Here is a 72,089-nt window from a genome sequence, read left to right on the forward strand (position 1 = left end):
CTCACTGGATGATGCTCCATGGTCGGGTAGACCAGTTGAAGTTGATAAGCGATCAAATCGAGACGTTAAATGAGAACAGTCAACGTTATACCATGCGGGAGATGGCTGACATATTCAAAATACCCAAATCAAGCGCTGAAAATCATCTGCACCTCTTGGTTATGCAAATCGCTTCGATGTTTGGGTTCCACATAAGTGAAAAAAACCTTCTTGACCGTATTTCCACGTGCGATTCTCTACTTAAATGTAACGAAAAAGTTCCGTTTTTAAAACAAATTGTGACAGGCGATGAAGAGTGGATACTGTACAATAATGCAGAACAGAAGAGATCATGGGGCAAGCGAAATGAACCACCACCAACCACAGCAAATGCTGGTCTTCACCCAAGGAATGTGATGTGTATATGGTGGGTTTGGGAGTCCTCTATTATGAGTGAGCTCTTTCCGGAAAATCAAACGATTAATTCCAACAAGTACCGCTCCCAATTAGACCAAATGAAAGCAGCACTTGATGAAAAGCGTCCAGAATTAGTCAACGGAAAATGCATAATCTTCCATCAGGATAACACAAGACCTCACGTTTCCTTGATGACCAGGCAAAAACTGTTACAGCTTGGCTGGGAAGTTCTGATTCATCTGCTGTATTCACCAGGCATTGTACCTTTGGATTTCCATTTATTCCAGTCTTTACAAAATTCTCTTAATGGAAAAAATTTCAATTCCCTGGAAGATTGTAAAAGGCACCTGGAACAGTTCTTTGCTCAAAAAGATAAAAACGTTTTGGGAAGATGGAATTATGAAGTTGCCTGAAAAATGGCAGAAGGTAGTAGAACAAAAGGGTGACTACGTTGTTCAATAAAGTTCTTGGTGAAAATGAAAAATGTGTCTTTTATTTTTACTTAAAAACCGAAAGCACTTTTTTGCCCACCCATAAAAGCAGGAGACTGGGACTTGGGGTGGGGCAGGGATATAAGTTATGAACTTCACTTGGTTGACTTTGACACACAGGGAAGCGGAGGCTGTAAATCAAGGTAGAGGCCCTCACTACAAAGAATTCAGCAATGGGAAGCCACAAGAATTAAATGGTACAGTAAATCCCCTACGTATGAACCTTCTAGCTGGGAACTTTCAAAGATGCTAACATGCGTTCCCATGTCCAATCACGTAAGTTAGTTCAGGAATCTGGCGTATATTGTCACGTGTGTGCATCCTCTACAAGTGGTTGTGCTTTTGTGTACTTTACTGTACAGTACTGTATAGAGTACAGAAGTACAGTATCTTTATTTTGAGCTAGATCTGCAAGAGGATGACTTCATTGAGCTCCTTGCTGTGCAATACGAGGAACTTACTAATGAAGACCTGATGGAATTGGAGGCCCAGAGAAAGGACAAAGAGAGGAAGAAGTAACTGAAGAACTGAGGAGAGTCACGACGCAGGAAATGGCAAGGGGGTTTTCTTTATTTGAGGAGGCACTGTTAGTTTTTGAGGCACAGGACCTGAACGTAGAACGGTACACAAAGGTTGCAGCAGCCGTTCAGAATGCAATCCAGTGCTACAGTGTCGTCTGTGATGAGAAAAAAAGAGCTACTACCCAGACATAACTGGATCATTTTTTTCAAGATAGAATTGAATCCAGCAAAGAACCAAAACTTTTGCCATCAATGTCAGGCGTGAGTGAAATTGCAGCTTGTCCTCCGTCTCCTATTGCTGACAATCCTTCAGCTCTACCGTCTCCCACCTCCTCTCCCTCCTCCAGTCAGTAACCCTTCTTGCCTGTTCACTCGATGCCAGTCCCTGTATGCCAGCTGTTGTACTGTACTACTGTACTTTTCAAAGTACTGTACTGTAAGATTAAAAATGTTTTATTTTTTGTTTTTGTATGTATTATTTGTGTGAACATTATTATAAACCTATTACAGTACAGTACTATATAGCTGATTGTGTTAGTTGAGTACCTAGGCTAACCTTGTTGGACTTATGAACAAATTGGATTTAGAAATGTGCTCTCAGAACGGAACTCGTTTGTATGTAGGGGACTTACTGTAGTTGGGAAGGGAAATTAAGAGATTTGAAATACATCGTGTGAGTTCTAAAAGAAGGGATTACTCAAGAGAAAACCCACAAACTGGCCAGAAACTTCAAAATCTTGCAAGAAAAGGATTTCAAAAGCCATTCTTCAAGAGAAGAGACAGTTTGCATGGGAGATGAATTTTCTGCTAGGACATAGAAAGATTCTTTTTTTAAAAAAATAAAATTTTAAATTTATTTATTTATTTTTGGCTGCATTGGGTCTTCGTTGCTGCGTGCAGGCTTTCTCTAGTTGCGGTGAGCGGGGGCTACTCCTCGTTGTGTGCGTGGGGTTATCATTGCGGTGGCTTCTCTTGTTGCGGAGCACAGGCTCCAGATGTGCAGGCTCAGTAGTTGTGGAGCATAGGCCTAGTTGCTCCGCAGCATGTGGGATCCTCCCAGACCAGGACTCGAACCTGTGTCTCCTGCATTGGCAGACAGATTCTTAACCACTGTGCCAAGGAAGATTCTTACGAGGAGATTTCTGTCATTATAAATTATGGACTTGGATTGATTTGTAATCCAGAGAAGCCAAAACCACAGTCTTTTTCTTTATCATTTTTTAAACTTACTATTTCTAACCTTTAGTTACATAAATCTCTGCTATTATTTACATCTGAAAATAGCAGTGTGGATTTAGAAGGCAATATATGTTCCCAAACCATAGCTTTGGTTTGGGAATATTATTGTATAATGGAATTTGTAATGCTGCAAAGATCATGCTGGTTCTGGGACATCCTAGAGTTTTCTAAGGTTTGTGGGTGTGGAGCTGGTACTGGGATAATCCTTTATGTCCTTTAACTCTCTGGATTCTTGAAAGAGTAGGACAAATGATAGATGTATGTTGGAGCCACTTTGGGTACTAGTAGAGTGCAGCTTCTGACCCAGGTTGGAGAAGATAACTGGGCACCATGCAGGGACTAGAGTGAAAAGACTCAATGCATAGTTGGGATATTTAATTTCCTTTGTGTAAAAAGACATAAGACTATTTGGGAAACTTAATTTATCTGTGGCAACGAAAGATTTACTTGAAAATGGAAGGGATTTATATTATTAAATTTTCTAGGATTAGCTGCAAATTTCAGGATATTTTAAAGCTGATACTGATTATCTGGTTCCCATTAGATAAATTTCTGGCAAGTTTGGGTGGACATAATGAATCTAAGTCAAGAGATAATTTGATAATTTTTATTTTTATTATTTTCTCAGTGTATTTTGTGCCATAGGGAAAACTGATTTGGAATAACATTCTCACCCTCAGTGGCTTCTGGAGTTGTAAGAACAGAGACATTCATAGTGGTCTTCAGGGGCCAAGCTGCTTTTCTCATTGATCCTGGGAGTGGTAGAAAGAATCAGAGCTGAGCCGTCATGGACGTGTGGCCAGAGCTTTCCTGATACACAGGCTGCAGTTGCAGCCTGGCTCATCACACGTCCAGCCAATCAAGCTATTTGGGTAAATAATAAACGAATAAAAATGTTGGCTTCGGGAATTCCCTGGCTGTCCAGTTATTAGGACTCAGTGCTTTCACTGCAGTGCCTGGTTGGGGAACTAAGATCCTGCAAGCCGTGTGGTGCTGCCGAAAAAATAAGAAGTTGGCTTCTAAGGGTTCTATTAATTTCCCCAATTTACATTGGGGAACCTTTAGGGATGTTAAGTAACTTACATGCCCAAGGTCATATAGCTAATAAGTGATGGAGGTAGGATTCAAATCTAGGTCCCTATATAGGTCTATTTATCCAGAGCCTGTGCTTTTAATCACTACTCTGTTCTGCCTCTGTCTTATTTGAATCATTTCTTCAGGCACAGTTGACCATCCCTTTTCTATGCTGTCTAGTATATCTACTTAGTACATCTCACGTCTTTCCCACCTGTTCATGAATTCCTTGGAAGCAAAGCTCCTAGTAATCACTGTACCTCACACAATGCGTGGCACAAAGCAGGTGTGCAATAAATGTGTGATGCGTGGGTGGCTGTTATAATTCTTCTCTCCAGACTCTTTTATCTAGCTACTTACCCAACATGTCCACTGACTTGTTTAGTAGGTATCTCGACCACGTCCAAACCCCATCCTTCTCATGTTTCTGGAAAGTTATGCTTTACCTAAGTCTTGCCATCTTAGTCAGTGGTACTTACTTCCTCCCATTTACTCAGGCCAAGACCTTAGAGTGTTCTTTAACTTTTTTCTTACTCAATTCTCACATCCACCAGTAAATCCCGTTCATTCTACTTTAAATGTATCATTTGAACCCTACCACTTGCTCATCACCTTCACTGCAGTTATTCTCATCCAAACTATGCTCATTTTTCGCCTGGATAATTTTATTACCCTGCCAAGTGATCTCCCCTCTTCCATCTTTGCTCCCCTACAATCCATTCTTGCTTATCAGCATGTTTTTATTTTTTTGTTTTTGCGGTACGCGGGCCTCTCACTGTTGTAGCCTCTCCCGTTGTGGAGCACAGGCTCCAGACGCACAGGCTCAGCGGCCATGGCTCACAGGCCCAGCCGCTCCGCGGCATGTGGGATCCTCCCGGATCGGGGCACGAACCCGTGTCCCCTGCATTGGCAGGCGGACTCTCAACCACTGTGCCACCAGGGAAGCCCGATTAGCATGTTTTTATAGTTGTAGTGAGATCATATATCAATCCCTTGAACAATAGCCTCACTGCCTTATTTAGAATAGAAGCCCAAGTTGTCCCAACGGCTTATGAAGCCCTACGTGACTTGCCCCTCCGCATTAGCCCCGCAATCGCATCTCCTGTACTTTCTGCCTCACTCTCTCTGCCCCAGGCTCACAGGTCTCCTTGCTCTTCTCAAATATGCCAAACAGAAGCTTGTCTCAGGGACTTCGCACTTGCTATTCACTCTAGAATGTTCTTCCCTGTATATATGCATGACTCGCTCCCCCAGCTCTTTTAAGTCTTTGTTCAAATGTCACCTTCTCAGTGGCTCCTTCCTGGATTACTTCCTCCCCTATCCCTGGAACTCTCTATACTTTCCCTGACTAATGTTCCTTCTTGGCATTTGTCACCTTTTAGTATGCTCCATAAATTAAACAGTAATTTATTTTGTTTACTGTTTGTCTTTCTTCACCATAATAGAAGCTCCTTGAAGGTAGGGATCTTTATCTCTGTTGTTTACTGCTATTTCCCTAACATCTGGAACGGTACCTGCTACATGATTATAAGTATTTATTAAATACTTTCTGAGTGTATGAAACAAAAGGTAAGGAAACTCATCATGGAGTTTGGGAACTGCATGTTCAGAACTTTTGGGTTTTGGTTATTTTATGTTTCCAATAACAAAAAAGAATTTATTTTTCTTCTTTTTTGGTTTTAAAAAAGTTTTATTTTTCTATTTGTTTTTAGTTTTTATTTTTTATTGGAGTATAGCTGATTTACAATGTTGTGTTGGAGGTTTGGGGTTAGATTCACTCTACACAGTTCCAGCTTCAACCGTCTATGGTTTTGTGACTCAGTGGTCTTCTGATCGATGTTCCCCCTGCTAAGTTACAGGCAGATTTTCACTGAGAAAATTCATCACAAGAATTATTTCTAGAGAGCAATAATCGCTTATCTAGAGTGACCTTTTGTTGGTCAGTTTAGCAACAGAACTTTCTACAAGTAGCAATTATGTACAATTACTTTCCCTGTTCATGTAACAGTCTTCTCCATCATGAGAATAATTGATGGCGTTCTTTTTTTTTTTTTAAATTTTATTTTTGGCTGCGTTGGGTCTTTGTTGCTGCACTTGGGCCTTTCTCTTGTTGCGGCGAGCTGCGCACGGGCTTTTTCTCCAGTTGCGGTGAGCGGGGGCCACTCTTCGTTGCGGTGCGCAGGCTTCTCATTGCGGTGGCCTCTCTTGTTGCAGAGCACAGGCTCTAGATGTGCAGGCCTCAGCAGTTGTGGCTCGCGGGCTCTAGAGCGCGGGCTCAGTAGTTGTGGCGCACAGGCTTAGTTGCTCCGCGGCATGTGGGATCTTCCTGGACCAGGGCTCGAACCCGTGTCCCCTGCATTGGCAGGCGGATTCTCAACCACTGCGCCACCAGGGAAGCCCTGATTGAGTTCTTTACAGTAGTTTTGTCCTGACCCCAGGCAGTGGTTACTCTTCCACCACATCCTCTCAGAAGATCAAAGCCTGGTTGAAAAGCTGAAACCCCCAACCTGGTCTTCAGAAAAAAAAAAAAAAAAATCAATAGGTATCTAAGGGGAGGTGAGGGTTGTGTCAGTTTAACACAATCCATCCTGACAAAATAAGTTAGAGTTTAGGTTTGAAGCTGTAGGGGCTTCAAGTGGTTGGAGGAGGTTTGAGAAAAGCTATCGAGCTCTGCCTCATCTTCAAGCTTGCAGGTCTGTTAAGCTCAATCATCTAAGCTACACTTTCATTGTATTCTCCCTGATAACACGTTAGATGGATCCTCAGATCTTCTCAGAAGTTCTTCTAGCTGTTGTCAAGCACTCTCTCAATTCCCAAGCTTGAACCCTTTCCTGCCCTTTCTGAGCCTATTTCTCTATTTTCCCACCCCTCCTGTTTAGTTGATGGGAGTAGAACTTTCCACAGGAGAAGGTGGAAACCACTGGTGATGGATTCCCTTCATTTTCCTTTCCCCAGTCTAAAAGCTGATCAGATTTTGTACTCACCTGAACATGTTTTCCTTTGTCTCAGAATATTTTTCAATGCAAAATCCATCCACTGTCCTTTTGATCCCATTCTCTTAAAGATTTGCTTCTTCAATTATCCCCTTTTTTGTATTTTTAATGTCTCAGTCTCCTTTGCCCCTTCTCCTCAGCTTCTATGACTTGACAATATGTATAAATACACCTCCTAGCACAGTGTCTGGAAATTAGCAGGTGGTCAATAAATATGACTCAAATGCTTCAAGTTTCCCTTATCCTGAGAAAGGCTGACACCTTTTCTTGACACTGAACGTTCCCAAACTGCCACACTATTTTCTTTCCTTCTCAAGCTTCTTACAAAAACATCCTGTATTCCCAGTCTCTTCCTCCACTCCTTCTGCTCGTCCAATTTTCACCACATTTCATAATCAATCTAATTATGAAATCAAATGGGAACTTCCCCAGTGGTGCAGTGGTTGGGAGTCCTCCTGCCAGTGCAGGGGACACGGGCTCGATCCCTCGTCGGGGAAGATCCCACATGCCGTGGAGCAACGAAACCTGTGCACCACAACTACTGAGCCTGTGCTCTGGAGCCTGCGAGCCACAACTACTGAGCCCACGTGCCACAACTACTGAAGCCCACACGCCTAGAGCCCATGCTGTGCAACAAGAGAAACCACCACAATGAGAAGACAGCGCACCACAACAAAGAGAGTAGCCCCCACTCACCACAGCTAGAGAAAGCCCACGTGCAGCAATGAAGATCAAACACATCCAAAAGTAATAAATAAATAATTTTAAAAAAAGAAATCAAACACTCTCTCAGTCTTCATCCAGCTTGACTCCTCTATGGCATTTGACAACACTGACCACTTTCTCCTTTTAAATTTTTCTTCTTTTTTGGATTTTTTTTTTTCTCTTCTGAGTCTCTTCTTTAATTCTTCTTCCTCACTTTTTGTTGGTGGGTAATCTTCTGCCTCCACCAGTTCTTCCTTAAATGTTGAAAAAGCCCAGATTTCTGTCCTTAGCAAGTTTTTCTTTTATTATCATTATTATTATTATTCTGGCCGTGCCGCATGGCATGTGGGACCTTAGCTCCCCAACCAGGGATTGAACCCATGTCCCAGGCAGTGGAAGCGTGGACTCCTAACCTCTGGACCGCCAGGGAAGTCCCAAGTTTTCCTTTTTAATGTGCACACCTTCTTTCTCATCCACACCCATGCCCTGAACTTACACCTGTTTGCAGATTACCCCCAAAGCCATTTCTCCTTTCAGACCTTTTTATTCACAACAGATACATTTCTACCTTCTGGATAAACTAGAACTGTCTCACACTCAATAAGACAAAACTGAGCACACCATCTTCCTCTCATGCTTTTTCTTTTCTTCCGCGTGTCTAACTTGAGTACTGCCAACTCTCACCTAGATCCCCACAGCTGTCTGTGCATGTTGTGTCTTCTTCATCTTTGCATCCTCTGCTTCATCCCCCAGCTCTTGGTACATTCAGTTTTGTTGAATGAATTAGTGAATATCGAACAGAGTCACCACCTTCAATCCTATTCATTTCCCTGAGGTTTGCTCTTCTCAGGCTCAGTTCTTCCCATGGTGTGTTCGCGCTGCCTCGAGCGCAGTGATATATATAGTCTGTCTCATTCCCTCCTTGGCTGTATCTATTCTCTAGGGACGATTCATTTTAAAGAGTGCTTTATGCTTTATGTTCAGCCTTCCTGTGTTCTTTAAGGTATGTCTCGTGTGTGTGCACACCCATATACATATGTGTGCATTTCTCTATTAACTTGATCATTAATTGGTATATTTAATCCACTTACACTTATAATTATTTATATATTTGGGTTTTTAGCTACCATCTATTGGTTATGTACTTGACCCACCTATTTTATATTCCTGTTTCCCTTTTATTGCCTTCACTTGCATTATTTTTCACTACTTTATTATTTTCCCTCTATTAAGATGTCACCTGTACATTCTTTTATTATTCTTTTAGCGGCTACCCCAGAGTTGAACATATATCCTTGATTATTACCATCTAAAAAACATAGTACTTCACCTTCCCAACCATGCTTGAACCTTAAAGTATTTTACCTCCATCTACTCTCCCCATCTTACCTGCTATTATTTTATTTTATTTTTTTTTTCGGTACGGGGGCCTCTCACTGCTGTGGCCTCTCCCTTTGCGGAGCACAGGCTCTGGACGCACAGGCTCAGCGGCTATGGCTCACGGGCCCAGCCGCTCTGCGGCATGTGGGATCCTCCCAGACTGGGGCACGAACCCGCATCCCCTGCATCGGCAGGTGGACTCTCAACCACTGTGCCACCAGGGAAGCCCTACCTGCTATTATTGACATGTATTTTAATTTCTTTTTCATTTTCTGCTTTATTCACTTGTATAACATTTTAATTATTTTATGAGCATGATTCTTTTCATAATAAAAAAGTAAACATTCTAAAACCATCTACCAAGTTAACAACCCCTTTGCTTTCACTGGCTGTTTGCTTCTCTCTTCGGCTAAAGCAGTTTCTGAACAGAGAAGGGGAGTACTGGGGCGCCAGAGCAGGCCCCGCACAAGCTGCCTGGGTGTCCCTATTTACAGATGAAGAAATTGAGATCCAGAGAGGATTGTAACACATGCCGAGGGGGCCTTCTCCTTGGGCAAGACTTCCTGGTCCTGAGTAGCTGCAGCTCGAGTCCTGACCTGGGGTTCGTGCTGATCCGCTGTGCAGCTCCCCTCTCTGGGCCTCAGACCCCCTGCACACTGGGAGGACCAGACTCAATAACGGACAGGCCCTACCACCTTGGACAGTCTTGGATTCCAGGTTCCAAAGACCTGTTCCTTTCTCAGAGAAGGGGCTGATGTGACGCCATCCCTCCCATGGCTGGCCTCTGGATACCGAGGGCACGCATCTAGGACAGCATTTCATTTATTCCTCTCAATAGCTCGATGGGGTGCAGCTGGTGCTATCCTGAGTTACAGAGGAGGACGCTGAGACTCAGAGAGGTTAAGTTACTGGCACAAGGTCATGCAGCTAGTGAGTGGGATAACTGGAATGCAGTCCTGGGGTGCAGTCAGGAGGTGGTGGCTGGGGAGGAAGGCTGAGAGCAGGTGCCACATGCCACACGTATGGTCTTGGGCAGGCCCACTCCCTCCACTCCTTCCAGAGGCAGCTCAGCCCATGGGTCCCTCTCCACAGGCCTGTGCTCGTCTTTCCTGGAATGAGCTCATGTCTGTTCAGATTCTGTTTTGGGGAGAGGAAGGGGAGAACAAATAAGAAATTTGCTTTGAATGCCTATTTTTTTTAATTTAATTTAATTTATTTATTTATACAGCAGGTTCTTATTAGTTATCTATTTTATACATATTAGTGTATATATGTATATACACTGTATACATATAGTGTATATATGTATATACACTATAACGGATATAGTGTATATCTCCCAATTCATACCACCACCACCACCCCCCGCCACTTTCCCCCCTTGGTGTCCATACATTTGTTCTCTACATCTGTGTCTCTATTTCTGCCCTGCAAACCAGTTCATTTGTACCATTTTTCTAGGTTCCACATATATACGTTAATATACTATATTTGTTTTTCTCTTTTTGACTTACTTCACTCTGTATGACAGGCTCTAGATCCATCCACGTCTCTACAAGTGACCCAATTTCGTTCCTTTTTATGGCTGAGTAATATTCCATTGTATATATGTACCACATCTTCTTTATCCATTTGTCTGTTGATGGGCATTTAGGTTGCTTCCATGACATGGCTATTGTAAATAGTGCTGCAATGAACATTGGGGTGCGTGTGTTTTTTTGAATTATGGTTTTCTCTGGGTATATGCCCAGTAGTGAGTGGGATTGCTGGGTCATATGGTAATTCTATTTTTAGTTTTTTAAGGAACCTCCATACTGTTCTCCATAGTAGCTGTATCAGTTTACATTCTCACCAACAAGGCAAGAGGGTTCCCTTTTCTCCACACCCTCTCCAGCATTTGTTGTTTGTAGATTTTCTGATGATGCCCATTCTAACTGGTGTGAGGTGATATCTCATTGTAGTTTTGATTTGCATTTCTCTAATAATTAGTGATGTTGAGCAACTTTTCATGTGCTTCTTGGCCATCTGTATATCTTCTTTGGAGAAATGTCTATTTAGGTCTTCTGCCCATTGTTGGATTGGGTTATTTGTTTTTTTTCAATACCGAGCTGCATGAGCTTCTTGTATATTTTGGAGATGAATCCTTTGTCCGTTGATTCGTTTGCAAATATTTTCTCCCATTCTGAGGGTTGGCTTTTCGTTTTGTTTGTAGTTTCCTTTGCTTTGCAAAAGATTTTAAGTTTCATTAGGTGTCATTTGTTTATTTTTGTTTTTATTTCCATTACTCTAGGAGATGGATTAAAAAAGATCTTCCTCAGATTTGTGTCAAAGAGTGATCTTCCTATGTTTTCCTCTAAGAGTTTTATAGTGTCCAGTCTTACATTTAGGTCTCTAATCCATTATGAGTTTACTTTTGTGAATGGTGTTAGGGAGGGTTCTAATTTCGTTCTTTTTCATGTAGCTGTCCAATTTCCAAGCACCAATTATTGAAGAGACTGTCTTTTCTCCATTGTATATCCTTGCCTCCTTTGTCATAGAATAGTTGACCTTAGGTGCATGTGTTTATCTCTGGGCTTTCTATCCTGTTCCATTGATCTATATTTCTGGGTTTTTTTGGGTTTTTTTTTTGCGGTACGCGGGCCTCTCACTGTTGTGGCCTCTCTCGTTCTGGAGCACAGGCTCCAGACGTGCAGACTCAGCGGGCATGGCTCACGGGCCTAGCCGCTCTGCGGCTAGTGGGATCTTCCCGGACCGGGGCATGAACCCGTGTCCCCTGCATCAGCAGGTGGACTCTCAACCACTGCGCCACCAGGGAAGCCCTATATTTCTGTTTCTGTGCCAGCACCATACTGTCTTGATTACTGTAGTTTTGTAGTATAGTCTGAAGTCAGGGAGTCTGATTCCTCCAGCTCCGTTTTTTTTTCCTCAAGACTGCTTTGGCTATTCGGGGTCTTTGTGTCTCCATACAAATGTTAAGATTTTTTGTTCTAGTTCTGTAAAAAATGCCACTGGTAATTTGATAGGGATTGCATTGAATCTGTAGATTGCTTTGGGTAGTATAATCATTTTCACAATATTGATTCTTCCAATGCAAGCACATGGTTTATCTCTCCATCTGTTTGTGTCATCTTTGATTTCTTTCATCAGTGTCTTATAGTTTTCTCAGTACAGGTCTTTTATCTCCTTAGGTAGGTTTATTCCTAGGTATTATATTCTTTCTGTTGCAATGGTGAATGGGATTGTTTCCTTAATTTCTCCTTCTGATCTTTCGTTGTTAGTGTATAGGAATGCAAGAGATTTCTGTGCATTAATTTTGTATCCTGCAACTTTACCAAATTCATTGATTAGCTCAAGTAGTTTTCTGGTGGCATCTTTAGGATTCTCTGTGTATAGTATCATGTCATCTGCAAACAGTGACTGTTTTACTTCTTCTTTTCCAATGTGTATTCCTTATGTTTCTTTTTCTGCCATGACTAGGACTTCCAAAACTATGTTGAATAATAGTGGTGAGAGTGGACCTCCTTGTCTTGTTCCTGATCTTAGAGGAAATGTTTTCAGTTTTTCACCATTGAGAATGATGTTTGCTGTGGGTTTGTCATATATGGCCTTTATTATACTGAGGTAGTTTCCCTCTATGCCCACTTTATGGAGAGTTTTTATCATAAACTGGTGTTGAATTTTGTCAAAAGCTTTTTCTGCATCTATTGAGATGATCATGTGGTTTTTATTCTTCAATTTGTTAATATGGTGTATCACATTGATTGATTTGCATATATTGAAGAATCCTGGCATCCCTGGGATAAATCCCTTGATCATGGTGTATGATCCTTTTAATGTGTTGTTGGATTCTGTTTGCTAGTATTTTGTTGAGGATTTTTGCATCTGCATTGATCAGTGTTATTGGTCTTTAATTTTCTTTTTTTTGTAGTATCTTTGTCTGGTTTTGGTATCAGTGTGATGGTGGCCCCAAAGAATGAGTTTGGGGGTCTTCCTTCCTCTGCAATGTTTTGGAAGAGTTTGAGAAGGATGGGTGTTAGCTCTTCTCTAAATGTTTGATAGAATTCACCTGTGAAGCCATCTGGTCCTGGACTTTTGTTTCTTGGAAATTTTAACTCACAGTTTCAATTTCATTACTTGTGATTGATATGTTCATATTTTCTGCTTCTTCCTGGTTCAGTCTTGGAAGGTTATACCTTTCTAAGAATTTTTCCACTTCTTCCAGGTTGTCCATTTTATTGGCATAGAGTTGCTTATGGTATTCTCTTATAATGCTTTGTATTTCTGCGGCGTCCGTTGTAACTTCTCCTTTTTCATTTCTAATTTTATTGATTTGAATCCTCTCCCTCTTTTTCTTGATGAGTCTGGCTAAAGGTTTATCAGTTTTCTTTATCTTTTCAAAAAAACCATCTTTTAGTTTTATTGATCCTTGCTATTGTTTTCTTTGTTTCTATTTCATTAATTTCTGCTCTGATCTTGATGATTTCTTTCCTTCTCTTTGTGTTTTGTTTGTTCTTCTTTCTCTAGTTCCTTTAGGTGTAAGGTTAGATTGTTTACTTGAGATTTTTCTTGTTTCTTGAGGTAGTCTTGTATTGCTTTAAACTTCCCTCTTAGACCTGCTTTTGCTGCATCCATAGGTTTTGGATTGTCATGTTTTCGTTGTAATTTGTCTCTAGGTATTTTTTGATTTCTTCTTTGATTTCTTCAGTGATCTCTTGGTTATTTAGTAATGTATTGTTTAGCCTCCATGTGTTTGTGTTTTTTACTTTTTTTTCCCTGTAATTGATTTTTAATCTCATAGCATCATGGTCGGAAAAGCTGCTTGGTATGATTTCAATTTTCTTAAATTTACTGAGGCTTGAATGTGACCCAAGATGTGATCTATCCTGGAAAATGTTTCGTGTGCACTTGAGAAGAAAGTGTAATCTTCTGTTTTTGGATGGAATGTCCTATAAATGTCAATTAAATCTATCTGGTCTATTGTGTCATTTAAAGCTTGTGTTTCCTTATTAATTTTCTGTCTGGATGATCTTTTCATTCATGTAGGTGAGGTGTTAAAGTCCCCCGTTATTATTGTGTACTGTCAATTTCCTCTTTTAGAGCTGTTAGCAGTTGCAGTATGTATTGAGGTGCTCCTATGTTGGGTGCATATATAATTGTTATATCTTCTCTTGGATTGATCCCTTGATCATTATGTAGTGTCCTTCCTTGTCTCTTGTTAACATTCTTTATTTTATTATTTTATTTTTTTTAATATTTATTTATTTTTGGCTGCATTGGGTCTTCATTGCTCTGCATGGGCTTTCTCTAGTTGCGGTGAGCGGGGGCTACTTTTCGTTCTGGTGCACAGGCTTTTCACTGTGGTGGCTTCTCTTGTTGCAGAGCCCGGGCTGTATGTGTGCAGGCTTCAGTAGTTGTGGCACTCAGGCTTCAGTAGTTGTGGCTCACAGGCTCTAGAGTGCAGGCTCAGTAGTTGTGGCACTCTGGCTTAGTTGCTCTGTGGCAGGTGGGATCTTCCTGGACTAGGGCTCAAACCCATGTCCCCTGCACTGGCAGGCAGATTATTAACCACTGCGCTACCAGGGAAGCCCTATTCTTTATTTTAAAGTCTACTTTATCTGACATGAGTATTGCTACTCCAGCTTTCTTTTGATTTCCATTTGCATGGCATACCCTTTTCCATGCCCTCACTTTCAGTCTGTATATGTCCCTAGGTCTGAAGTGGGTCTCTTGTAGACAGCATATATATAGGTCTTGTTTTTGTATCCATTCAGCAAGCCTGTGTCTTTTGGTTGGAGCATTTAATCCATTCATGTTTAAGGTAATTATCAATATGTATGTTCCTATTACCATTTTCTTAATTGTTATGGGTTTGTTTTTGTAGGTCCTTTTCTTCTCCTGTGTTTCCCACTTAGAGACGTTCCTTTAGCTGTTTTGTACAGCTGGTTTGGTGGTGCTGAATTCTTTTAGCTTTTGCTTGTCTGTAAAGCTTTTGATTTCTCCGTCTAATTTGAATGAGATCCTTGCTGGGTAGAGCAATCTTGGTTGTAGGTTCTTCCCTTTCATCAAACATATCATGCCACTGTCTTCTGGCTTGTAGAGTTTCTGCTGAGAAATCGGCTGTTAACCTTATGGGAGTTCCCTTGTATGTTGTCATTTTTCCCTTGTTGCTTTCATTAATTTTTCTGTCTTTAATTTTTGTCAATTTGATTATTATGTGTCTCAGCATGTTTCTCCTTGGGTTTATCCTGCCTGGGACTCTCTGCACTTCCTGGACTTGGGTGGCTATTTCCTTTCCTATGTTAGGGAAGTTTTCAACTATAATCTCTTCAAATATTTTCTCGGGTCCTTTCTTTCCTCTCCTGGGACCCCTATAATGCAGATGTTGTTGCATTTAATGTTGTCCCAGAGGTCTCTTAGGCTGTCTTCATTTCTTTTCATTCTTTTTTCTTTATTCTGTTCCACAGCAGTGAATTCCACTATTCTATCTTCCAGGTCACTTATCCGTTCTTCTGCCTCAGTTATTCTGCTATTGATTCCTTCTAGTGTATTTTTCATTTCTGTTATTATATTGTTCACCTGTTTGTTCTTTAATTATTCTAAATGTTTGTTATTTAATTCTTCTAGGTCTTTGTTAAACATTTCTTGTATCTTCTCAATCTTTACCTCCATTCTTTTTCCAAGGTCCTGGATCATCTTCACTATCATTATTCTGAATTCTTTTTCTGGAAAGTTTCCTATCTCCACTTCATTTAGTTGTTTTTCTGGGGGGTTATCTTGTTCCTTCATCTGGTACAAAGTCCTCTGCCTTTTCATTTTGTCTTTCTGTGAATGTGGGTTTCCTTCCACAGGCTGCAGGATTGTAGTTCTTGCTTCTGCTTTCTGCTTTCTGCCCTCTGGTGGATGAGGCCATCTGTGTAGTTCAATTTTCAAAAGGCATTCGTTGTTTTATACCACTACTACTGATTTGTATTTATCTACAGTTATCTTTCTGTAGCTTATTACATACTGTATTTCTATATTTCTATCTCTTAATCAATATTGCCAAAGATTTCAGCAGTCTTTTCAAAAAACCAGGCTTTTTCCTTTGTTAATGTAATTTTTTGTCATTACTTTCTGCAGTAGCTCCTTTCTATATTTTGTTATTTAAAAAATTCCTAAGCTGATAATTTAGCTCATTGTTTTAAGCTTCTCCTTTTTTGTTATCCGCTCAGTAACATTTTCAGTGCATCCTATAAATATCGATATGCAGCATTTACATTTTGTTTTAGTTCTGAGCATTAGTAAATTTCCACATGATCTCTCCTTTGATGCAAGAGTTCTTTACATTGGGCTTCCCTGGTGGTGCAATGGTTTAAGAATCTGCCTGCCAATGCAGGGGACATGGGTTCGAGCCCTGGTCCGGGAAGATCCCACATGGTGCAGAGCAACTAATCTTGTGCGCCACAACTACTGAGCGTGTGCTCTAGAGCCCACAAGCCATAACTACTGAACCCCACACACCTAGAAACTGCGCTTCACAACAAGAGAAGTCACCACAATGAGAAGCCCGCACACAGCAACGAAGACCCAATGTAGCCAAAAATTAATTAAAATGAGAAGTTATTTATATGGACATTTTTTAAAATAAATTTATTTATTTATGGCTGCATTGGGTCTTTGTTGCTGCATGCGGGCTTTCTCTAGTTGTGGCGAGCGGGGGCTACTCCCCGTTGCGATGTGCAGGTTTCCCACTGCGGTGGCCACCCTTGTTGTGGAGCACAGGCTCCAGGCACGTGGGCTTCAGTAATTGTGGCACATGGGCTCAGTAGTTGTGGCACATGGGCTTAGCCGCTCCGCGGCATGTGGGATCTTCCCGGACCAGGGCTCGAACCCGTGTCCCCTGCATTGGCAGGCAGATTCTTAACCACTGCGCCACCAGGGAAGTCCCTATATGGACATTTTAAAGTCTCCAAACATGTAACTTAAACTTTTTGTTGTGGATTTTCCAATAAAAACTATTGTGGTCAGAGAACTTAATCTATATAATACTCACTTGGTATTTAAAACTTTATTACAGTATACACTAGCAATTATTTTGTTTTACATCCATTTCAGGATATGTATTCTATTACTGTGAAGCATGAATCTTTATTGCCCACAAGTTATTAAATTATGTTGTGTACATTTGTATCCTGAATTCACTAGATTCTGCTCTAGAGTTTGAGCCCTCAGTTCCAGATAATAAAAATATATTTTGCCTTTATTTCCTTCCATTTACTTCTCTTGGGACTCTGCAGTGGAGAAGAGGCTGAATATTACTTGGTATTCCTAAACTAGTGGCCAAATGGTCTTAATATTATCATTTTAATTTCTTAACTTTGTTAGCAAATCACTTCATTTCCAACAATCTAGTAATTTTTTAAGTTGTCAATTCATTTAGACTACTTTATATCTTCCTCCAAATAATCTTTTAAAATCTTGCCTTTTTATTCCTCTGAAACTTTTTTTTAGTAAGGTGTTAGGGAACGCCAGGATTCATCTGTTCACAGAATTCTGAAGGACCCCTCAGGAATGGTAGGGCATCCAGGGCTCCAGCATCCTGTGTTCAGCTGTACTGCTTCTTGCTCGTGCCAGGCTCTCGTACTGGCCCTGCTGCTACAAACCATGGCTTTGCTCGTGTTTAGATTCAGGAGACAGCATATTCCTTCAGGAACCTCAGAAAATACGATCATTTACAAGAGACCAGAGATTTAGTGTCAGCATATGAAACTTTGCAGGAGGATCAGCAATAAAAGAACTATTTGATTTTTCAACACACTGCACTGTCTCTCAAACTTTCCTTTATGTATAATTCTCTTGACAGATTTTCACCTATTGCAATAATGCAGACAAATCAGTGAATGAAAAGTAATTTGTTGTTACCTCCAGAATTTTATCAACTTCCATAAATGTTATAATCTAGGGGAAATTATTTTTTGATGCTGTGCCATTTCACCCAGGACAAACTGTGCTTAAACCTTAGATCAATGGCTCAGAAATGTCTGCATGTTAGGATAGTCCCTTTGGCAAACTCCAGACTCAGCTCTTACCTCAGTTCCACCTATGGCTCTGCTAACCATGCCAGGCCTTCTCTATCCTCATGGAAAGCCATCATGTCCGCCCAGATTCTTCTGTGTGGATGATCCTTAGAAGTCTCAGGAACCTGCGGCTCTGGAGAGTGAATGGGTTAAATGGAAAGCCCTAGAAATCAGGGAACTTGGCTGCCCGTGTTACTTTCTGAAATTTCATGTGTGTGTACTTCCAGAAGGACAATGGATGACTGGAGTTAACACCAAACCAGTCAGCTGGAACATCATTACTGGCCAGAACGAGAATCCCCTTGTTGAGCCGTTAAGCTTTGGCTTTGTCATCCCACCCGCATTCCTCTGGTGAACGCTGGCACACAACAGGCCGAGAAACAGAGCAGAAGAAACCAGCACAGAAGGCAGTCTCCCTTTTCATGCTTTAATCCCATACCCCGTGCTCCACTTTTGGAGGATGGTCTCCCCAGTCCTTGCCGCTCCCACACAATCAGAGCAGGTGAGATTCATGATTATTCAGCCTCACCTCCATGGAACCTTTGCCAGGCAACAGAGATCCTTGGGCCATGAGATTCTACTCCTTAGTTCTTAATTACATGAGAATGAAATCACGTAAGAAAAAGCAAACAACGCAAATACATGAAAGCCTTTACTCCTGGTAAATTCTTCAGGGTCCCAGGTCTCCCTGACATCAGAGAATGAGCAGGGCGGATGGGGTGGGGCGTCAGGAGAACAGTCTGGATGGCCTTAGCCAGCAGCAGCAGCTTTTGCTTAAAGTTTCCACAATTGGAGCTCAGCTCTTCTCCAGCTTTCTTCACGTAAGTGTAGTGACCCCATTGATCAGGATTCTACAATCATGACAGTGCCTTTGTAAGCTGACACCACTTCCAAACCCCCTCACAGACTCATGGGAAGAGGGTCGGGTGGGTGGGCGTGTATATATGTGGAAATGTAAATGACTTCAACATGGTTTTAATTAGGCGTTACTGAATCCCTCAGCACCCAAATGCTACATCTCACAGATGTAGCACTAGGGACAAAACCGAGAGCCTGGCAGAACAGTAGGAGGGCTGGGCAGGGGCATTCTAACAGGAAAAAACCCACAAGGAAAGAGGCTTCTGACTAGGCCCCCCTTTCAAGCTGTGTCTGGCACCTGGTGTCATTTTGACAATGGGGAAGGGAGCAGCCTGACAAGGTCCATATGAAGCCGCCTCGATGTTTTTGCCCATCAACCACTACTCGCATCTCTCCCGAGAATCAAAGGAAAGTGCATGGTGAAGAAGTGTATCAGTGAGAGAGTTGTACAGTTAACCTGTGAAAGTGTGGCAGAGCCATCAGGATGCAGGTCTCCTGCCTTGAGTTCAGGGCTGTGTGCTTTAAGATTTGAGCCCAGGAAGGACAGAATCCTAAAGGCTGGTCCCTTACCAAACCTAAGGACCTGTCCTGGGCCACTTTAAACTTGAGGGCGTTAGGCGTCTTTAGGATAGTTAACAGCTTATTTGGGGGCAAATATAGTAAACACAACCTCTTAAGTCTTCTAATTCTCCTACTTCACACCTGTGAGGTGGAGGCAGGAGCACTCCAGTCACAGAGAGGCCTCAATTCAGGCGAACTTTGGAAAAAATATCTCCTCAAGGTGTAGAACAAAGTTGAGAGGTTCTGCGTGGGGGGGGGGGGGGTGATCTAGTTGTGGGAAGAGGTTACTAACGCACACCTGGGCAGGTGAGGGAGACTCCCTAGAAAAGGTCTTCCCAGGCCGACAAGATGGCTTCTCCCAGATCACCCCTGGGAAAGAGTCGAAGGCAGGTGTCCGCACATGGGGACCGGGCTAGGAGGTCTTTCCTGAGTGGGTCCTCTGGTGCCTGATTAAGTGGTAGCCTCTGCTGAAGCTCTTCCCGCAGGTCGGGCACGTGAACGGCTTCTCACCAGTGTGTGTTCTCTGATGCCTCACGAGGTGGTCTCTCCGACCGAAGCTCTTTCCACACTCGGTGCAGCGGCAGGGCCTCACTGAGGCATGTCCCCTCAGGTGCTTGGCAAAGGCGGCGCTGTGGTTGAAGCAGCGCCCACACTCGCTGCACAGATAGAGCTCCTCGGCCGCGTGCGTCTTCCGGTGGGCCAGGTACCGCCTGTGGTCACTGAAGTCCTCTCCACACTCTCCGCACAAGTAGGGTTTGCCTCCAAGGTGGATTCTTTGGTGTGTTGTGAGCACGGATTTCTGGCTGAAGCTTTTGCCACAAATAGTACAGAAGAAGGGTTTCTCTCCCGTATGTGTCCTCTGGTGCCTGACAAGGTCTGAAGTCCAGCGAAAGTGTTTTCCACAATCGTCACACCTATAGGGTTTCTCAACAGGTGGAGTTCTCTCAACCTGGACCAGAGGGGAGGTCTCATGCAGATTCTTCCGGTTTAGGGGATATTTATAAGGAGCGCTCATTTTGTGGACCTTTTGGTGCCTGGCGAGATGTGAGCTCCGTGTGTAACTTTTCCCACACTCCATACATTTATAGGGTTTCTCTCCTGTGTGAGTTCTCAGGTGTCTAACAAGGTGGGAGTTACAAGTGAAACTTTTACCACATACAGTACAGTCATGATGTCTCCCTAACAGGGGGTGTACAGGCACGGCTTCCTGAAGATTCGTTAAACTATGAACTTGAGAAATATTTGTGCCAAATCTTCTTTCGTTAAGTCTGCCTGGATCACCCTCAAAGACTATTTCCCAGTCTGGAGTCTGGTGAATTTCTGCATCTCCCAAGATAGACCTGTGTAGCTCCTCCAAACTCAGATCTGCTTGCTCAGGACACTCCTCATCTTCACTCCTATCTCCTGTAGAAAGGGAGAGAGGAGAATAGAGGAAATTATAGGGGTAATGACGCCTTGCACACAATGGAGAGATTTTTAAACAGTTTTGGGAGGGCAAGACTGTAAAGAGAGAAACCCATGTTTCTTAAGTGTAGAGGTTGGGAAGAAGGAAATAACCAGTCAACTGAATGCCTGTCGTGTGCCAGGCACTTTCTTATACGCTCTCTCACGCTGTCAGCAGCCTTCGTGTGGACAAACATTATTATCCTCCTTTCACAAATATGGAGGTTGGGGATCAAGGGTTTACGTGAATGCTTAAAAAATGGTATAGCTGCAATTCCAAAAGTTCCCCTTTTTTGTCTGTCACCATTTTGCAGTACAGATCCCTCAAACCAATGATAGGCGTGAAGAGGGGAAAAGGATAGAAGAATTTGGCTTCAGAGAGAGTGCTGTCGGCTGACATGTTAGAAGAACCAGTGAGAGGGGTTCCCCAGAGGAACTGCCAGCTCGGGGGACAGATTCCCTTTGTCACTCCTCACCTGTGTAGGTGAAACTCAGGATTTCTGGCTCTTGAGGCTCCTGTGCCTCTGGGATCTCTGGGATCAAAGGCTCTTCTTCTCCCATGTGGGAGATCTCGTCTAGTCTGGGGATTGGAAACGCTGCTCAAGAGAGGGAAAACAGGACATCATGATTGGTTCAACTGTTCCCCATGTCAAGAGCAGATCTTTTCTGTTTGGCAGATTGCAGAACAATCACATAGGCAGGTCAGTCCATCAAACCTTCAGTCTCTTTAGCTTGAGCACCTCTGACGAGTACTGCCTATCTCTTGCCTTTCACCAGCAACTCAATAATCACACAGCCGTCAATGTTACCCTCTTTTCCCAGATTCAAGTAAGTAGATCGTCTCCAACCTTTATTGCTTGTTTCATAACTTATGTGCTTACCTACTCACACTAAACTTAAACTCATACCAAAACTATAGTATTACAGCTGTTTTCTTATTAGAGGTTTCCAACTACTTTCTAGGCATTTTCTCTTCCCTCTAACTTCGAAGGACACCATCTTCCTCGGCTGTCCTTCAGTGTCACTGGTGGGGTCGGCATAAGAGAAGTGTAGTACGTACAATCTAAGGTCTAAGACACCCTCAATTTCCAACAAGAAAAAGATCTCTGTGCTCAGGACACTCTAGAAACACTTGAAATTCCTTACACAAGGAGACCACAATTCCGCAGTCTTCTTCCAAGACATATTCCCCATAGAACTCTTTCTGTGTTGGATCCAGATCACTCCACTGGTCCTGGGAGAAGCATACAGCCACATCCTTGAAAGTTACCAATCCCTGAAACAACACAAAGATTCTACTAAAATGGCATGCTTTATGGAGCCTCATATTTTGTTCCTGGAATAAAGGTCATTGGTACAGGCAGAACCCATCCAGGAGACAAAGAAACTCAAATGCGACACTTGGTTCCCTTTCAGGACATCTGAGTTTCATCCTGTCGCTGCTTCCCAAGTTTCTGCTTTTGCAACTGGCCCGCTTCCTGCTCCCTCCAATCCCACTACTTTCCCTCAGCACTAGCCTTTCTGAGGATATTGTTTAAAATACAAGAAAGGTCTTAGAAGTCACCATTCAGCTCCCTATTTTACACTTTAGTGCCACCTACATTTCTGCAAAACTTCATCTTTTCCAGGAAACTTTCCCTAACTGACCTTACCTAATCACACATCACTTACATAGTCTATACAGCATAAACAGGACTTTCTTCTTCAGCTAGGCTACAATCTAAAAATAAGGATGGGGGGCTTCCCTGGTGGCGCAGTGGTTAAGAATCCGCCTGCCAATGCAGGGGACACGGGTTTGAGCCCCGGTCCAGGAAGATCCCACCTGCCACAGAGCAACTAAGCCCGTGCGCCACAATTACTAAGCCTGCACTCTAGAGCCCGCGAGCCACAACTACTGAAGCCCACGAGCCACAACTACTGAAGCCCGCGTGCCTAGAGCCCGTGCTCCACAACAAGAGAAGCCACCGCAATGAGAAGGCCCCGCACAGCAACGGAAGAGTAGCCCCCGCTCGCCGCAACTAGAGAAAGCCCACATGCAGCAACGAAGACCCAATGCAGCCAAAAAGAAATAAATTTATTTTAAAAAATAAATAAATAAGGATGGGGACTTCCCTGGCGGTCCAGTGGTTAAGACTCCACACTCCCAATGTAGGGGGCACGGGTTCGATCCCTGGTCAGGGAACTAAGGTCCCGCATGCCACGCGGCGCGGCCAAAATAAATAAATAAATAAATAAAATAAAAATAAGGATGAATTCTATTCCTTTTTTCTCCAGCCACATAGCTTAGTTGTGGGGCTCTTGACCATGGTGAAGTCTTCATGAATGCCATGGCCTGACTGAATGCAGTCCCTGGAAGAGGATAGCACCCAAAATCAGAAATCGTTTTTGCAGGACAGTCAGTTATCCTTACAAATGACGATCAAGTTTATTCCTTAAAACCAAAAACAAACCCTCACTTGACAACTTCAAAGTTGTACTGGGGTGTTACCAAATAATCCCACTTTGTTAGTCCCTCTGCTTGGTGGCAAATCAAAAGGCTCTGGAGCCTGTAGATCCGACTGAGATGTTATAACTGATCTCATTAGCTGCAGTTCCTCCCCTTCCAGACACATGCAGAACTGAGAACTTAAACTGGCAAAGGAGAGTGGAAACTTGTGTCCCGTCTGACCTGTTCAGTGTATATGCCCAACAGTTCCTCAAATTCTCCATGGTATAGACAGAAACTAGGGTGCACCTGTGATAGAGCAGTAAGAAGGGCAACCATCTCTGGGTTTCCAGGGTTCCTCTCTTCAGGAAGGGCTGGGTCCTGGGGCACTGGAACCTCTAAGAAGAAAAGAAGGCAGAGATCAGCAGTGTGCAGGGCAGCCCTAAAACTGGCAAAGAGCTGAGCATCCCCCATGGTCTCTGGTGGGAAGGTGGGAGTCAAGACACAGGCCTAAGGGCGGCTTGAGTCATCCCAACGCCACCACCTGTAACACTACGGGAACGCCAGGAGAATAACCAACAAAAGTGCTATCCAAGGTAGCCCTGCTTACGGGTACTCTAGCTAGTACTGCCTCCTCTCAACACCCTGTACTCTGTGGTTTCCTCCCCTTATGATCTAGCCAGCCTCCTCGGTATGGGAGCAATATCCCCCTCCCCTCACTCTGCCACGATCCCCCCTTCCTGCTGAGGCTCCCACCGCTCTCCTGCAGGGGCTGGAACTCCAACTCCTGGCACAGGCTCTGCTCTTCTGGTGCCCCCAGATCTGGGCTCTGTGTGGTCTCCTCATGGGACTCCTCGGGGGTCAAGGTGTGTGCAGGATCCTGAAGCTCACTAGGTGACTCGGGCTCTGCTCCTGGATGCACTGTCTCCTCGGACAGGACTTCCTGGCCGTGAACATGGACAGTCACCTGGGAATAATTCCAACTTCCAGTCACCATGGAGTCAGGAGGAAAGTGTTGGTTGTCATCAGGGCTTATGTTAGGAGAAGCTGCCAACAGGAAAACTCCCAGAGGGACCCAGACGAGGAGGGGAAAGTCCAGTCCCACTGGGGCGTGCGAGGAGGAGCCGAGGTTATCCTCGCCAGGACAAGGGGGGACATTCAGATACTGCCCTGCTTTCTCATTTCCCTCAACCCTGCCTGTCACCAGGGCTCTGAGGTCCCACCCTTCCCATCTTCGCCTACCCCACCTGCGGCTCGCCTTGCTGTGTGCTTCCCTGTCTGTCGTCCTGAAAGGGGGATCTGTCACTGCGGGGCTGAGAACCTCTGAGGAAGTCACGGAATTCTCCTCCCCAGGAAATGGAGGTTCAACATCCAAAGGGAAAACCAAAGCCGTATCACCTTGTGTGCTGAGGCCACAAAGATGGTCCCTAGGCAGGTGTTTCAAGAACCAGGAAGTCACACTCATACACACACAAACACACACACACTCCTCTGTCCCATGGAGCTTATGGATCTAGGTACAACCCAAGGGCAGAGCCAATTCCATTTATGGGGTAATTTACGTAAGCCCTACCCCTAAATCCATGCTCCCAGCAAATAGACCCCCTCCACATCACACAGATCAGGACTCCCCCTCCTCACCCACCGCCTTGGTCTCCTGGGTTGTTTCTGCAAACCCTCCACCAGCGTCACGGCCTCCTCGCCACTCTCTGGCCGCTGGCCCCGCACCCAGCTCTGCAGCTCTCCGGGCAGGACAGTAAGGAATTGTTCCAGCACAAGCAGCTCTAGGATCTGCTCCTTTGTCCTCCTCTCTGGCCTCAGCCACTGATGACACAGTTCTCGGAGTCGGATGAGAGCTTCCCGAGGGCTTGCTGCTTCCTGGTAGCGAAAGCGCCGGAAGTTCTGGTGCGACGTCTCAAGCACAGGGTCATCCCTCTGTAAGACAGACTCTGGCCTACAGGTGAAATCATCTTCCAATTTCACCATGAGAATCCCCTCTTCTTCCCAAAGATCCTGGTCCTCCGGTTCCAAGGCTGTAGCCATTGTCTGGCTCTGGGGTGGTCTCACACCATCGAGAGCTCACACTGTCGTTCCCCCCGTCTCAGCCTGGGCACCTCGAGGAGTTTCTCCCAAGGGACCTGGGTAGAGAAGTAAAGACAGACAACACTATGAGCATGAAAGTATACACAGGAATAACAGTTCTGAGGTCAATCATAATCCTGTACACATAACACTCCCAAACTTAAATCCCCTTTCCCCTAATCTCCATAACATATGTTGTAAATAGATCTAGTTGGAATAGGATAAGCTATGCCTGAAGGTATGTTCTCCCACTCCTTTTCCTAGGCAAGGTTCACACCCCATAGAAAAACAGAAAAACATTGCATTTCTACATCATGAAATATGGGAACCTAAAAGGAAAATGGCTAGGAGAAAGGACAGTCATAACTGCCTGCTAAAAATGCGGTACTGACCACAATCTGTTTTACACACACACACGCACACGCTGACATATATATTAGGATATATATTCTGAGAAGAGACACAGTGACGGGGCTGAATTAGACAGAGAAGGCTTTGTGGAGGTTCACTGTGAACTGAATCACACTCCGTATTAATTTATTCTGTAAACTGGGGACTCTCCGAGATTTGAGAGGATTGTATGCGATAACAGCGAAGAAAGCCACTTACACACGGTGGCTGGCACATAAGCACCCCCAAAAGCGATCCTCCTCCTAAGACATCTTTAACTGGAAGACCTACAGACCCTCAAAACTAAATTCACGATTCCTACTCCCAAGTCCACCCCTTCGTGTAATCCTCTTGGCTGAGATCATCACTTGTTAAGTAAACACTCAACGTTATCATCTTTGGATTCAACTTTGAATCTTACCCATTGCTTACAGCTCACTAAACCAATTGTACCTCTTAAGCCTCTAAATCTGTTTCCTCCTGATTTAGTTGGGGCCCCCATCTCTTGCCTGGACTACTGCCATAACTTCCTAACTGGGATCCCCGCAGTACTCAGCTATGAGCAAAACGCAACAGACTCAGCTGTGGAGCTTCTGCAAAACACAGCATCACACATCATTCTTCTGGATATTCTGAGTCAAGTCAACCTAGGGAACTGTATCTTTAGAAATGCTACATGTGGTTCTGATGTGCATCCTAGCTGAGAAACGCTTAGTGCATGTAAGGTTAAGAGAGAGTCCTGGAGTCAGATTGCCAGGGTTTGAATCCTGGCTCTATTGTTTACTAGATACGGGGTCATGGTCAAGTTCTTATTCTCCTTATGCCTGTTTCCCCTTTACAGAATGGAGGTAGGATGGAATCCATCTAATAGGGTTACTATGAGGAATACCTGTGAAGTGCCTAAAAGTGATGATGCCCCAATGTTAACCATTATCTTTCTGAATAATAGTTCCAACTGCATCACTCAACATTTAAAAATAATTTCATACTGTTAGTAAGATCAGTTCCAAAATCCTTGGCATGGTACATGAAGCCCTTCACAACCAGCCCTCAATTTATTTTTCAAGCCTCATATCCTCCCCTCTTCTCTGTATCACCTGCTATAATGAATGCATTGCTGACCTCCCTACAATAGGGTGCCTTTCCAGGCCTCCAAGTCTGTAAAAGTCTGTTCCTTTTGTATGGAAAACTCCCACCACCAATGCTTCACGTGTGTTCCTACTTCTTCTCGACAGGTCCCCTCTTCTTCATTCCCAGGATTTACAGTTTCGGTCTTAAATCAGTTCTCTGGATTACTGCAATTGCCTCTAAATGTGAGCTATCTGTCTCCAGGTTTGTTACCTTCGTCACCATTCATCATATCACAAGAGTGACTGCTCTTGGCAAACCTGGTCCTGTCCCTTCCTTATTTAAGATCCTCAATCACTCCTGTCTTGGAAGTGAAATACAAACTTCTAAGTATTATGTATTAGGTTGACCTTCATCTTGGGTTTCTTTCTTTTTTTTTTTAATATTTATTTTATTTACCTGGCCTCACCAGGTCTTAGTTGCAGCACACAGGATCTTTCAGTTGCAGCATGTGGGATCTAGTTCCCTGACCAGGGATCAAACCCGGGCCCCTGCATTGGGAGCATGGAGTCTTAACCACTGGACCACCAGGGAAGTCCCTTCATCTTGTTATTCCTTTGCCTTCCTCTCCAATCCTTTCAAACACACACATACACACATGCACATTGTGCATGTAAAGCACACAAAAGGTCTATGGTCTTTGGCTTTTGAACATGCCGTTCCTTCCAACTCTTTACCCTTCATTAGGTTAAACTTACTTATCTTTCAAGACATAAATAGGTAAGGCTTCATGTCTCCTGAGATGCCTTCTTTGATCCCATTCTCCCTGCCCTTAGACCTGGTTAGAAATCACTTTGCTTCCCCAGCTATCTGGACACATCTGTATCTCAAAATCTGCCACATCACACAGTCGTCGTTCATCTTTCCCCTGAAACCCCTTGAAGTAGGCGACTGTCCTTCAATCAATTTCCAATACCTATAACAAAGCACACAATAAATGCATCTAAATGAATAAGCCTCCACTTTGAAGTTTTCTTCCTACATTAACAGTAAGAATCAATCTTTTCCTCCATAAGTTTCTACTCTTTTTTATTCACCAAATCTTGTTAATCCTACCTTCTAAATCTTTCAAATTCATGCATCTCATCTCCACTGCCATTCCCCGAGTGAAGCCGTTATGACCCACTAAAAGGCACTGATAGGACCTCTTAAAAAGTGACGATATCCTCGGCCCCTACGACTGCACTGGCACTTACATGTGGAACGAACCACTTGGTTCAAATTTTACCAGTGGGCTTCCAGGTGCCACCGCCTCCAGACCACTCTCCACATGCAACCTGAGGGTTCTTCATTTTCCAATCTTTTTATGCTTCACTACAACTGCCTCAGGTCCACCTTCAAGGTCAACGATCCACTCTTAACAGCTGTAACATGCTGTCTAACGTGCTGTTGCCCATCAACCACCAAATTATTCATTATTTAAATCTGTATCTCAAATCACTTTTCATTCAAGCTTATTTCATTTTTCCATTACCCGCAAACATTCACTACATAATCTCATGGTCTATAGTTCTGTAATTTACAGATCTTCCTGGGCTAATTTACCTACTTACTACATCTGCTCTATCTCATGGTGGTGTTTTTGCAGGTGGTTTGTAATTTTTTTACGTTTTATGCCCATTTTCTTTGGGAGAGCCCTAGGTTATAAAAGTGAGCCCTTTGAATGAAATTTCCTTTGCTTCCATCCAAGTACTAGTGGTTTCAGTGTATCTTAATTTCTCAGTCTTCCTGAATTATGCCAATAGTGTCTTACTTAGGCCTAAGCCTGTGAGTGATTTCTGTCCCACCCAAGGCTATGGAGGCCTACAATTCCTTGCCCTTTTGCTTGATCAGTAGACAGATTTTCACGGAAGGAGTAGCTCTTCAAGGCTCCAGGCTGGCAGATACTCAACTCTATATCCCTCCCCCATCCCCACCAGTGCCCCATTTTCATATCTCCTTGTTGGAGTATAGGTATTAGAACCCCAAACTTTAGAAGTCTTTATTTTGGTTTGAAATCTCCTCGGGCTGTGGTGGAGTTAGACTGTGCTCACTCCTCCAGCTTTTATTTCTGGAACGTAGACATTTACCTTTAGTTTGGGGTCAGGGAGGCAGGTGAGTGCAAGCATTTAAAAATGGGCAAGAGCCATATCCACATCAATACCACCTGCAGTGCTGCGGTAAGGTCTGAGTGGTGACCCTTCTAACATACAGAATCGGCCAATGGCTTCACACTGTCCACAGGGTAAAATCTAAACCCCTTACAATTTGATTCCCAAGGCCCTGCAAGACCTGGCCCCTGCCCACCTCTCTTCTCCAACGACTGCTACTGCGTTAAAAGTTGCTGCTCAAATACACTGCTGTATCTCTTTTCTACGCCCTCACTAGGTGTTCCTGATGCTGTCGACTCTGCCTGAAATACCCTTTCTACCCCTTTTACTTGGTTAACTCTACTCATCCTTCAGATCTGCTTTCCCCAGATGCCTTCCCTGGTCCTCCCAGATTGTTTCCACAGGAACTTGGACCCTGTATCGCAGCACACACATATATCTACTTTTTGTGTGGTAAGAATTGTTCATCCTCCTGTTTAATTCACCAGACCATAAAGCTCCGAGGGCAGGGCCACACAGCACCCAGCTCAAGGCCTGTCACACAACAGGTTCTCAGGCAGAGACCACGGTAAGTCTTTTTAAGTCTTTCTCTGGAAGGACAGATCCAATATCCTATTAATTCTTATTCACTCATTTGTCCAGCTAACTGTGTGCCAGACAAATGAATAAATAAGGGAAAAAACACTTATTATTTGGATTGCGAGTAAAACAGAATACTCTTAGTGGTTCCTGAAGTGAGGAAAACACAACTCATCACAAGGAATCTTCAGGCTGCCTTGGGAGGATCCACATACAAGTCACACAAAGCTGTGCATTTGAAAAAAAAAAAATCATTTTCCTTTGAAGATGTGAATCAACCTTAATATGCACAAAACCGGACATCAAGTAACTTAACACAAGTACACAACACTGATTATTTATCCAGACAATCCCCCCAACATCTGCAAGGCAGGAAAAGAAGATGGAATTGATACTCAGGGTCTCTGGCTTAATGAAGGGATTTCTATTAACTTAAAAATGGGAGAACTTGCCCAGCGAAGCAGGCTAGGAACTCTCACTGTTTTCACGTAGCACAGTCCACGAGATGCCCTACTACAGATTCTATAAAGTATGCGCTGACAGAGGGTTCCTGCTCTTACAGGGCTTTGCTCTCCAAAGAAAAAAAGAACGTAACAGCATCACATAGAACCTGCTGCTTTAAAATGCTCTTCAGAAATCACGGATTGAGATTTCCTTCGCTTGTTTTGTATTTACTTTGGCAGCCTCGGAAGATGAGATGGCGACAAAAGGTCAGCAACAGCGGAATGAGGGGCGGCAGAGTCGTCCTTGTTGGGGCAAGAGATGGGAAGGAAGAGAAGGCGGGCAGTGCTGTGAAAAGAGCACCGGATTAGGTATCCAAAGGTGTACGTTCCAGCCCACATCCCCACAAACCTGGAACCGCTCTAAGGGCTTCCTGAGACGAGGTACACAAGAGCCCTTGTAAAGGGTGAAGCCCTCTTCAGACAACAACTTTCCTAACTCTCAGGGTTAGCTGAGACCTCTGAGAGCTTGTGAACTAGAGCATGCTGTGCAAATGTCAGGTGTCAGTACTAGAGACAGAAAATGGGCTTTGCATTTTATTCCGCCATTTATGGGATGGGTTACCCTGCAAGTCTGCCTTGCAATTCGTTGCCTTCTAACGCCTTCCCTCAGTGTCTGTCCTTGGAAGGGTTCCACAGTGACAGACAAAAACCCAACAACAGGATACTATAGAGAGACCGTGAGGCCAGGCCAGGAAAAGTGAAAGACCTGTTTCCAGAAGGCTCTAAAATAATGTCTGCAGAGATGCCTCGGCCTGGGCTGGCCCCACCACCTAGCCTCTTCAGTGTTTCTAGGACGTCTGGGGCAGGACTGTGGAGGAGATGTGGGAAAGGCAAGACCTTTCTCCAGTCTGTGGTCCAGCTGTCTCTGTCCATATCTGAGTGGGTCCCATGCCAGTTAAGGCCCTAACTCAACCCTAAAGACCAGAAAAGAAAACTGCACGCAGTGAAAAGATACCTGGGTCTCTATCTTAAAATGTTGTTCCTACTTGGAGTGATCTTTCTGGACCCTAAATGACAAGGTCTGTAGTCTTATAGCATCTTCCTAAAGGAGAGATGGGATCTACTTACTGGCAAATAATTAATCTTCAGAAGAAAACAGTGATCAGAGAGGTTCGAATGATGATATTCAGCAGACATTTAAATTCTTTCCAGTCTCCCTTCTCCTCTTTGACTCTAACACGGGCCCAGAGCCTGGAGATTTGAATCAATGATCGCTGGGACTAACCAGACGCTTGCAACTGCTCCTCTCATTGCTCTAGAAAAAATAATCAGCTAATAAAAATTGTTAACTGCCCTTTTCTACTCCTGTAGTGTTCTTTAAAACTAAAGACTACCCACTATGATCCTCCTACAGGAAAGATTCTTTCATTTTACTGTTACTGATCCTTACACAAACGTTTACCCATACTTTCCACATAATGGTTAGGGGCTCTGGAGCCTTAGTCTGGATCCCTCCCCTCACCTATTAGCCAGGTGACACTCCCTAAGCCTCAGTCCAATCTCCAACATGTGGCAAATACTTCCTACCTCATATGGTGGTCTTAAGGATCAATGAAGTAATGCATAGAATTGCTCAGCACAGAGTTTGGTATATGGTAGATGCTCTATATATTCTGTTCTTTCCTTCAAATCGCTTTAAATCCTTTTGGGAAGAAGATTTACATGATAATCAAACAGTCCTTTATTTCATCATAATTCAAAACAAAATTTTTTTTAATGCACAGGGAAAATCTTGGTCTGTTTACTGTTACATCAAAAGTAAAGTGTTAAGGGAGTTCCCTGGTGGTCCAGTGGTTAGGATTCGGCGCTTTCACTACTGTGGCCTTGGTTCAATCCCTGGTCGGGGAACTGGGATCCTGCAAGCTGCGTGGTGCAGACCCCCTAAAAAAAAGTAAAGTGTTAAACCAAGAGAGAATTCTTGCTTTGAAAGCACTTATAAGCTAAGATTAAACAAGATCCTTGGAACCAGATGGGATGAAAACTTAAAGATAGGTTTTCCTGCCTAAGACCAGAGTAGTGATACTTCTGTTTACCAATATCACAGTCCTGTCCCCTTCCTCTAACTGGGAAGAGGCAACCTGAGGCAAACCCAGTTAGTACAGGCATACCCCATTTCACTGCGATTCACCTTTATCACGCTTCATAGATAATGTGTTTTCTATTTTGTTTTCTTTTACAGCTTAAAGGTTTGTGGCAACCCTGCAACAAGCAAGTCTATCAGTGCCATTTTTTCAACAGCATTTTCTCACTTGATGTAATCACATTTTGATAATTCTCACAATATTTCAAGCTTAATTATTACTATGTTTGTTGTGGTGATCTGTGATTAGTGATCTTTGATGTTACTATTCTAATTGTTTTGGGGTGCCACAAACTGTGCCCATATAAGATGGCAAACTTAATCAATAAATGTGTGCTTTCTGACTGCTCCACTGACCAGATGTTCCTCCGTCTCTCTGCCTCTTCTTGGGCCTCCCTATTCCCTGAGACGTAACAATGTTGAAATTAAGACAATTAAAAACCCTACAAGGGCCGAAAGTATTCAAGTGAAAGGAAGAATCGCGTGTATCTTGCTGTAAATAAAAAACTAGAAGTGATTAAGCTTGGTGAGGAGGGCATGTCGAAAGATGAGACAGGCTGAAAGCTAGGCCTCTCGCCCCAGTTGGACAAGTTGGAATGCAAAGGTAAGTTTCTTGAAGGAAACTGAAAAGTGCTACTCCAGTGAATACACAAATGATAAGAAAGTGGGGAAAGTTTTCGTGGTTTAGATAGAAGCTCAAACCAGCCACAACAATCCTTTGAGCCAAAGCCTAATCCACAGCAAGGCCCTAACTCTCTCTAATTCTATGAAGGCTGAGAGAGGTGAAGAAGCTGTAGAAGAAAAGTTTGAAGCTAACAGTTTGGTTCATGAGGTTTAAAGAAAGATGCCATCTCTGTAACATAAAGTGCAAGACGAAGCAGCAAGTGCTGATGCAGAAGCTGCAGCAAGTTATCCAGATCTAGCTAATTAATGAAGGTGGCTAAGATAAACAACAGATGTTCAATGCAGACAAAACAGTCTTCTACTAGAAAAAGATGCCATCTAGAACTTTCACAGCTAGAGAGAAGTCAATGATTGGCTTCAAAGGACAGGCTGATTCTCTTGTTAGAAGCTAATGCAGCTGGTGACGTTAAGTTGAAGTCAATGCTATTTACTACTCTGAAAATCCTAGGGCCCTTAAGAATTATGCTAAATCTACTCTGCCTATGCTCTATAAATGGAACAACAAAATCTGGATGACAGCACATCTGTTACAACATGGTTTGCTGAATACTTTAAGCCCACTGATGAGACCTGCTGCTCAGAGAAAAAATTTTCTTTCAAAATATTACTGCTCATTGAACAATGTACCTTGTCACCCAAGAGCTTTGATGGAGATGTACAATGAGATTAATGTTTTCGTGCCTGTTCACACAACAACCATTCTGTAGCCCATGGATCAAAGAGTAATTTCAACTTTCAAGTCTTATTATTTAAGAAATACATTTTGTAAGGCTATAGCTGCCATAGACAGTGATTCCTCTGATGGATCTGGGCAAGGTAAATTGAAAACCTTCTGGAAAGGATTCACCATTCTAGATGCCATGAAGAATATTAGTGATTCATGGGAATAAGTCAAAACATCAACATTAACAGGAGTATGGAAGAAGCTGATTCCAACCTTCATGGATGACTTTGAGGGGTTCAAGACTTCAGTGAAGGAAGAAACTGGAGATGTGGTAGAAATAGCAAGAGAACTAGAATAAGAAGTAGAGCCTGAAGATGTGACTGAGTTGCTGCAATCTCATGATAAAAACTTCATGGATAAGGAGCTGCTTCTTATGGACGAGCAAAGAAAGTGGTTTCTTGAGACGGAATCTACTGGTGAAGATTGCTGAAATGACAACTAAGGATTTAGACTATTACATAAACTTAGTTGATAAATCAGCAGCAGGGTTGGACAGAACTGACTCAGTTTTGAAAGAAGTTCTACTGTGGGTACAACGCTATTAAACAGCACCGCTTGCCACGGAGAAACTCTTCATGAAAGGAAGAGTCAATTAATACCGCAGACTTCATTGCTGTCTTATTTTAAGAGATTTCCACAGTCACCCCAACCTTTGGCAACCACCACTCTTCAGTCAGTAGCCATCAGCATCAAGGCTAGACCCTCCACCAGCTAAAGATTATGATTCACTGAAGACTCAGATGAGGGTTTGCATTTTTTAGCAACAAGTATTTTAAAATTATATACCTTTTTTTTTTAAAGACACAATGCTATTGCTTAATCAATCGACTCCAGTACAGTGTAAAGAGAACGTTACAGTACAGTGTAAACAGTTTTTTGGAAAACCAAAAAATTCCTGTTTTTATTGCGATATTTCCTTTATTGCAGCAGTCCGGAGCTGAACCCGCAGTATCTCCGAGGTCTGCCCATATACCCAAGAGGTCCTCTGAAAACCTAACCCAAAAGGCAGAAGAAATGAAAGGGAATACCTTCACTGACTTTTTGCCTTCTAACACATCATGATCAGTGTGCTTCAAACCATGTTTAAAAACTATTTAAGATATTCTTGCCATTTATATTTTTTCTTCCTTCGTTAGAGTCAACATAGATTTAGTTAAGATTCTATTCAGCGATTCTTCACTAGATTTGAGTAGCAACGGGAGAAGTAGCTCAAAGGTTATTATAAGGTGTAAAAAAGAGGAAGACAGGAAGAAATAAAAGGAGAGGCCAAATAAGTAGTGGGTGGTACAGGGAGTCAGAGGAGGCTAAGACATAAATATCTTCTGCCACTAAATTTTATAGACTTTGCAGTTAGGATCAAGGTATAAAAATGTAATTGAGAGTAAATATAAACATGAAGAATTTAAATAAAGCTATAAAAATCATAACAATTCACTTTATTTTCAATTAAAATGTTTCCTACAAGTACGTACACAGGCCCAGGAGGCAGTGCTGGATCGCTGTTGATAGTTCTCCCTTCAGAGGTGGATGAGCTGTGTGCCACCTCCTAGAGGTGTGTCATCTGGGACAAGTCACATCAAATCATCTTGAAAATGGGGATGATTTTCTACCTAAAGGCAGAGAGCTGGATCATTTTTTGAGAAACTATCCAGCTTTTTGATGGTAATAGAGGGGCTTTGAGGGGTACAAGGATATGTGGCCTCTTTATTGAGTACCTGGGCCATAATGTATTAGCCTGAAGATGGTGAGAGGAATTTACTCAAGAGTTGAGAAGGGCTAGAGGCCAAATACAGGTTCTGAGACCAGAATTAAATATCCTGCCACCATGATCATATTGGGTAACCTCCAACATGAAACTAGGCTTTTTAAACTTACAGGTTTTTACCCAGGGGTGGTTAATGGCCTGAATAAAGCAGGCCAATCTACATGCCTCAGTTTAAAACAGAATGTCACAAACTAATCTGAAGTAGGAAAAGGGTGATCACCAAACCTGACACCCACCCTGATGAGGGTAGCAGCTTTTATCTGGAAGCCAGAGTTAAACTAGCCAAATACACTTAATTCACTACAGTGAACACGGTCAATGCCGATCACACAGAGGAAACATTATTTAATGAAAGAAAAAAAAAAGGATATTTTATAAATATAGCTTGACCTGAGGTATAAATGTGGATAATTCAGAAGTTACTTCAAAAGTCATTCACTGTGTTTTTAGTTTTTAATTAATATTCTCTGTCAAGATACTCCCTGCTCTGTATCTAGATGACTTCCTTCTGGCTTTGCCCAAGGCTCCCTTGCGTATGATGAGATGAAGGATGGGATCCATGCCTGCTGGACCACAGGAATCTGAGGGGTATCAGGTTTCCACTGCAGAGTAAATCATGGTCCAAAGTAGGTGCCATTCTTGCTCTGGGCCACTGTTTAGTGTCTTTTGTCTCCCACTGTGAGCCCTGTCCCTGAAAGCAAGGACCTCCTTATATATTTTTATATTCCCTGTTCCTAACACTTCGTCAACCACCTGGTTAAAAAGATGCTCGATAAATGTGTGTTGTATTTATTTAAGCTGTTGATTTCTCTTCCCCCAACTTGAATACAGACACTGAAATTCAGAATCAGTGGGTGCCAGGGCTTCTGAGGACAGTTACAGGAATTTGGCATTAGCATTTATTCCAGTCCCCTGAGGGAATCAGGTGGCACAGCCATATACCACTTTACTATGTTACACAGGATTAGTGGAGGAAAACTTCTCCAAGAGAAGGCAGGGGATGGAGTTCATTCATCCCAGAAGTATCTACTGAGCATCAATTGTGTGTCCCACACAAGTCAAGGTGCTGGGCAAAGAAAGATGAAAAAAGCACAGGCCCTGACCTTAAAGAATTTAACATGTAGTTAAAAAATAGCTGGGACTTTGGCATACTAGGAACTCACAGCAAAAACCTAGAATATGGGTATAAGCTATATGATAAAAATAGAAGCTCCTATCAAGAGAATTAAGAAAATCAAGGGAAAAAACTCACCAGTATTTCAGCTTCAATTCAGCTTAAGAAAATGTAGCACTTTGAGTTTTTTTGAAGTACACTTTCTTAATTTTACAAATCAAGGAACTCAGACCTAAGTGGTTAAATTACCCACACAAGATCATCGTACTAGTTTCAAGTACAGAAGTACTCACACACAGGTCTTTTGATGTCCAAACCACTGTAATGTTTGTGTGAAGAAGTCTGGCCAAAGGCAGTGGTTCTCAACGTGGGGAAACCCAGACCAGCGCACCAGCACCAGAGAACGTGTTACAAATGCAAATGATCAAGCCCCAGCCCTGACCTATAATCAGTAACTCTGGGGGTGGCCCCAGTAATCTGTATTTCACAAGCCCTTCAAGGGTTTAAGATGCTTGGTAAGTCTGAGGACCAGTCCCTAAGGCAAAGGAGATAAATCTGAGGTTCGAGCAGAAGGGATCCAACTTTTCCAGTGCTGGCCAAATTTAGAGGAAAGGAGTCTAGGACTGCTATATGTGTTTTATGTCCGTGCCAAATTAGCTGGAAAAAAAATGTTGTAAACCTGTAACTTACCTCATCTGCATAGTTTATAATGCCCAAGAGTCCCTCACTTCGTAGTAAACCTTGCTGTGCCCTTGAAATGACTGTCTACTGCAATATGGTATACAGAAAGAGTGCAAAACGGGTACAGCTGGTGGAGAGAGGGGACAAGATTATGAATCCCCGGTGCTTAGTCCTAGGAGAAAAAAATTTTTCCTCCCTCCAAGCCTGCCCACCCTCTTAGGCTAGATAGTAATAGCAAAAAGCTACCCAAGACAAATGGCTACAAACCCTAACTGTTCCGCTGTCATACATTTCCCAGCAACAAGCCTCCCATGGCTGTCCCACAACCTTTCTGAAGTGGCTTTCTGGATCAAGGGCCATGGGGCAGCTTGGAAGAGAAGTTGGAGGGATGAGGGACTCCACTAGCTTTCCTTGTGGCTTCTGAGTGAGGCTGCCCTGGGTGTCACCTGCAGAATGTGGACAGAGAGAAAAAGCAACAGTTCTAAGCCTAGCCTCTAAGTAGAGCCTGGATGTGGCCCTGCTCCCCAGGACCAAGGCAGACAGGGTTATCAAGGCGCCTAGAAGACAAGAACATCAAGGCCCAGAAAAATAAAAATCGGGCTGGCACCTTTCTGAAAAACACATACAAACTAACAAACTTTTCGCGAAACCAGGTGAGAAGCAGTCCCCATATACTCCCGCTGAGGGTAGCGGTGGTGTCGAGAAAAGTGCCCAAACTGGCTGTTAGGGGTGGGGGAGGGAAGTTGCAAGTGGAGACTGCAGTCATTGGCTTGAGAGGAAGCTCGGGTCCGTCACGGTGCAGCTTAAAAGCCACAGGCCAGGTGGTCTCCAAGGCCTAGCATGATCACGGGCGATAAAATCACGGGAGATAAAATCACGGGTGAGGGTATCTGCGTGTGTTGCGGCGTAGTTAGTGGTGGCAAGTGATGGGGCTCGCCTGGGCAGGGAGCCTTCGGGGGGATTCTTGAGCCAGCTGAGAGGCGGGGTAAAAAACTGCGGGAAATGAAGGGGCCTCGACCACTCCTCCCACGGTGCCCGGAGGACAGTTGGCACGGAAGCAATGGGAGGGCGGTACGAACTAACTGCGTTTCTGCAGGCCTCAAGAGGGGGCGGAGGGCGGTGGCTGCAAAGAAAGAAGCCTGGAGCGCGTTCCACGTACCCGAAGGTTCTAGCTTCGGCCGCCAGGAAAGACGGGGACCACAACGCCTCAGCCCCCTCAACATACTGCCGCCAACCCCTTCCACAGGACAGTACGATTTCCCCAGGCTCTAGGGGGGCGGGGTCTCCGACCCCTCCCCCTCCTCCCCGCTCAGCCCCGCTCAGCCTGCTTCGGCCCGGCCCGGCCCGGCCCGGCCCCCAGCACTCACGGCTCCGACAGCTCCGGCGGCTCCTCCCCTGCCCCGGCTTCTCCCCAACCCACTCCCGGCCCTAGCAGCGCCGCCAGATCCGAGCCGCGCGGGGCCTGGCGGGTCGGAACACGTGGGGCCTTTGCGCCCGGAACCGGAAGCTGCCCTTCACCCCGCCTCTTCGCCGCGCTGGGGCCTTTCTAGGCTCTTGGGAGGTTTGCTTGTTTCTCTGTGCCCCTAGCTGGTGGAGTTGCCGTATTCCCAGGGGAAGCGGGTCGGGGAGCCTCAGCTTCCGCCCGCTCGCCCGCCCCTCTCTGCATGGGTGGGGGGGCCCTCGATTAACACACGTACCTTCTGCAGGGGGGCTCCGTTCTGTTTTGGGTCTTTGTTTTAATTTTGATGCCTATATCTTGACTTGGTTTTCTTAATTTTTTTTTTCCTTTGCATTGTCGGCGAAGCATGGTAGAAAAGAGCAGTTGTGGGTTTGAATACCGGCTCTTGTAGTCGCCGTCAGTTGTAGGGGTTCCGACAAATTCACACCTGAACCTCAGTGTCCATCTTCTGAAATGGGCGTAGTAATACCGTTACTCTGCAGGCTAAATGGTACATTGCATGTGAACTGACTGGAGCTTAGTAGAAGCTTAGTAAGAGAATAGTTATGGCATCATGGTTCTCCTGTATTTTCCTTGGGCATTTCTTTGTGTTTCTTTACTTTGAGACTATCTTCCCTGATCTCATTTGTTCATTTTTGTGTGGGCAGTGACGTTTCTGCCTGTACCTGCAATTTTCCTTCTGTTCCACTCCCTAAGTCACCACTCTCCACGTGCCATGTCAGGGCCTTCTCTTCCTGAACTATGCCTTACACATTTTATTTTCATGGGACACATTGGTGGGATCTGGTTATTGTGTTTGAACCCAAGGTATTAATCACTTTTGGTGGAGGGAGACGAATTTACAGTTCATGAGAGCCTGCTGTGCTAGATGTTTTCTCTTTGTATCTCATTTAATATTTTTAAGTATTAAGTTCATAAGTAATACATAAATTTGTTCTTCTAAACGTTTAAAACATTACAGATAAAGCTAATGACTTTTTACTAATCCTGGCTTCCTCATCTCTCTCACCAAAAGTTTCTTATGAACCTGTATTTATCTTCCAGACATTTTTCTGTACTTTTACATACAATACATATATGTATTAATAGAAAATATATAGTATTTTGTGTGTGCATACGTGTATGTGTGTGTTCCTGTTGGAGTCCTCAGTTTGCTGTTTTCTCCTAGCAAAGGGCCTTGGAGATCTGTCCACAGTACGTACAGTTCTCCCTTATTCCTTCTACTTTTCTGCGTAACATTCCACAGTCTGAATAGCCATTCGCTTAGTGATAATATATGTTGTTTACAATTGTTGTTATTATGGACAATGCTATAATAAACATACTCTGCATGCATACATGCAAATGTCACTAGGAGACAAATGCTGAGAAATGTATACACATAATAGCTGTGTATGAGACTATTTCCCCCCATCCGTGCCATTATTTCATGTTGCCAAATTTGTATATCTTGGTCAATCTGTTGGGTAAAAGTGATGTCTTATTGTTTTACTTTACTTTTCCATAATTAATATTGTTAAAAAGAAATAAGCCCAATGGAGCGTCATTTGCCTCCAGTACAGCAAACTAAGACTTAATCGAAGTTTCAACTCTTCCCAGAAATGTGATCTTTAAAATAATCAATCTGAAATTACTTCATCAACACTAGTGAGGTGATCTGTATGATAAAGACCCCTGCAGTTCCCTTACCCCCAAAGAAGATAGCTTGGCCCGAAAGAACGCTTTTTTTTTCTTTTGCTAATACAGCTGTCCATGTATCTGGGGAGGGGATTGGTTCCAGGACCTCAGTAAATACCAAAATCCATGGAAGCTCAATTCCCTTATATAAAATGGTGTAGTATTTACATAAAATCTATGCATATCTTCCTGTATACTTCAAATCATCTCTAGATTATTTATAACATATAATAAAATGTAAATGCTATGTAAATAGTTTTAAATACAATGTAAATGCTATGTAAATAGATGCTAGGGCACAGCAAATTCATGTTTTGCTTTTTGGAACTTTATGGAATTTTTTTTCTGAATATTTTCCATCTGCATTGGTTGAATCCATGGACACAAAAACCACAGATATGGAGGGCCAACTGCACCCTCCTTCTGCCTATAAAAACCTTCCGTTTTGGGCTTCCCTGGTGGCACAGTGGTTAAGAATCTGCCTGGCAATGCAGGGGACACGGGTTCGATCCCAGGTCCGGGAAGATCGCACATGCCGTGGAGCAACTAAGCCCGTGTGCCACAACTACTGAGCCTGTGTGCCACAACGACTGAAGCCTGCGTGCCTAGAGCCCGTGCTCTGCAACAAGAGAAGCCACCGCAATGAGAAGCCTGCGCACCGCAACGAGGAGTGGCCCCACTCTCCACAACCAGAGAAAAGCCAGCGTGCAGCAATGAAGACCCAATGCGGCCAAAAATAAAATAAATAAATTTATTAAAAAAAAACCCTTCCATTTTGTACAACCCCTCAGACTGCCCTTCTATTTACTGGATGAGATGCTGCCTGATTCATGAATCATTGAATAAAGCCAATTAGATCTTCAAATTTACTTGGTTGAATTTTGTTTTTTAACAATAGTGACACTGAACATCCTTTGTATGTTTATTGGTAACTTGTAGTTTTCCTATGAGTTTGCCCATTTTTCTATTGGGTTTTTTGCTCTTTTTCTTTTTTAAAAAATTTACTTATTTATTTGTTTTTGGCTGCATTGGGTCTTCGCTGCTGTGCATGGGCTTTCTCTAGTTGTAGCGAGTGGGGGCTACTCTTCGTCGTGGTGTGCGGGCTTCTCATTGTGGTGGCTTCTCTTGTTGTGGAGCATGGGCTCTAGGCACCAGGGCTTCAGTAGTTGTGGCTTGCGGGCTCAGTAGTTATGGCTTGCGGGGTCTAGAGTGCAGGCTCAGTAGTTGTGGCGCACAGGCTTAGTTGCTCTGCGGCATGTGTGATCCTCCTGGACCAGGGCTCGAACCTGTGTCCCCTGCATTGGCAGGAGGATTCTTAACTACTGTGCCACCAGGGAAGTCCTGCTCTTTTTCTTATTGTTAGATGTTCTTTATGTATTCTAGATACTAATCATTTAGTATATATGTTGAAAATATTTTCTTCAACTCTATAGCTTATTTTCTATCTTTGTTTATAGTATTTAAAAAAATATATATTTTTTGGCAGTGCCAGGTGGCTTACAGGATCCTAATTCCCCAACCACAGACCAAACCCCAGGCCGTCGGCAGTGGAAGCGTGGAATCCCAACTGTTAGGGGAAACACTGACCAAAACCGCCCGACCTCGCCAGGCAGGACAGTAGCAACTTGCATGAATTATCTTACCACAGGAGGTCCTGGTAACAAACAGAACTGACAAGCTACCACCAACCGGAAGAATTTGGGAAAGGTTAAAAGGAGAGAGGAGATGCCAGTCCATATGTCCTACCAACCTCCCAGAATCCTTCTCACTGGAATCCATCTTGGCTGAGCAATGCGCTCACCACCAAGAAGGACCCTGAGTCTGAATGATTGGCCAGAGACAACCAGGAAAGTAGCCCATTCCCATAAAACCTGAGACTGCAAGCCACATGGCAGAGCAGTTCTCCTGGGTTCCCTTACCCTGCTGCTCTCCACCCAGGTGCCCCTTCCCCATAAAGTCTCTTGCTTTGTCAGCACTTGTGTCTCCTCAGTTCATTTCTGAGTATTGGACAAGAGCTCACTCTTGGGCCCTGGCAGGGGTCCCCCTTCCTGAAACACAACCACTGGACTGTCAGGGAATTCCCAGTATTAACATTTTAAATTTGATACTGTCGACCAAAAAAAATATTCACAGTCTAAAAGCTGAAAGTTATGTTTATTTGGCGGAAATATTTAGGACTTCCGGCCCAGGAGGCAGCATCTCAAGAAACCCTGAGAGAACTGCTCCAAGGAGGCGAGGTGGGGAGCCAGGGTATATAGGAATTTTGCAGCAAAGGGCAGGTAGTCTGAACTTCAAAAGATTATTGTTAATTAAAGAAAACCACATCGTTCAAGTTAAGGAATTTAGCGCTTTTCTCTGTATGGGAAGAGGCAAGAGTCTGGGCTCACTGAAATCATTCCTTTGATGGGTACCTCAGCTATCTGGGGCCAGTATCCCATGTTTTCATATCCTGAGTGTCTTCAGGGCTCACTGCAGGGAGTGGCTGCAGTCTGAGGGCCGCTGGATGGCAGGTATTCATTGTTTCCTTCCTGAGTTCCCTCAGGGCTCACCAGTTCACTGCAGGTGGTGGCTACAATCGCTGATGACAGTGACATCCTTTGTTTACTGATATGGCAGGAAATATTCCATTTCTCAATACACACTTTCTCTTAGTGGCTTTGAATTTTGTGTCTTATTTAAGAACATCTTTTCTACACAAAAGTCATCAGGGCTTCCTCCTATTTTTTTTTTTTCTATTTTTTTTGTTCTTTGTACAGTATTTTTGTGGATGGTATAAATTGGGAATTCTAATCTAATATTATCTATGGTAATTAAATTCCTCTTTCAAGACGTGGAGTATGGGATATTTACAGAATAGAACTACAGAGGATATTATCCATGCATGATGTAACGTGTTCTGTCGGTCCAGTTATCTGGTCCCTCATATTGTAATGGCGCAGGACATTATGGAGCCTTGGCCGGGACAGAACCCTTCCCCCAGGTCCTGTGCTTTAGCTCCACTCTGAAGTACCTAGATAACAATATCTGATGCACTGATATTGTTACATTTACTGAGTTGTTTTACAGATGCTAAAACCCCCATTAAATGGAAGAAGTTAGCTACTTGATGACCAAGAGCACATAGCCCCGGGACCTACTGGAATAAGACGATGCTAACCCCTGTTAACTAACTTCCCCTGGAGCTAACTTTTCATGTGGTGTGTGTGTATGATATGAAGGAGTTTGGAAGGAAAGAAATTTAAATAATTTACATTATAAATCATGATTTAATTTCTACAGAGGAGAAGTACAGTGTGCTGTGAGAGCTTATAACTAAAGGTCCTGTAAAGCAGATAGGGTAGGGGGTCCCTGGAGGAAGAGAACTAGACATAACATAAGAGAAGTCATTTTATTTTATTATTATTATTTTGGCTGTGCCGCGCATCTAGCCAGATCTTAGTTCCCTGACCAGGGACTGAACTTGGGCCCTCCACAGTGAGAGTTGAATCCTAAACCTTGACCGCCAGGGAATTCCCGAGAAGTCATTTTAGGCCTAAACCACTTTGTGATCTAAGCCTGACCACAATGCCTGCCCTTGCAAAAGAATAGATCTCAGTAATAATGATTTTAAGGGAACAAAAGAAGGTAAAAACAAACAGCTATTACCAGGCCAGGGTAAGCATATCAGAGACAATGTATCAGCTGTAAAGACTCCCAGTTCTGTTTCAAAGGTAAATATCAGCCCGAAGCACATTCTTGAGCTGTTTTGCAGAATTCAAACCCCCTGGAGCACTCAACCACCAGATTAACTGGAACCTAAGGAATGGCGCTGACCTTTGCTGACCTTTTCTGACTTTGATCACCTAGAGCCTGGACTCTGTCAACCTTTGCCCCAATTCTATGCTGAATTCTTCTCTGCTCAAGCCCCTTCATGAATATGCATACACGGTCCAAACCCCTTCATAAGTATGCATTCACCTTCCAAGCCTCTTCATGAATATGCATGAACCCTTAGCTTAAACCTCCCCCAATTTTGCTGTTCAGGGAGATACTGCTTTGGGAAAGATCCCCAGTGTTCTCCTTGTTTGCTGTGAGTAATCAATCCTTCCTGCTTCTAATCTTTGGTTTCGTTCTGTCTTTTGACGCGACACCCACCAAGAGGCAAACCCAGTCCTGGTGGAAGTGCTGGTAGAGAGGGTTAGGGGAAGTTTCCTTGAGTAGTGACCTTTGAGCAGAGCTCTGAAGAATGACCAGGCAGGCTGAGATTGGGGGTGGGGTGGGAGGTAGGGTGAGTAAGAGAGAATACTTGAAGCGATGGGAAATAGTGTGTGTGCAAGGGCCCTGAGGCAGGAAGGAAGGAGTTCGGGGTATTGGAGAAACTGAAAGAAGAATAGTGTGTCTGGGGCCAAACAGTAATAGAGAAATGTGTGAGGTGGGCCTCGTATTGTGGACAGGGATCAGATCTGATAGACCAATGGTCTTATAGACCAAAATTAACTGCTAAAGGTGATGGGCAGTCATAGAAGGGTTATAATTAATTAATTGACATATTTTCATAAGTTTCTTCTGGCCACTGAGGAGAATGAAGGGGTCCAAGAGCGCATGTGGAGAGGTAATTTAGGAAGCTGTATTATTGTAAGTTGTATTGGGAGCAAAATTTGCCACCCCCAAAATGTGACTTTCTGGCATGAGGAGACTTCAGGCTGATGATTTTTAAGAAACAGAGAACTCAAGAAGTCTTTATCTCCCCCTTAGCTGCCTAAAGAATTTAGATAAAGGGCCTGTGGGGTTCCAGGGCACAGAGGGCTTTTTTTGTCCCCTGTTTCTTGTAGGCCAGACTCCAGCCTCCATGACCTTCCCTGAGTTCCAAGATTAAAGGCAAGATTAAAGGGACCAGAGAAACATCAAGATTAGGAGACCTGACACCTGAGATGAGATTAAGGGAGGGCAGGCCCTGTGCACACCTGATCTTATGGTCAGCCCCACCCTGGAACTGTTGTTATAAAACCCTCATCAGATCCTCCTGGGTCGGGACACATAATTTTTCAGGGCAGTAGCCTGCTGTGGCCCCCTTTGCCTGGCAAAGCAATAAAGCTATCCTTTTCTACTTCACCCAAAACTCTTGTCTCCGAGATTCAATCCAGCACCAGGGCAGAGAAGCCAAGCTTTTGGCATCATTTCCAGAATAGAGCTATCACCAGAAATGTCTGCAAAGATTATGGGCTAGGTATGGTGGGGAAAGCTGGCAGGGCCTAGAGATCCGAGCCCACTCTGGGTCCCATTGTCTCTGCTTGGCCCACAAACATTTGTTTACTAAACATTTGCTTTTCCATCTCCTTGTGAATTGCTTTCTTCCCCTTTGAGGTCCCAAACCACTACCCCCAACCTCTTTTGTCTTTAGCTAAAGATGATTTTTAAGGTAAGGGCTTTGGCCTTTTTGGCAAGTTACTCGGTTTTCCTGGGTCTCTCCCATGTTATTAAACTTTTGTTTGATTTTCTCCTTTTAATCTGTCTCATGTCAATTTGTTTCTTAGACCAGCCAGAAGAACCTAGAAGGGCAGAAGAAAATCACTTCCTCCCCAACAAGGTCAAGGGCTTGGACTAAAGCCTCAGTGTGGAGACGAGGAGGTTATTTCTTTAATAATATTTGATGGAGAGCAAAAAACTAACTTTTAGGAAAACAGCTGCTTCTGCACGTAGGATAGAGAGAGATTATTTTCCAAAAAATCAAAGAATGAGTTCAGCTGTCCTCCTCTTGGAGTTTTACTTACTTAGTTGTTCAGTCCAAGACTAGCTGAATACCAAGTACACAAAGTGGATGGCTCTGAAAGAGCTATATATATAGTTGGAGTCATTTAAACTTGCAAGGAGCAATTTTAATTCACAGCATGGTGAACCAATTTTTCAGGCACTAGATACTTTGGTAAATACATAATTATCTCCAAATTCTTCTGTAGTATACTTCAGATTTTCTTGTCTTAGATTTTTAAAATTTTATTTCTAAGTTAGTTGGGTATTGTGAATACCTGATAAAAACAGATGAATTTAGAGATACACCTCAAGGAAGAGAGCAGGGAATCTTCAGTCTAAGGCACATTGAGAAAAGTGGTCTGTGGCCAGATAAGCTTGGGAAAGGCATATACTCTGTCCTCCTCTTGGGGTTTTGTAGTGCATATGAGGATCATTAGAACTGAAAAAGTCAAGATGAATTTATTGCTTGACAAGTAAGAGAGAGCTGTATCACTCAAATGTGACTTCTGTCTTTCTGAGTGTATGGTCAGGCCACTCAAGATGGCTGTTCTCTTGCTCTCTGTGCACTCCCTGCCCGACCAGTGCCTGCCTCATCTATATCTTATGCACAAGACTGACCTTCCCACTTGCCCCAGGCCCCCCGCTAGTGCTTGTTCTTATCAAAGTGGCAGTGAGGGGCGTGCCCCTCTGCTGGTTTCCCTGGTAACTAATGAGTCCACCTGACATCACTTTCTCTGTAACTGGTAATTTCCCCTTCTCCTCCGGGAACGAAGACTGCCACCATGTCTGTCCTGCCCACCTCTCTGCACACTGTGGGGTGTCCCTCTAGGACCTTGTTTCAGATGTGTAAGATTCTCCCATCCATTAAACCATTGATGTCTCTGTTGCTGACTCTGGGCTCTTTGGTTGTTCTTAAAGCTAGGCAAGTGCAGGCCTTGTAGGCCTGTGGGGTGCAACCCAACACAGAGTTAAAAAGGGACAGGCTAGATCTAGGATAAGGAGAAGTTTTGCACAAATAATGCATGGTAATGAAGCCATCATTTAATTGGTTAAGAAGAGGATTGCAAAGTCTCCTTTGGGAATGTTTGTAGCTCTGATTTACATCAGTAATTATGGATACAGTTCCTTTTTTTTTTTAATTTAGTGAGAAGACTGGCATTTCTCTCCATATGTTACAATTCTCTTTACTTTTTAAATTTATTTTATTTTATTTTTATCTATTTTTTTGGCTGCATTGGGTCTCTGCTGCTGCGCACAGGCTTTCTCTAGTTATCGTGAGTAGGGGCTACTCTTTGTTGCAGTGCGTGGGCCTCTCATTGCTTCTCTTGTTGTGGCACACGGGCTTCAGTAGTTGTGGCTCATGGGCTCAGTAGTTGTGGCTCGCGGGCTCTAGAACGCAGGCTCAGTAGTTGTGGCACACGGGCCTAGTTGCTCCGCGGCATGTGGGATGTCTTTTATTCTTAAGGGGAGAACCTCAGTTTTTCTTAACTTATTCTTTCTTTTGTGTAAAGCTACTCAGTCCCAGTACTGACCAGAATATATTCAATTAGATATCCTGTTTAAATAAGAATTCTTTTGATCCATTGTGGAATAAAATAATAAAACCCTACTGAACTCATCTATATGTTTTGATCAGGCCATCCTCTTGTCATATGGTATTCAGCAAACTTCTTATCTATCTTGTAGTATTTGGATATTTAAATCAGACTGCTAGAGCATATATCATGATGTAATTTAGGTCTGAGAGCTGTAATGGGAAACAAAGCCCATTCATAATAGAATATTTATAAATATAGTTGGAAGCTGAGGTGGTCCTTGAATGAAGTGAATTACAGGAAATCACTCCATAAACTCTGAGAGAAAAATCACCACGTGTGATTGGTAGAAATCTGGTAAGGTAGGGTTGGCTTATCAGCAGGACAGATACAGTGATGTTCCAGGTACAGGATAAAGTGATGCCTGTCCACTGTCCTGACCCAGCCATCTTTCCCTTGCCCCCCTCATGTTCTCTTCTTGTATGCTTGTGCGCTTGGGGAATGAGAGGACCAGGATTAAATGGAGAACTTTATTATGAAGGAACGAAATAGCCATAGGAACTGTTACTAGGAATTGTTGGGGAAGGAAAATGTTCCTCCTACCCTTCTACGTTCTTTGACTGGTCTAATAATCAAATTGACATAAGAGAGATTAACAGGAAAGAAACAACCAGTAGTTTAATAACATGTATACCTTCCGTATACATGGGAGAGACCCAGGACACTGAGTAACTCATCAAAATGGCCAAAGTCGCTGAAACTGTGCAACCCAGATTGGGACTTGAACCCAAGGTCTTTTAATTGAGATCACACACCTGGTCTCAGGACTTAATGAAGCTCAGGTTCTTGTTGTCTCACTGCAGAAAAAATTCAGTGAAAGACAAAGTGATAGGTAAGAAATAGATTCATTTAGAGAGAAACACACTCCACAGACAGAGTGTGGGCCATCTCAGAAGGCAAGAGGTCCCGAAATATGGAGTGGTTAGTTTTTACCGGCTGGGTAATTTCATCAGCTAATGAGTGGGAGGATTATTCCAACTATTTCAGGGAAGGGGCGGGATTTCCAGGAATTGGGCCACCGCCCACTTTTTGACCTTTTATGGTTGGCTTCAGAACTGTCATGGCACCTATGGATATGTCATTTAGCATGCTGATGTATTACAATATGTGTATAATGAGGTTCAAGGTCTACTGGAAGTCCAATCTTCCACCATATTGGACTTAGTTGGTTTTAACCAGTTTTTGTCATGTCCTATGGCTATGTCATTCCTTTAAAGATTGTGCCCTGCCCCCTTCCCTCCTGTTTCACCACCACCTAAAACACCATCTTCAGCTAAAGACAAAAGTTGTTGGGATTGGGTGGAGCCAGTTAAGGGAGGTTACCAGGAAAAGCAGAGTAAAGGAGGGTAAAATTGTTACACAAATTTAAGTTCTTGCCTTCTGCATTGATAAGAGTTTCTAGAGAGAAGGTCATCCTCCCTCTTCCTGGTACAGGGATGGAGACCCTTCCAAACGAACATTTCCCTTACACATGTAAATGTCTCTTACAAAAGGGTAACTTCTACTTAGTTTTCAGAGCTTCTCCCATATCTGCACTTTCTTTAAAATAATCAGCCTAAAATAATCCTTATGCCAAAGAGACATACAGTAAGTCCCTACATATGAACCTTCAAGTTCCGAACTTTCAAAGATGCAAACATGCACTCACATGTCCAATCACGTAAGTTAGTTCACGTGTCTGGCGTACATTGTCACATGCGTGCACCCTCTACACAAGTGATTGTGCTTTTGTGTACTTTACTGTACAGTACGGTGAGGAGTACAGTAATACAGTACCTTTATTTCAAGCGCAGGATGTCCTAAAGCAAGTGTAAAAGCAGCGGCGATGTAGCTGGTACTGCTAAGAAGTGCCAAGGGATAACGATGGAAACAAAAGTGAAAATAATTGAGAGAGTGGAGCGAGGCGAAAAGGTGGAATTGGAGGCCCAGAGAAAGGATGAAGCGAGACAAGAGGAAGAAGAAGCAACTGAAGAATCTGATTTTGGACACACACAGCAGTGAGCCATAGCTTGCAGTAAACAACAGCAGGGAGCAGTAGCTGGAAGCGAGACCTTAGTTCCCTGACTGGGAATCGAACCCTGGTCACCTGGGTGTAAACCAGGAGTTCTAACCACTAGACCACGAAGGCCAGAGGCTAAAGCCTACATCCCCAGTCCTTGCCTGCCTTGACAAGAAAATTCTGACAAGGAGGTGGAAGGTAAAGAGAAAAGTAAAGCATTTATTGGAAAAGCAGAGTCCGTGCAGAGAGATGCATGGGCGAACTCTGCGAGAGAGCTGTGAGAGTGGTGCCTTTGGAAAGCTTAAAGCATTTGTAAGGGGACAGTTTTCTGGGTCTTTGTCTTCCCTCTGGCCAATCGTCTTGTTTTGCCTCCCTTGCTAATTTGTCTCAGGACCGTCCCCTAAGTGTGCACACAGCCCTCAGCCAAGATGGATTTTAGTGCAAGGGCGTCTGGGAGGAAAGTAGCAAGACTTATCGTGGTCTGGCGTCCCCTGCCTTTTGACCCCCAAGTAGCCATTCTGCGCATGTGCAGTGTCTCCCTTGCCCCAAGGAGGGGGAATATGTGATCTCTTGGTCCTTTACTCCTACAGGGTTTAGCCCCTCTCTGTTCCTACCATGACTGTTATCTTAAGGTGTCCACAGGAGACAAAGCATGGCTATTTACCCTGTTTCTGTTGTTATTTCTATTTCAAAGAGCAAACAGGAGGCTGACTGTAAATGCCTAACCTGCAGCCCGCCCATCTCCTGTCTCCAACCGAAGAGATTCATGATGCAGGAAATGGCAAGGGGGTTTTCTTTATTTGAGGAGGCACTGTTAGTTTCTGAGGCACAGGACCTGAACATAGCACGCACGGTACCTGAAGGTTGCAGCAGCCGTTCAGAACGCTATCCAGTGTTACCGTGTCATCTATGATGAGAAAAAAAGAGCTACTACCCAGACATCCCTGGATCGTTTTTTCAAGAGGGTAGACAGAATTGAATCCAGCAAGGAACCAGAACCTGTGCCATCACTGTCAGGTGTGAGTGACATTGCAGCTTGCCTTCCATCTCCTATTGCTGACGACCCTTCAGCTCTACCGTCTCCCACCTCCTCTCCCTCCTCCAGTCAGTAACCCTTCTTGCCTCTTCACTCAATGCCAGCCCCTGTATGCCAGCTGTTGTACTGTACTACTGTACTTTTCAAGGTACTGTACTGTAAGATTAAAAATGTTTATTTTTTGTGTTTGTTATGTACTATTTGTGTGAAAAGTGTTTTAAACCTATTCCAGTACAGTACTGTGTAGCCGATTGTGTTAGTTGGGTACCTAGGCTAACTTTGTTGGACTTACGAACAAAGTGGACTTACGAAGATGCTCTTGGAACAGAACTCGTTTGTATGTTGGGGACTTACTATATTTTGGGGCGATAAATTCTGCTCCCCTACAGAATACTCTCCAGGCTGACTCACCTGGGTGTCATGATCTGAGAGAACAGGACTAGAGGTTTTTCTAGCAAGCACTGGAATATGTGGTGTGAGGACAAATACAAATATAAGAGGCTAATTTTCCCTGTCGAAAATAAGGAAAGAGACTTCTTTCTTCTCCCTTTTCTTGGAGCACAGACTTTAGAACACTTCTAATTGTAACATTTTTCTTTGTCTCATTGAAATGTATATACATTTTTTAGAAGCTAAGTAAGCCTCTTGCCAGCTTTCTGACCCAGAACTGTCTTTCTCAAGGACCTGGGAGCCATCCCTTTGAAATGTAAACTGCAAAGGAGATAGAGCTCTCTCTCACAGTTTCTGTGGGAGGGTAGAAGCCTAACTTACTTGGGTGTTTTCCTCCAAGTTGCAAAACTCTCTCCTGTCATAGAGATATGAGAAGTTTGTTTTTCCTCTGGATAAATCCAATTAGCGAACACAGATGGTCACTCCAATTACCAGATGAATCTAGGATGAACTGTGTCTTACAAATTGTGCTATCAAATCCTCTTACTTGGAGACTAGTTATTGTTTATCTTGAAAATATGTATGTAATGGATTTTGTTTGCTTGGTTATATGAAAGGTTGAGGTTTCTTTCTGTTTTAGCAAACTCGCAGCGGGTTGCCTGTGATACGCATCATATTCTGGTTTAATGCTTACTTAATAATAAAAGTATTTTCTTTCTCTACTGCCTTTGTGGAGAGGTTTTCTGGGTTGGGAGATTTTGTTTTTAATTATATTTCCCCAACAATGGATAATGGAGGAGAGGCAAGATTTAAAATGTTCAGAGCCAGAAACAAGAGCAAGAGAGAGTCTGTGAAAAATTCTTCCCATAATTGGTCACATGAAACTATAAGCAGACAGTATCAACGATGTCTACTCAAGGCAGAAATTCTCTACCATCAGGCGTATTCTCTGCAATGCAGCATATACTATCACAAAGGCACTGTAGCAGTTTATCTTAAATTTGACAGAAGCATATACATTTATGCATTACAAATAATATGTTGTGAAGCTAAAAGTGACTTCTTTAAAACATAAATAAATTAAAAATACATTTCAGTTAACCGTGTTAGAGGAAATCTAAAGGTATACATGTTATGTTTTTCTTAAAGACGGCCTCCCTCTATGTGTTTTAGCTACCACAAGTCTGGGTCCATCATGCAAACACCGAAAAGATTAAACCATCATCTCCCAGGAAGATGACTCATGTTAGAGTTTCCTCTGAATGGGCAACCATCACTAAGAAAAAAATCTTGGTTTTTCCTAGCTCTCAAAACATGAAATGCCATCTTTTGTTTCAGAACTCAAGTGCCTCAGAATGGCTGGTGAAATTTCTGGGCTTTGAAAATAATTACTAGGTACAAAAGTGAGAAGTGGTGTACAGAATCAGAAAGGAGTTAGAAAATTTCCCAGTGCCCTTTTAAAAGTCAGATCAAGTCTTCACTGCATTTACAGATTCAGAGTGTTATTCTGATGTGTCAGTTTTCTGCTCTGCAATGGTTTCAAGCTGAGATTACAAATTTAAGCACAAAATTTGTAGAGGACCCAAATCTGATGGAAGTATGCATTTCTCAAAGTTAAAAATAAAGATTTTTTAAAATTATACATTTTTTAAAATAAAATAAAAAATAAAGGTAATGATAATCAAAGTGAAGCAACCTAAGAGTCCATTGACAGATGAATGAATAAAGATGTGGTGTATATATACACACACACACACACAATGGAATATTACTCAGCCATAAAAAAGAAATAATGCCATTTGCAGCAACATGGATGCACCTAGAGACTTTCATACTAAGTGAACTAAGTCAGACAGAGAAAGACAAATATCATGTGACATCACTTACATGTGGAATCTAAAAATATGATACAAATGAACTTATTTACAAAACAGAAACAGACTCATGGACATAGAAAACAAACTTATGGTTACCAAAGAAGGAAGTGGGGGAGGGATAAATTAGGGGTTTGGGTTTAAAATACACACACTGCTATATATAAAATAGATAATCAACAAGGACCTACTGTATAGCACAGGGAACTGTACTGAATATCTTGTAATGGCCTGTAATGGAAAAGAATCTGAAGAGGAATATATATGTATGAGTATGTATAGCTGAATCACTTTGCTGTGCACCTGAAACTAAAACAACATTGTAAATCAACTATATTTCAGTAAAAAATTTAAAAAATGATAATCAAAGCAAACATTTGCATAGTGCTCTTACTGTATGCCAGGTACTATTCTAAGTGCTTTTTACAAGCATTAAGTCCTTGTAATCTTTACAACAAGCCTGTGTGTTAATGTTACTATTATTATTTCATTTTATATTGTAGATGAAGAAAGTGAGACACATAACAGTGAAGTAACTTGGTCCTACAACTAGTAAATGACAGATTTCAACCCAGAAAACATAGTTTCAGCATAGTTTGAAACCCATAGTTTGGGTTTGAGAAAACAGCATTTCTGGAGGAAGAGGAGGCATTTCTAGATTAAGAGGTACAAAAGGAACTGCAAAATGGTGTTATGAAATAGAAGGAAATGTTAGGTTCAAATCTATTCCTGGCTTCCTCATGTCCCTTTGCCAGAGCTAGATGATCCTCTTTAGATGCCGTTCTTCATCTCATTCCCATGATCAAACCTGACCTGCAGCAGGAGAGTGGTCAGCTCCTAACATTGAAGTGGTTCAGTTCCTAGTCTCAGTGAGTTCTGAAGACTGAGCTTTGCCTGCATCCTGAGGCCCACATGTTTTCTTCGTTCCTCAGCCTCCCCCCAACCGCAACTTGAATCTGTAGTAACTGGGCTTCTCCAGGATCCCCTCTCAGGGTTGGAGTCTTGTTCCGACACCATCCTGGTAGCTGGAATCTTTACTGCTGGTTGATGATCAATTTGGATGCTGAGCGCCTACCTGCTTGGCTCCTGAGTATCATCTGCCCCAGATTCTCTGTTATGGTCTATTCTCATCTCTTGGAGTCCTCTGAAGTTTTATCTTATTCCATCTGTTATTCTTCCCATGGCTATGTTAATTGCCAACTTCAGATTCTCCCCAGCTATCTTCTCTGCTGTAAATAACCACGAATCACTACTATTTCTTGGAGTCTGGCAGAAAAGGTAAATAAGATGAATAGGAGCTAGCACATATGTAGTAAAATAGCTTGGGATCACAATAGACCATATGAAACAGACAAAACGTTCATAACACTTGTATAGTGCTTTTAATTTCCCAAGTGACATAGCTCTAGTTAATTTCACAACAACTTTGTGAGGGAAACAAGGTCCTAAGTGCATATTTCTATAAGACAGAAATCTAATGTAATTCTAGGATATGTAAACATTAGGAACAAATGAGCTCTTTGCAGTTTTTGCACTGAATCATCACTTCTTGTGGTTTTGACTGTCCTGTGCTATAAGTTAGGCACAGGTGATCAAATTCAGGGTAAATGGTAGGAATCAGCATCTCTAAGCCTATAATGGTTGAGGATACCACTGTTTTCTACTGTAGAAAGACACCCAGGAATTGCCTTGCATGAAGTCAGACAATGAAATGTTCTGATCAGAAGTTTAGCAGTAGCAAGGTAGTCACCTGTCCAAAATCATCTACCTCTGTTATCTACCTGAAAATCTACCATTGCAGAGTAATTATTTTTGGCCTTAGATTATTCTGTCTCCTATAATTCTCCTTTAAATTCAAACATCCAAATTAGTAGGGTAACACAAAGTTATTCCTGCAGATACATCAATGAGCATGTTATCAGTTAGCTAAGGAAACTGGACAGGTGGAGTTGATGTCAGTAGAGGGTGAGCCAGGAGCAGTGACAGGGATTCAAAAGTGATAGAGACACTGATGCCATATTGCTATTACATAAGTAAGTAAATTGGACTTCAGCCCTAACTTCCTAGAAAACCAAGGTCCAAGTAGGTAAACTTCTTTCCTTTTATAAAGCCTCAGACCCAATGTTTAACCATTATAATATTGTGAACTAAAATACTGCCGGCCATATCAGTAAACAAAGGATGTTGCAGCCATCAAACCACCACGTTACAGCCACCCCAGATGGTGAGCCCTGAGGAAACTCAGGATAGAAACAGAACGCCCAGGGACTTCCCTGGTGGTACAGTGTTTAGGAGTCTGCCTGCGAATGCAGGGGACATGGGTTCGATCCCTGGTCTGGGAAGATCCCACATGCCATGGAGCAACTAAGTCCGTGCGCCACAGCTACTGAAGCCCGTGCACCTAGAGCCTGTGTTCTGCAACAAGAGAAGCCACCGCAGTAAGAAGCCCGTGCACCACAACAAGGAGTAACCCCCGCTCGCCACAGCTAGAGAAAGCCTGGGTGCAACAAAGAAGACCCAACGCAGCCAAAAATAAATAAATAAACGACAATGAGATATCATCTCACACCGGTCAGAATGGCCATCATCAAAAAATCTACAAACAATAAATGCTGGAGAGGGTGTGGAGAAAAGGGAACACTCTTGCACTGTTGGTGGGAATGTAAATTGATACAGCCACTATGGAGAACTGTATGGAGGTTCCTTAAAAAACTACAAATAGAACTACCATACGACCCAGCAATCCCACTACTGGGCATATACCCTGAGAAAACCATAATTCAAAAAGAGTCATGTACCAAAATGTTCATTGCAGCTCTATTTACAATAGCCAGGACGTGGAAGCAACCTAAATGTCCATCAACAGATGAATGGATAAAGAAGATGTGGCACATATATACAATGGAATATTACTCAGCCATAAAAAGAAACGAAATTGAGTTATTTGTAGTGAGGTGGATGGACCTAGAGTCTGTCATACAGAGTATGACAGAAAGAGAAAAAAGTAAGTCAAAAAGAGAAAAACAAATACTGTATGCTAACACATATATACGGAATCTAAGAAAAAAAAAAAAGAAAAAGGTCATGAAGTACCTAGGGGTAAGACAGGAATAAAGACACAGACCTACTAGAGAATGGACTTGAGGATATGGGGAGGGGGAAGGGTAAGCTGGGACAAAGTAAGAGAGTAGCATGGACATATATACACTACCAAACGTAAAATAGATAGCTAGTGGGAAGCAGCCGCATAGCACAGGGAGATCAGCTCGGTGCTTTGTGACCACCTAGAGGGGTGGGATAGGGAGGGTGGGAGGGAGGGAGACGCAAGAGGGAAGAGATATGGGAACATGTATATGTATAACTGATTCACTTTGTCATAAAGCAGAAACTAACACACCATTGTAAAGCAATTATACTCCAATAAAGATGTTTAAAAAATTAATTAATTAATTAATTAATTTTTTAAAAAAGAAAAGAAACAGGATGCCCACCACCTAGCCGTCAACTGCTGCAGCCAACCGGGTGGTGCACCTTGAGGAGACTCAGGATGAGAAGGAACAGGATGCTAGCCTCAGATAGCTGAGCTGCGTATCAAAGGAATCATGTCAGTGAGCCCAGACCCTCGCATCTTCCCATACATAGAAAAGTGCTAAATTCCTGAAATTGAGATGTCTGGTTTTCTTTAATTAACAGTAATCTTTTGATGGTCTGACTACCTGGTCTTTTGTTACAGAAACTCCTATACATCCTGTCTCCCCCCTTGCCTCTTCAGAACAGTTTCTCAGCGTTATCTGAGATGCTGTGTCCCAGGCTTGAAGTCCTCAGAATGTCCGCTGAATAAAACATACCTCTTAACTTTTAGGCTGTGTAATTTTTTTCAGTTGACAATATCAATTTTCTTAAAAATGTAAAGTTTATTTTTACTTCATCACTTAGCTTTGGTACGATATTCACCCCACTTGAAATGTCCTCCTTCCTCTTTATCAAGCCCTATCTCACCCCAAAGTGAAGAGTCTACAAACATGAAGATTCTATTCAATAATCATTTCCTTCACAAATTCCCCCCAATACACTATTTGTTCTTTAGTCTTCATGACTTAGGAAAAAGGCATAAAGATCTTCTCAGCCAAGTATTCCATGTGATTACAATCCTGGATAAACAGGACCAAAGTAATAGTCACTAAAAGCAAACTTTCTTTGGTTTAATAAATATCTGCTCTACAAGAACTCAAGCCCCCCTCACATTTCTTCCAAATAGTTTTCAGGCAAATAAATCCCTGACTTCACCATCCCTTCCAGGTCTCAAGATATGACAGAACAAGCCTGAATTCTAAGAGGACACATGAAGTTAGTTCAAGTTAAGCATTCAGAGTCATCTCAAAAAATAAAATAAGATTAAGAAAAGTCCAGATGACTGGGGGATGTATGGAGGTGGAAATATATGGAATCATAAGGAAAAATTCTTACTGCAGAAGAACCAACTTGAGGAATTCCCTGGTGGTCCAGTGTTAGGACTCTGTGCTTCCATTGCAGGGGGCATGGGTTCGATCCCTTGTTGGGGAACTAGGATCCTGCAAGCTGTGCAGTGTGGCCAAAACCAAAACAAAACAAAAAAAACAAAAAAAAATATTCCTCCTACCTTTAATTACAGTGCCTCCCTATAAGGCTCTACATGCAAGATGCAAAGTCACTGTTGGCTGTCTAATTCACTCAGACACTTATTGGGATTACACTCTCTAATGGACTTGAACCTAAAAGGAACCACTCAGTAAAAAATTAAAATAATTTGTCTCTGGGTGAGAGAAGTTAAGTGCTTTTATATGTCTTTTCAATTTTACAATTATTTTTGTGATGACCATGCATTAATTTATACTTAGAAAAAAAAGTTGTAAAAGGAAAAAAACGGTATGCCTTATTATGAAAATTGGCAAAAACATTGAAAGAAAGGAATCATGAAATTTCAGGGAGGTAAAGAGGGCCTTGAGGAAAGTGGAGAGGAGTGAAAACTGTTGGGAGAGGATGTTTTGGGTGGATTTCTGTTCTGGCAGGAGAGGAATCACATACTGAGAACTTGGCAAGAAGAACCTTCAGCTCTAGAAACTCCTGGGAATAGTTCCCCAACAGCTGCAGGCAGGCCTGCCTTAGCCAAGCTTGTCCGAGCTTACCCTGCAGCTGCAGACTTACAGGGTGATGAGGCTCTGGAAGCCCTTTTTTTTTCAAATCTTCATCTTCAGGTCTTGCTTTAAGAGACCATACAAGATGTGATTGGGTTGGATTTCCCAGGAAATAAAGTTGAACAAGCAAATAGCTTTGGAAGAGCATTTTTAAACTTAGAACATAAATATTTCTTCTAGAGTGCGTGATAGGCAGCTATTAGGAGAAGGAGAAGGCACTAGGGCTCTTATGAAGAAGGTGATGGAACCAAGAGTATTGTGGAAGGTAAAATATGAGACCGTGGACAGAATAAATATTTTAAAGACCACATCGTTTTACCAAGTATCGCCTATATTATCTTCAACTGCGTGTTTCTGCACAGAAGTATTTTAGGCTGTAGTGAAGTTCAGAGAAAATACACTGGAGGAGGACAAGAAAATGGAGGGGACTGGAATGGAGGGACAGACCCTCAATGGCAGGGTGCCATCAAAGATGTTGATTGGGGCTTCCCTGGTGACGCAGTGGTTGAGAGTCCGCCTGCCAATGCAGGGGACAGGGGTTCGTGCCCCGGTCCAGGAAGATCCCACATGCCGCGGAGCGGCTGGTCCCGTGAGCCATGGACGCTGAGCCTGCGCGTCCGGAGCCTGTGCTCCGCAACGGGGCAAAAAAAAAAAAAAAAAAAAAAAAGATGTTGATTGGTTTTTAGGCAGCAATTACCTTAAATTCTTCTATCTTCTACCTGTCCCTCCACCCACCCCCCCGGACAAGAAACACTTTATCATTCTGAGCTATACAAATCTCACATTAACTTTTATAATTACAAACAAGTCATGCAATGGTGTAATGGCCAAAAAATAAAGAAAAAGGAGGAACTGGGAAAGAGAGGCTGGGACTGCAGTCAGGTGTCTCATTTCTTTGAAGCATTTCTTTTTACTTTCTCATTATTTATAGAGAACCTGAACTTCTCTTTGGAAATGTTTCCGATCTCTCAGATTCTGTGGAATAAGAATATCATATTTATCAATGCAGTTAAACAAAAATTTTTATTTATTTATTTTATTTTGGGTTGCTTTGAGTCTTCATTGCTGCATATGGGCTTTCTCTAGTTGCAGGGAACAAAGGCTACTCTTCTTTGCGGTGCGAGGGCTTCTCATTGCGGTGGCTTCTCTTGTTGCAGAGCATGGGCTCTAGGTGCGCAGGCTTCAGTAGTTGCGGCATGTAGGCTCAGTAGTTGTGCTTGCGGGCTCTAGAATGCAGGCTCAGTAGTTGTGGTGCACGGACTTAGCTGCTCCGTGGCATGTGGGATCTTCCCGGACCAGGGATTGAACCTGTGTCCCCTGCATTGGCAAGTGGATTCTTAATCACTGTGCCACCAGTGAAGTCCCTAAACAAAATTTCATGACTAAAAATAGTTTGTATGGCATTTTTATAATGAATGTCCATTTATGTTGGAATTTAAATGGAATTGGGATAATTAATATACATGTATGCCTGATATTGTTCCAGAGGTTGCTGAGGTTCTGTACTTTTTTAAAAAATTAAAAACAAATCTATTTCATTAACTAGAACAAGCTCTATTGTTCTGTCTTTAAGGCCACTGAGGCTTTATTCTATCATTGCATTCTATTGTTAAGTCCACCCAATGGCTTTTTTATTCCAGACATTTTCCTTTTCAGTTCTAGAGTTTGCATACTGTTCTTTTGAATATTTCCATTTTTCTGCAGAAATTTCCCCATCTGTTCATTCATTATGGCCATATTTAAAAAGTTAAATATTATATTTATAGTATCTGTTTTAAAGCTGTTTCTAACTTCAGTGTCTGCGTCATGCACTATGCAGTGCTGAGGGTATGCTCCAGGTGGGTATAATTATTTTCTAACAATATTTTTGCAACTGCTGAAGTGGTAGGCTGTCAGCAAGGGAATGCTTCAATCCAATAAGCAAACACGCAAGCCATAACAAGAAGCAATTTATAGCTTTGGGAAGGAGGCAACTGGATAAAATCCCTTCAGCATCCTTTAGAAAGCCCTTTAGGCAAGTTAAAGTGTCCAGTGGCAGTTTGGGTAGTTTTCCCTGGGTTGTATTTAGGACATACAGCACAAGTTAATTGTGCTTCTCTGGTGGCCTTAGAAATATTTCCCCACCAGTATTGTTTCATAAAACTTACAAGTTTATCTGCTGCCCAGTGGGTCATCCAATGAGTCATTTCCATCAGCGGTCTTTGAATGGACTCTGGCAAGACAGATCTTCTATTTGGATCATACCATAAATTAGTTAACAGGCTAAAAATACAACCCAATGAAGCCTTTCTTCATGTGGTGCCCCAGATTGGACATATTTGATAGTTTTCACTAGGTCCTCTTTTGGAATGTAGTCCAAATTTGCTCTAACAGTTTCAGGTTGGATAGCTCATAAGGCAGCTCTCCTTGTGGTCTTATTAGCTAAATTATTTCCTTTGATTTCATCTGAATTTAATTTCAAATGTCCACTCACCTTAATGATGGTTAGGACAGATGGAAGTTGAATGATTCCAACAACCTGTTGACCTAATTTTCATTCTTAATCTGGTTCTCCTCCCAACCCCCACTTCCCCCAAGGTCAAGAATCCTCTGTTTCCAAAGCATGCCAAAGTCATAAACTATCTCAAATGCATAGCAGCCATCTGTATAGATATTTGCAGTTTTACCTTCTGCGAGGGTGCAATCAATGTATGTTAGTGGGCTAGTCTCCTGGTTGTAATTCTAGAGACATTCCAGAACATTCCCAGTTTCAGTTTTCATCCAGTGCTGGCCCGGCCTTCACCAACAAGCATATGAACTAGTTGATGTAAGTCAGAGAAACCAAGTTGATAAGTTCGGGTGACTGTGTTCAATTTCTCAGCAAAGCTGAGGATCTTTGGTTACTTTGGGAAAGTGTTTGATTACGGCTCACGGTTCAGCCTTAGTCCAGGAAGTCTAAGAATGTTTAACCTCTGGATCCTCAGAAGGCTTAATTTTAAAAGGATATGTTCTGACAAGTTTAGAGGAAAAGGGAGTGGAGAGAGTTTCAAAGAAAAGGGGACATTTGGTGAGAATTTGTATAGGGGAGTTGAAGATGTAGTGGAGCCACAGGCAGTAGAAGGGAAGGAGGAAGATGGCACCAGAGGCAGAGCCTCAGACAAAGAAGCCAAGAAAGAAGAGTCTGAGGCTTTGGAAGCCATTTTATCTTTCTTTAATCATTTGTTTGCCTCAGTTAATCTTAAAATCTTATTTTTTAGAGAGGCAATTTTAGACTCCTGATAGCATTGGGAAGCCCCAAAATACCAACTGAAATAAGCATTCCACTCAGTTCTGGAAATTTTTGAGCTATTGTAGTCCAATTCGATTTTAAGGAAAATAAATTTAGGGATTGCAAAAGTTCCCCATAAAGGCCACTGCTGTTCTAAATTGCCTTTGGTCGGGATGGTCCATTTAATCAGAAATGCACATGAGGAATGACCATGGTTTTAAACATAAAATCAGGTGGAGTCCCTGTAGGGGAGGCACCTTCAACATACTTAGACAACTGGGATCCCATTTCCTCTAGAAACCTCTAGAAAACTCTAGAGGTTTTCCCTCTAGAGTAAAGAACAATTTTCAAATGGCTTAAGCAGCTTACAGCAGAAAGGCTCAATTTAAAAAGCTTGCACACCAATCCCAGCCAGTCCTAAGAAGACAGCTTGGTTCTAGAGGAGTCAGGCTGAAGTCTTTTTAAAGCCAATCTCCAGAGGACAGCCCTTCCAAAGAAAGAGACCAAAGGCTGAGAACTGGCACAATTTTATTTGAAGCAGCCCCCTCCTGAAGGAACTGGGCTGAAAGCATTTTCAGCCAGCTTTGGCTGAAATAGTCTGATATCAAAATCAGATTAAAGTGCCAAATGAGTATTTAGTACAGAACAAAGCCTTAACCAGAAAGATGAAATCATTAAATAGATTCTGAATAAAGCCTGGAGAGCTCAGATCCAGGAGAAAGATGTACCTTCAAACTCCAGTGTTGGTAAGGAAGCAGTGAGCAACAATGAGCTCTATTGTGGGTACCATCTCTGTTTCCTCAAAGTCAGAAAATCAAGAAGGAAATTATGGCATTAAAGGACACATTAGGGCTACCCTGGTGGCGCAGTGGTTGAGAATCTGCCTGCCAATGCAGGGGACACGGGTTCGAGCCCTGGTCTGGGAAAATCCCATGCGCCATGGAGTGACTGGGCCTGTGAGCCACAACTACTGAGCCTGCGCGTCTGGAGCTTGTGCTCCGCAACAAGAGAGGCCGCGACAGTGAGAGGCCCACGCACCATGATGAAGAGTGGCCCCCGCTTGCCGCAACTAGAGAAAGCCCTTGCACAGAAGATCCAACACAGCCAAAAATAAATAAATAAATTTATATATAAAAAAAAGGACACATTAGACCAGATGGACTTAATAGATGTATATAGAACACTCCATCCAAAAGCAGCAGAATACAAATTGAAAAATAAAAATCATATGATCATCTTAATAGAGGCAGAATTTTGACAAAATTCAACATCAATGTATAGCAAGAACTCTCAACAAACTGGATATAAGGAGAACATACTTAAGACTCTCAACAAACTGGATATAAGGAGAACATACATAAAGACTATATATGACAGCCCACAGCCATGGTCAATGGTGAAAAGCTGAAAGCATTTTTTCCAAGACCAGGAACAAGACACTTATATTCAACATAGTATTGGAAGTCCTAGCACAGCAATCAAACAAAAAGAAGAAATAAAAGGAATATAAATTGGAAAAGAAGAAGTAAAATTGTCACTGTTTGCAGATGACATAGTATATGTAGAAAATCCTAAAGATGCTACCAAAATACCATTAGAACTAATAAATGAATTCAGTAAAGTTGCAGGATACAAAAGTAATATACAGAAATCTGTACACTAACAATGAACTATCAGAAAGAGAAATTAAGAAAGTGATATGATTTATAATTATATTAAGAATAAAAAAATATCTAGGAATAAATCCAACCAAGGAGGTGAAAGAACTGAGCTTGGAAAACTATAAGACACTGATGAAAGAATTTGAAGGTACACTGTGTTCAAGAATTGGAAGAATTAATATTGTTAAAACGACCACAGTCCCCAAGGAAAATCCACAGATTCAATGCACCCTATCAAAACACCAATGGTGTTTTTCACAGAACTAGAACCAATAATTCTAAAATTTGTATGGAAATGTAAAAGACCTCAAAGAGCCAAACAATCTGGAGAAAGAGGAACAAAGCTGGAAGTCTCATGCCCCCAGATTTGAAACTATATTACAAAGCTACAGTTACCAAAACAGTATGGTACTGGCAGAAAAAGAGACATATAGGTCAATGGAACAGAATAGAGAGCCCAGAAATGTACCCACACTTATATGGTCAATTAATCTATGACAAAATTGGCAAGAATATACAAGGAAGGAAAGGCAGCCTCTTCAATAATGATGTTGGAAAACTGGACAGCTACCTGCAAAAGAATTGAACTGTACTACTTTCTCATACCATAAACAAAAATAAACTCAAAATGGAATAAAGACTTAAATGTAAGGCCTGAAACCATAAAACTCCTAGAAGAAAACACAGACAGTACACTCTTTTTTTTTTTTTTTTTTTTGCGGTATGCGGGCCTCTCACTGTTGTGGCCTCTCCAGTTGCAGAGCACAGTCATCCAGACGCACAAGCTCAGCGACCATGGCTCACGGGCCCAGCCGCTCTGCGGCACGTGGGATCCTCCCGGACCAGGGCACGAACCTGCGTCCCCTGCATCGGCAGGCGGACTCCCAACCACTGCGCCACCAGGGAAGCCCGACAGTACACTCTTTGACATTGGTCATATCAATTTTTTTGGATCTGTCTTCCTAGGCAAGGGAAACAAAAGCAAAAATAAACAAATGATACTGCATCAAACTAAAAGATTTTATGCAGTGAAGGAAACTATCAACAAAATGAAATGTCTGCCTACTGAATGGGAGAAGATATTTGCAAACAATATATCCAATAAGGGTTTTATATCCAAAATATATAAACAATTCATACAACTTAATATCAAAAAACAACCTGATTAAAAAATGGACAGGGAATTCCCTGGTAGTCCACTGGTTAGAACTCTGTGCTTTCACTGCAGGGGGCACAGGTTCAATCCCTGGTTGGGGAAGTAAGATCCCACAAGCTGTGTGGCGTGGCCAAAAAAAAAAAAAAAAAAAATTAGAGTAACTGAACAGACATTTTTCCAAAAAAGACATACAAATGGCCAACAGGCTCATGAAAAGATGAACAACATCACTAATCCTCAGGGAAATGCAAATCAAAACCACAATGAGATCTCACCTCACACCTGTCAGAGTGACTATTATCAAAAAAACAATAAATGTCAAGTGTTGGTCAGGATGTAGAGGAAAGAGAACCCTCACGCACTGTTGGTGGGAATGTAAATTGGTGCAGCCACTATAGAAAATAGTAGGGATGTTTCTCAAATACTTAAAAATAGAACCATTATATGATCCAGCAGTTCTACTTATGGGTAATGTTCCAAAGAAAACAAAAACACTAATTTGAAACAATATATGCACTCCTATGGTCATTGCAGCATTGTTTACAATAGCCAAGATTTGCAAGCAACCTAAGTGCCCATCAATAGGTGAATGGATAAAAAAGATGTGTCATATACATAAAATGGAATATTCAGTCATAAAAAGTAATGAAATCTTGCCATTTGTGACAACATGGATGGTCCTAGAGGGTATTATGCTAAGTGAAATGTCAGATGTAGTAAGACAAATAGCATATGATTTCACTTATATATGGAATCTAAAAAGAATACAAATTGGGACTTCCCTGGCAGTCCAGTGGTTAAGACTCTGCAGGGGGCGTGGGTTCAATTCCTGGCTGGGGGAACTAAGATGCCACATGCCACGTGGCACAGCCCCCCCAAAAAAAGGAAATGCTTGGAACTGAATGATAATGAAAATACTATGCATCTCTGGAAGAGGACAAAAACCTCCCCCCCTACCCTTCTGGGTGCTTCTGGCTGTCTAAGAATTAAATTGACATGAAACAGATTAATAGGAGAAAAACAAATGTTGGGGCTCAGGACAGGACACCCTATGCTTCAACGGCATATTGATTATTTTGAAGTAAAGTTACTTAAGAAATGGCCAATGCAAGAGGGACACTTTTACCCTCCTGTCTCCCTGAAAGCAGGAAATAAGTCTCCCATGTGAAAGGTGCCCTCCCTGTACAGGGAAGTGGAAAGATATCCTTATCACCAGAGATAGGGAATTCAGGGCTGAGAAACCTATATAAACAACACTTGTTACTTCTTTACTAATTTACCAGTGCTAAACATAAGTTTCTTAGTCCTGTCAATTTCTCTCAAATTTAGTTTTTCTTTGTCTGAGAATTACAAAGTTGCCTACTCTGGCCACTTTTTAGGTCCCATATCTATAAGACTTCCAGGAACATGAATTAAACTTGTTTCTTTTTCTCCTCTTTAACTGTCTTGTGTCAATTTTGTTATTAGTCCAGCCACAAGAACTCAACAGAAGTAAAGGGGGGATATTTTCCTCTCCCTGACACAAAGTCTAACACATATACATGGGAGAGACCCAGGAAAACTGAATAACTTGCCAAAATAGCTGAAGCCCTCACCTCAAATACCCATCTTCATCTAAAAACAAAAGAGGACACTGGGGGACTTCCCTGGTGGTCCAGTGGGTAAGACTCCACGGTCCCAATGCAGGGGGTCCGGGTTTGATCCCTGGTTGGGGAACTAGATCCCACATGCTGCAACTAAGACCCGGTGCAGCCAAAATAAATAAATAAATAAATATTAAAAAAAAAAAAAAGAGGTCATTGGGGGTAATGGTTTGTGACCCGGAAGAGGAGGAAGGTAATTCACATGGAGATGGAAAAACAAATGTTTGGTAAACAAATGTTTGCTGGATTGTGAAGTGACAGTGGGACCCAGAGTGGACTCTGATCTCTAGGCTCTTGCCAGGTTTCCCACCACACCTAGCCTATATTCTTTGCAGATATCTCTGGTGATAACTCTACTCTGGGAACAGGCCCTTTATCTAAATTCTTTTAGGTAGTTAAGGGGGAGGTAACATGAAACACTTCCCGAATCTTCTATTTCTTTTTTTTTTTTTTTTTTTTTTTTGCGGTACGCGGGCCTCTCACTGTTGTGGCCTCTCCCGCTGCGGAGCACAGGCTCCGGATGCGCAGGCTCAGTGGCCATGGCTCACGGGCCCAGCCGCTCCACGGCATGTGGGATCTTCCCGGACCGGGGCACGAACCCATGTCCCCTGCATCGGCAGGCGGACTCTCAACCACTGCGCCACCAGGGAAGCCCCCGAATCTTCTATTTCTTAAAAATAATCAGCCTAAATTAATCTTCATGCCAAAGAGACACATTTTGTGGTGGCAAAATTTGCCCCCCTATATATGAAAATACACGCAATATAGCTAAAGTAGTATAATCAAAGGAATTTTTTTTAATGCCTAGAATTGCTCCCTAGAAAATGCTTAGAATTGCTCCCTAGAAAAGCAGAAAGACTGAAAATTAATGTGGCAAGCATCCAATTTAATAAGTTAAGGGGCAAAAAGGAACAAAGAATTCCTGGAGGCATGTTATCTTGTAAAGAGACTGTCATCCATGCTCAACAGAAGGATGAGAACTGACTTATCTGATTGAAATGTTTGGGAGAAAAGATTGAACATGTTTGACCCAGCCTTTCTGGAGTTTTCTCTATCTGGAGAGGGTGCACTGGATCTCAGGCTGTGTTCTCATCATGTGTAAGCTTAGTCGAACAAGTTCTATGTCTGATGAGGTACCCATCTCCGTTTGCAGCACTGCTCATAACCAGAGCGTGTGACCTCTAATTCTTGGATGAAGTACAGGCAAGTCAAAGCCATGTTCTCCTATCAACTCGATCAGCAGCAAAGGAGACATTTCCACTTTCATCTGTCTCTTATGCCATAGTTAGTTTTATTTATTTTTGTCATTTGACAAGTACTTATGATCCACAAATTATGGGTAGGGAATTGTTTTGTGTATGGGGGAGGGATGTATTTAGGCAAGGGACACTCCTTTCCCTGGCATTTGCTTTGCATTGCAGGTGGAGGTAGCCATTCAGCACCCCACTTTCTTTATCAGAGGAGAATTTCTGAGTGTAACAGTCACGTCAACTGAAACCTAAAAGGAGAATGGGTGTAGTATGGTGCAATATAGGCAATTTGTATGCTGACTTTTATTTTCCAGGTAAGAAAATTTCATCTGGCTTGATTTCTAGTTTTTTCTCTTACGTTGCAATCAAGTCATATATTTAGGGACCCACAATACTTTTCTCTTCATTTAAAGGATTTGAGAAAATTCAGGATGATTCATGGATATTATCTTTTTATGTGCAATATACTGAGAGGACTGGACAGGAGACACCCACATGGAAATGGTTATGTAAGCCTCTCTTCACTGTGCTCATTGTCTCTTCTTTCCAAGCTTTTTAATGTCTTGCCTTTCTTTATCTGTGATAAAGCACAGGATGGATTCCCCCAAATGTCTCACAAGTTCTAATGGTACTCCCTAACTGTGCTTGAAGGGTGAATAATTCTTTTCCATTAACTTGCCTTCTTTATCTATGTTTAAGACATTCCTTATCTGGCAAGGTGGGGTCATGGTATGTGGAGGTAAGTATTTAGCGTCCGTTTCTCTAACAGAGAAGTTGTTTTTTCTTTTTTTGCCTCGAATACTTTAATGGAGTTCTTTTCCTTCTCTGCATTTTGTTGTTGTTGTTTGTTCTGGCTGTGCCACGGGGCTTGCAGGATCTTAGTTCCCCGACCAAGGATTGAACCCAGGCCTCAGCAGTGAAAGCACCAAGTCCTCACCACTGGACTGCCAGGGAATTCCCCCCTTCTCTGCATTTGTGATGTAAGATGTGTGAAATTTGGTATGATAAGTATATGCCAGATATTGGGGAAGACATGTTTTATAAGCAGCATCCTTGCCATCAGGATGTTATAAGCTCCGAGATTCCTCTGGGCACGTTTTAGTGCTAACTGGCAGGTATTTTAGTCTGCTCAGGCTGCCATAACAGAAGACCACAGAATGGGTGGCTTAAATAGCAGAAATTTATTTTCTCATAGTTCTGTAGGCTGAAAGTCCAAGGTCAAAGTGCTGGCAGGGTTGGTTTCTTGTGAGGTTTTGTTTCCCGTCTTGTAGACGGCCATTTCTTCCTGTGCCTTTCTTACATAACCTCTCTGTCCATATGCTCTGGGAGTCTCTTCCTCTTCTTACGGACACGGGTCCCATTGGATTAGGTCTCTCCCTGATTACCTCGTTTAACCTTAATTGCCTCCTTAAAGGCTCTATCTCCAAATAGTCAGGTTGAGGACCTCAACCTCAATTCAGTCCATAAAAGCAGGTGACATATTTCATAAGCTGTCGGGGGCCCATGAGAAGGAAGGATCACTAGACGAAACTCCTGAAGAAAAATCACTGAAAGTTTTACTCTTCCTTATCTCTTGGCTCCACTCCTTCTAGATTAATGGGTTTTGTATGGTGGGAGGGACTAGGAATAAGTGGAGAAGGACTTAGAAAAGATGTTGCCATGGAGATCAGCTTAATCTGTATAAATGTTGGAGACTTCTGGTTTCTGTCAACATGGGTTGTTGGCTCCCTCACAGAAAAACAATCTGGGAGAAACCAAAGAAGCAAGAGGGAAGCATGGCTTCCAGAATCAAACAACAATTACCATGGAACAACAAAAATCATGCATGAAAACCTCCAGGGAAATAGAAGGTTGTCTTTTTTTTTTTCTTGGGAGGAGGTGGATAGGTGCAACTTCATTCCTGGGTCAGGAAGAGGAGGCACCGTGAAGCTAGACTGGAGGATCACTTGTAAATTCCCTTTGCTTTTCACCTGCAGTGCCTTTCAACAATCATTGCCTGCTCTATCATGACAGAAATGAGTAGCGGCAGTTCAACCATGAAATACCAGGGCAGTGCAAAAACCTGGACTGAGTGATGAGCTGATGGAAACAGGTGTGAGCTGACCGGCAAAACATAGGCCTTCCTGCCTTCACTGTTCCTGGCAAACCATCAAGGCTTGTGCATTACAGCCTAGGAGAGCCAGCTCAAAGATGAAATCCAGATCAGAGGTGTTGCCTGATGGGGCAGCAGCAATTAGAAGTGATGACAGGGAATCATGGTAGTTTGGCCGTTTTCCGCACTTGGTCTAAACCCTCTCTACTTCTTAAATCAGGAGTCAACTACTTTTTTCTGTAAAGTGTCAGGTAGTAAATATTTTAGGCTTTGTGAGCCATTTGGTCTCTCCTGAAACTACTCAACTCTGCGCTTGTTGTGCTAACAGCCATAGGCAGTATGTAAACAAATGGGGGTTTCTGTGCTCCAATAAACTTTATTTACAAAAATAGTGGGTTTGATTTGGCCCATGGGCCATAGTTTGCAGACCACTTCCTTACCTTAATCAGATTGGTGTGGACTAGTACCTGACATTTGGCTCTTCACCACCATGAATTACCAGAAGAGCAGCTGATGTTTCTAGGGGTACATGAGTTCACAAGTAAGTAATAGATGAGGACTAAACTTTCTATTAAAAAAAAAAAAAAAAAAAAAAAAAGACGAACCGAACACCATATATCACTTGAAGTAGAATTACTAATAGTGAGAATTTAAAATGTGCAAAATAAGAATACTCAAAGATTGAGGTTATGGGGAGGAAAAAGGGTGAGCTGTGACAGGGCGAGAGAGAGTCATGGACATATACACACTAACAAACGTAGTAAGGTAGATAGCTAGTTGGAAGCAGCCGCATGGCACAGGGATATTGGCTTGGTGCTTTGTGACAGCCTGGAGGGGTGGGATGGGGAGGGTGGGAGGGAGGGAGACGCGGGAGGGAGGAGATGTGGGAGCGTGTGTGTATGTATAGCTGATTCGCTTTGTTGTAGAGCAGAAACTAACACACCATTGTAAAGCAATTATACCCCAATAAAGATGTTAAAAAAATAAATAAATAAATAAAAACAAAATAAAAAAGAATATTCAAAGAGATAAGGGAAGATACTAGAAAAATAAAAAATTCAGAGGAAATCACAAATAAGAACCAAATGGGAAATGTTAGTATGTAAAATATAGTAGTTAAAATAAAAAACACAGTAAATTGTAGGATGGATGTAACTGGAAAACCACTAGTGAGTTGAAAGACCATGCTGAGGATCCTCCAGAAGGCAAGAGGAAGTCATAAGATAGAACATATTAAAAATAAAAAGCCCAGAGATATGGACGAGTCCCAGTAGGAGAGAGAAAAAAAGGAAAGTGGTTGTATTTGAGGAAATAATGGAGACATTTCCTAGAATTAGGGAAAAAAATCTCAAATTGAATGGGGTTATAGAGTACCAAACAGAAGAGAACACCGAGACTGTATCCATATGAAACATTTCATATAAAGGAAGACTCCAGAGAGATTAAAGTCCTCAATGTGAAAAATAAAACTGTAAGGCCAATAGAAGAAAATATAGGAGAATGACTTTGTAGTCTGGAGTGGGTGCTTTTGTTTTGATGTTCAACTAAAGTTCAAAATCATAAACCACAAGGCAAAGAATTGATAAATTTGAGTTACCTCAAAGTTAAGCATTTCTTCTAAACAATGTACACTATGAACAAGTTGACTAAACAAATGACCAATTGGGAGAAGATACTTGTAGTTTTTATAAACAAGAAAGTATCAATATCCAGAGTAATTATGGAACTACTACAAATCAACAAGAATATGACAGAGATCCTGATAGAAAAATGAGTGGAAAACAGGCACAGGTAATTTACAGGAAACCCAGAGAACAATGTGCACTTAAAGATATTGTCCAATTAGTCAGTATTTAGAGAAATGCAAAGTAAAACAAGTAAGCGTAGATAGGAAAGTGGTGGTAAAGCAGACTGCAGATTATGAAGCCACAGTTAGGAGGACTAGACTAGATATACTTATAAAAACATGCTTACATCCATGAAATATAGTTCTCAGTTAAAAAAAAAGTGAGAAGTGCAATATGATATATAAAATAATTCCCTTTAAGTAAATTAAAAATATGCACACTGTCAAAGAAAAAAAAATATACTGGACAAAGTTAAACAGGCAAGGAAGAATTTATTCAAGGCTATTACCATAGGAGAGAGAGGCCAGTACCCTGTCTGAACTCAACTCTGCTGAAACAAAGGGTGGAAGTGTTTTAAGCACTAGGGTGAGCTAGTGGACAAATAATAGGAAGTGTTTTTGGGGAGGCTGGTCAATGGGTTATGTCAAGCATATAGAGTTACTTCTGAGTTTGCAAATGTCCTTTCTGTGATTATGCCATCTGTGTTTGCTAATTGGCCCTCATTGAATTAGACTCCTACCCTTCCACAGAGACTGGGAGAAAGGGAAGCTATGTTCTTTGATGATTACACTTCAAAGGGATGGCTCCCATGTCCTTGAGAAAGACTTTCCTGGGTTGTAAAATTGGCAAGAGGCTTTTATAAAGATTTGCATCTCCTATTTACAGTAGCCAAGCCATGGAAGCAACTTAAATGTCCATCGACAGATGAATGGATCAATAAGATGTGGTATATATATATATACACATCAGCCATAAAAGATAATGGAAAAAAAAAAAAGAGAGAATGAAATAATGCCATTTGCAGCAACATGGATGGGCCTAGAGATTATCTATTAAATGAAATAAGTCAAACAGAGAAAGGCAAATATCATATGATGTCATGCATGTGGAATCCAAAAAAATGGTACAGATGAACTTATTTACAAAACAGAAATAGACTCATAGACATAGGAAACAAACTTATGGTTACCAAGGGGAAAGTAGTGGGTGGAGGGATAAATTAGGAGTTTGGGATTAACAGATACACACTATTGTAAATAAAATAGGCAAACAACAAGGATAGGGAACTATATTCAATATCTTATAATAACCTATAATGGAAAAGAATCTGAAAAATATACATATACATATATATGTATAACTGAAGCACTTTGCTGTATACCTGAAACTAACATAACTTTGTAAATCAACTGTACTTCAATTTTTAAAAAAAAGATGAAAAGAACAGAAAGAATAATAAAAGAAAAAAAAGATTTGCATTTTTCAAAGGGGCAGAGAAAGAAAGTACAGCTACAAG

General features: G+C 42.4%; 1 protein-coding gene across 26 annotated transcripts; it reads right to left on the bottom strand.

Moving 5' to 3' along the window:
* Nucleotides 1-18,489: 18,489 nt before the first annotated feature.
* Nucleotides 18,490-38,458, bottom strand: ZNF202 (zinc finger protein 202). Of its 26 annotated transcripts, none has more exons than XM_067751384.1 (11): nucleotides 38,330-38,458; nucleotides 37,290-37,408; nucleotides 36,972-37,089; nucleotides 34,875-35,012; nucleotides 30,087-31,795; nucleotides 24,784-25,280; nucleotides 23,899-24,109; nucleotides 23,452-23,540; nucleotides 21,864-21,993; nucleotides 21,194-21,313; nucleotides 18,490-20,678 (listed from the first exon to the last, which is right to left on the bottom strand). In XM_067751384.1, the coding sequence occupies exons 6-11, from the start codon at nucleotides 25,183-25,185 to the stop codon at nucleotides 19,687-19,689; spliced, it is 1,944 nt and encodes a 647-aa protein (XP_067607485.1). In that variant the 5' UTR covers nucleotides 25,186-25,280; nucleotides 30,087-31,795; nucleotides 34,875-35,012; nucleotides 36,972-37,089; nucleotides 37,290-37,408; nucleotides 38,330-38,458; the 3' UTR covers nucleotides 18,490-19,686. The 26 variants fall into 26 exon arrangements, with proteins under 26 accessions (XP_067607485.1, XP_067607483.1, XP_067607481.1 ...); XM_067751382.1 differs by lacking the exon at nucleotides 34,875-35,012 and having other exon boundaries at nucleotides 30,087-30,200; nucleotides 31,442-31,795; nucleotides 37,230-37,408; XM_067751380.1 differs by lacking the exon at nucleotides 34,875-35,012 and having other exon boundaries at nucleotides 30,087-31,169; nucleotides 31,442-31,795; nucleotides 37,230-37,408.
* Between the last annotated feature and the right edge of the window lie 33,631 nt (nucleotides 38,459-72,089).

Source organism: Pseudorca crassidens, chromosome 9 (genome assembly GCF_039906515.1).
Source record: "Pseudorca crassidens isolate mPseCra1 chromosome 9, mPseCra1.hap1, whole genome shotgun sequence".
Classification (NCBI taxonomy): domain Eukaryota; kingdom Metazoa; phylum Chordata; class Mammalia; order Artiodactyla; family Delphinidae; genus Pseudorca; species Pseudorca crassidens.

Excerpts from the sequence above, each read along its gene's own strand:
- ZNF202 (XM_067751377.1), bottom strand. The coding sequence starts at position 24,607 with ATGAGTGTGACTTCCTGGTTCTTGAAACACCTGCCTAGGGACCATCTT. Across the intron at positions 21,994-23,451 it reads TTCTTACTGCTCTATCACAG|GGATTGGTAACTTTCAAGGA; the intron begins GTGCACCCTAGT and ends GTGTTGTTTCAG. Across the intron at positions 20,679-21,193 it reads CCTGAGTTTCACCTACACAG|GAGATAGGAGTGAAGATGAG; the intron begins GTGAGGAGTGAC and ends CCCTTTCTACAG.